Source organism: Canis lupus, chromosome 4 (assembly GCF_011100685.1).
Source record: "Canis lupus familiaris isolate Mischka breed German Shepherd chromosome 4, alternate assembly UU_Cfam_GSD_1.0, whole genome shotgun sequence".
NCBI classification, from domain to species: Eukaryota; Metazoa; Chordata; class Mammalia; order Carnivora; family Canidae; genus Canis; species Canis lupus.
In genome coordinates this window covers 326351-398439 of record NC_049225.1, presented here as the reverse complement: position 1 = coordinate 398439, position 72089 = coordinate 326351, and the positions used below count along the sequence as shown (strand labels likewise).

Here is a 72089-nt window from a genome sequence, read left to right as displayed (position 1 = left end):
ATTATTGTTTTATTATGTCCTTTCTTCCACTCACTATGGGTTTTGTTCATTCTCTTTTTTCTAGTTCCTTTTGGTGAAGGTTAGGTTGTTTATTTGAGTTTTTTCTTGTTTCTTGAGGTAGGCCTGTATCTCTGTATACTTCCCTCTTAGAACTGCTTTTACTGTGTCCCAAAGGTTTTGAACCATTGTGTTTTTATATTCATTTGTCTCCATGTGTTTTTATGTATTCTTTGATTTCTTCATTGATCTGTTGGTTGTTTAGTCATATTGTTTTAGTCTCTATGTGTTTGTGTTTTTTCCAGTTTTTTCCTTGTAATTGATTTCTAGTCTTATACCATTGTGGTTGGAAAAGATACATGGTATGATTTCAGTCTTCTTAAATTGAATAAGGCTTGCTTAATGGCCTGATATGTGATCTATTCTGGAGAATGTTCCATGTACACTTGAAAAGAATGTATATTCTGTTGTTTTGGGTTAGAATGTTTTGTATATACCTGTTATGTGTGTGTGGTCCAATATGTCATTCAAAAGCATCGTTTCCTTACTGATTTTCTGTCTGGATGATCTATCCTTTTATGTAAATGGGGTGTTCAAGTCCCTTACTATTATTGTATTACCATCAATTCCTCTCTCTTTGTGTTATTTAGGTGCTCCAGGGATGAGTGTATAGATATTTACAATTGTTTTATATCCTTTTGTTGGATTGATCCTTTTATCATTATGTAATGCCCTCTTTTGTCTTGTTACAATCTTTGTTATAAAGTTTATTTTGTCTGGGTGCCTGGGTGGCTTAGCCATTAAGTGTCTGCCTTCTACTCAGGTCATGGTCCTGGGGTCCTGGAATCCAGCCCTGCATTAGGCTTCCTACTTGGCAGGGAGTCTGTTTCTCCCTCTCTCTCTGACCCTATCCCTACCCCTTTGTGCTCTCTCTCTCAAATGAATAAATTTTTTAAAATCTTAAAAAAATAAAAAAGTCTATTTTATCTGATATTGGTATTGCTACCTTAGCTTTTTTCCCCCTTCCATTGGCATGGTGAATGTTTATCCATCCCTTCCCTTTCAGTCTGTATGTGTTTTTAAGGATTGAGATGAGTCTCTTACAGGCAGCATAGGTGGGTCTTTTTTTTTTTTTTAAATCCATTCTGCCATCCTATATCTTTTGATTGGAGCATTTAAGCCATTTACATTTAAGTAATTTCTACACCTAACATAGATAGGGCTTGAACTCACAACTCCAAGGTCAAGAGTTGCATGCTGTATGGACTGAGTCAGCTAGATGTCCCTAGACCATTTACATTTAAAGTAATAACTGACAGATCTGTACTTCTTGTCATTTTAAAATTTGTTTTCTAGGTGTTTTTATAGATTTTCTTTATTCCTCTCTTCTTCTCTTCCTCTTTCTTTGTGGGTGATGAGTTTCTATAGTGTTATATTTGGCTTGCTTTCCTTTTATTTTTTATGTGTCTATCATAGGTTTTGGATTTATGGTTACCATATATAACATCCTAAGTAAATAGCAATCTATATTAATTTGATTGTCATTTAAGTTCAAATACATTTTGAAGAACAAAAAGAAAAATATTTTTCTTTTTTTCTTTATCTTTTTCACTTTCTCTTCCCTTTTCCACATTTTATGTATGTGTTGTCATATTTTAGGTCTTTTAATTATAGTTTCCCTATGTCTAATTATGGCCATTTCTTTTCCACTTAAAGAAGTCCCTTTAACATTTCCTGTTAGGCTGGTTTAGTGATGATAAACATCACTTTTTTTGTCTGGGAAAATCTTTATCTCACTTTCAAACCTGAATGATAAACTTGCCTGGTAGAATACATTTTCAGCACTTTGAATATATCATGCCACTCCTTTCTGGCCTGCAAAATTTTGGCTGAAAAATCAGCAGATAGCCTTATAGTTTATCATTTGTAGGTAACTTTTTGTTTCTCTCCAGCTGCTTTTATAGGATTCTCTTTTTATCTTTAACCTTTGACATTTTAATTATTATGTATGACAGTGTGGACCTTGAGTTCATTTTATTAGTGACTTCTGTGCTTCTTGAACCTGGATATCTGTTTCCTTCCCTAGGTTAAGGAAGTTTTCTGTTATTATTTCTTCAACTAAGTTTTCACACCTTTTTCCCTTTTTTCTTCTGAGACCCCCTATAATGTGAATATTTGTTTCCTTGATGTTGTCAGAGAGATTTCTTCATTTATCCTCATTTTAAAAAATTCTTTTCTCATTTTGCTGTTCAGCTTGTGTGGTCTCTATTACCCTGTCTTCCAGATGGCTGTTATATTCTTCTGCATCTTCTCATCTACTGCTGATTCTCTTTGGTGTGTTTTTTATTTCAATTCTTGTAATCTTTAGCTCTGACTAGTTCTTTTTAACATTTTTAATATTTTTATTGAAGGTCTCCTTGAGTTCTTCCACTCTTTTCTCCAGCCCAGTGAGCATCTTCACAATAATTACTTTAAATTCATCAGATGAGGTACCTGGCTGGCTTCGTCAGTAGTAGAGTATGTGACCCTTAATCTCAGGTTCATGAGTTCAAGTCCCATGTTAGAGCTACTTAAAAATTTTTTTTTAATTCTTTTTTTTTTTTTTAAGATTTTGTTTGTTTATTCATGAGAGACACAGAGAGAGAGAGAGAGAGAGAGAGAGAGAGAGGCAGAGACACAGGCAGAGAGAGAAGCAAGCTCCATGCAGGGAGCCCAATGTGGGACTTGATCCGGGTCTCCAGGATCAGGCCCTGGGCAGAAGACAGGCGCCAAACCGCTGAGCCACCCAAGGGATCCCCATTTTTTTTTAAATTCTTTATCAGACATGTTCCTTATCTCTGTTTTGTCTAGTTCTTTTCCTGAGATTTTTTTTCTTGTTCTTTTTTTGTAGCATATTCCTCCGTCTCCTCATTTTGCTTGACCTTCTCTGTTTATTTCTGTGGATTAGGTGGAATGGATATTTCTCTTAAACTTGAAGGACTGGTCTTGAGAATGGTGTCCCCTGTGTAGATTGTGTGCTGGATGATTTTTGTTGGCTGGCTGGAGCTGTGGCTGTATATGCTAGGCATTCTTTTAAATAGTGTCTTTTTAGAAATGTCAGTCAGAGAAAGACAATTTAAGATGAACATAGTGGAAGGGAAAGAAAAATAAAATCAGATAAAAACAAAGGAAGGCAAACCATAAGAGATTCTTAACTACAGATAACAAACTGAATGTTGCCAGAAGGGAAGAAAATGGGGGATGTGCTAGAAGGGTGATGGGCATTAAGGAGGGCATTTTTTAAGATGAGCACTGAGTGTTATATGTAAGTGATGAATCACTAAATTCTACTCCTGTAACCAATAATACACTATATGTTAACTAACTTGAATTTAAATAAAATCTTGGAAGAAAAAACAATAAACAATGGTTTTCTACAGAAAGAAGAACATAATGGTAACGATAATAATAATTATAGAAAAAGAAAAGAAAAAAGCAGAAAATAAAAAATGAATGAAGAGAATAAAACAAAACCAAAAAGAACAAAAGTTAAAACAAGACAAATTTTTAAAAATTAAAAAAATAAGCGGTGCCTGGGTGGCTCGGTCAGTTAAATGTCTGCCTTTGGCTCAGGTCATGATTCCAGGGTCCTGGGGTCGAGCCCAGAGTCAGGCTCCCTGCTCAGTGGGGAGCCTGTTTATCCCTCTCCTTCTCCTGCTCCCCCTGCTTATGCTCTCTCTCTCTCTCTCTCTCTCGTTTTTTTTTCTCTCTCTCTGTCAAATAAATAAAATCTTTAAAAATCAAAAAAAAAATCTTTAAAAAATAAAAATTAAGAAAAAAATTTAAGACAAAACAAAACAAAAAAGAAAAAAATACCCCACGACTTAGTTTCTGTCTTCCAGCACAACAGAGGTTGGCATTGGCTTGTGGACACCACACCTGCTGAGGCCATAAGCTCTCTGGGATGACTGGACCCACCATGTACAGCATCTGGACCCTGTTCCACTCTTGGCTCTTAAAGTAGAGAGGGTGAGTGGATCCCCACAGCTCCTTGGCATTTTTCAACTCTGGCTTTTTTTCTGTGTCCCGGTGAGACCAGGGCTGGTGTGGCCTTGTGGAGGCTGGGCTTGTCATAATTCCTGTGGCAGCTGGACCTGCCTGTTATGGGGTCTGTGTCAGGCTTTGAGGTGGAGTGGGAACATAAACCACGTTGATGTCCAGTCCCTGGGCCCCAGAAAGTCTTCCTACAAATATTCTGTAAAAAGTAGTTTCTTTCAGTAAATTTACTTGTGGGAGACAATTTGCATCTGGAGACCTGGATTAATTTCACATGTTCCGTTTACTAGTTGTGGGATTATCCATGAGTCAAATCACTGAGTCCGAATTTCCTTTTTTGCCCTACACTAAATAGAGCAAGACACCAAGCCCTGGAGTGTGTTTTCGATCTGTGAGGTCTAAGGCAATACTTTTGTTTTCCCAGCTATAAAATGGGAATAGTAACCCATGTATTATTGTTTAATGGCTGTCTGATAAATTCATGTATTTGTGCTTCAAGCTCTGAAGGAGTAATATTATCCTGAGAGATTTAGAAACTTTTTTATAAAATTTCTAGCCATGATGTGTGTAACCATAAAAACTGAGGGAGTATAGTTCTCATGGTTGGTTTAATGAAAGAATGGTCAGTTAGGAGAAAGGCTCCCTCCATTCTTGAAACTACAGAAAGCAGACTCTTGTGTAACAAAACTGGCATATGGTTTTTCCAACAACAGGAGTATCATGAGATATTTTGAGCCCAGGGATCCCTGGGTGGCGCAGCGGTTTGGCGCCTGCCTTTGGCCCGGGGCACGATCCTGGAGATCCGGGATCGAATCCCACGTCGGGCTCCCGGTGCATGGAGCCTGCTTCTCCCTCTGCCTGTGTCTCTGCCTCTCTCTCTCTCTCTGTGACTATCATAAATAAATAAAAGTTAAAAAAAAAATTAAAAAAAAAAAAAGAGATATTTTGAGCCCAGAGATTCTTGTTGTATCTAGTGAAAGTCACCTGCAACTTGGACAAGTCTGTCATTCTGATTGGTTATCTTACTTAACAATTGGTTATCCTGGTAGGAATAAAGTGACAAACCTTTATAAATGGTACACATACTTGTGATACTATAAAAGATATAAATATTACTCTTAGATCCAGGGAAGAGAGGCCACTGGCTTTGGCCCTGTGTTTTAGAGGGTCTCACCTCTCACAGACACACACAAAACCATAAATTTTCAAAACAACACATGGCATCTCTGCTGCTCAGAATCTGGTACTTAACCCTGTCAGAGCAGGACTTGCACACCCTGAACATCCAGCCCAGGAGAAATGTATCTCTGTGTCTTACTTTCTTTGCTCAAAGAGAAGGAAGTTGTATTGTGCAAGCTGTGTTGTAAGGGTGCTGATTTGAGAGACATGCCTGGGTTTGGAGTGCAGGAGGAGCTGCGTAACAAAAGTGGTTAGATTAGGGAAAAGGTTAATTTATCTATGTGGTCAAAGCCTTCCTCTCAGCCTGAATGCAGTGGATGCTTATCTAATGCAGAATTATCTTCCACTATAGTAGTACCAGCTGCCTGTCTTCTTGCTTCTCTTCTTATTCTAATTCCTGGCTCAAGAAGTACTCATGAATCAGTACAGTATTTGCAACAGTTGCATAGGGTGGTTAACTAAGAGTCTGTATATTAAGAAATTCACAGTCCTCTTAAATCTGTAAGTGTGAGATTTAGATTTCTACACTGAGTCAAATTTCCTTCTGCATCTGAACTCTTATTCTTTTTTTAAAAGATTTTATTTATTTATTCATGAGAGACACACACAGAGAGAGGCAGAGACATAGGCAGAGGGAGAAGCAGGCTCCATGCAGGGAGCCCAATGTGGGACTCGATCCTGGGACTCTGGGATCACGACCTGAGCCAAAGGCTCAATCGGTGAGCCACCCAGGCGTCCCTAAACTCTTCTTTGGAGTCAGTTTGCCCATGAATGGTTGTTTGGTACAAATGTTTAAAGATAAAATAACATAGGACCAGATTTTCATGCCCATACTCAGACAATAGGATACAAGAGTTCTCCAACATATCTGTTGAGTACAAAAGCAATAACAGTATTTAAAATGCTAGTAACCAGAAAGATACTTTACAGTGAAAACAAACCTAGAGGTTAAAAAGAGAAGGCAATAGAAGAACTTGCTTTCTTTTATATTTTTGGAACAAGAGTCAATTCATTAGTCAGTGAATCTACTTTTTGGCAAATAGTTACCTTGAAATATAATCCATATACTGTTCAGCTTACCCACTTAGCAGGTCTGATTCCATAGCTTTCAGCAATTCACTAGAGCTGTGCAATCATAATCACAGTTAATTTTAGAAGATTTTCATTACCCTCAAAAGAAAAGTCCATGCTCCTTTGCTATCACCTATGATCCTACCATTCACCCCAGCCCTAGGCAACCACTATCTACTGTCTATCTCTATAGCTTTGCCTTCTCTGAGCATTTCATGTTAATAGACATTTGGTGATTGGCTTCTTTCATTTAGCATAATGTTTTCAAGGTTCATCTATGTTGTAGTGCATATCACTGCTTTATTTATTTGGAATAAATGTAGTGAGTATTATACTTATTTATACTGCTCAGTAATATTCCACTGTGCAGATATACCTTATTTATTAGGACAATTCATCAATTAACAAATCTACTTTTTGACTATTATGAATAATGCTGTTATGAAAATTCAAATGCAAGTTTGTGGGAACGTGTTTTCCTTTCCCTTGGGTATATGTACCTAGGAGTGGAATTGCCAGGCTGTACGATCATGGGTAATTCTACAGTTAGCCATTTGAGGAACTGCCAAACAGTTTGTCAGAGTCACTGCACTGTGTCACATGAAGGATTTTTAGTTTGTTTCTCTCTTGCAGCCTCCCAGAAAAGTACAGATTACCAGTAAGAAGCAGTTATACCCTGACCCATAAGGAAATTTTCTTATTGATGAGTCAAACTAAATTATTGCCTTCCCCAAACTAGGTTATGGGTGTAGTGGTGGTGGAAGGGGGTGGGGAGACAGGAGCACATGGTCTCTGGGTGGAATCCACACTTCCCAGGTTGGCATCCAAGGCCATATGGCAGGGACTTTGCAGTTTTATCTGTGTTTATTTATTTATTTGAAAGATTTTATTTATTTATTCTTGAGAGACACAGAGACAGAGGCAGAGACATAGGCAGAGGGAAGAGCAGGCTCCCCATGGGGAGCCCGATGCAGAACTCGATTCCAGGACCCCGGGATCACAACCTGAGCCGAAGGCAACACTCAATCACTGAACCATCCAGGTACCCCTTTATCTGTGTCAGGATTCAGACACTTCCACACTTCCAGTTGTACTGGGTGCAGATTGTGAAAGTCGTTGACAGGAGGTAGGAAGAAAGATGAACAAGGACCATAACTCAAGGTCTACTGCCCCCGGGGACTGTCTCTGAGTATGGTGGTAAAAGGACCTAAGAGCAGAAGCTAGTGAACCTTTCACTGAGGACTCTGAGGCTGGCAGATAAATACTCAGTGCCCATTGGCCCCCATACAGATGAGAGAAGTTCTTACTCCTTCATGGGCACTAACATATTTGAGAACATCGTGGCCAGGGTATCAGGACTCTCGAGGTGGCAATCAGATATACAGAATGATGAGACGTATTGAAGCAATTTTGTGGGCGGAGGACATGGGTGAGTGTGGGTGCTGGGGTGTGGAAATAACAGGTGTGATCAGGTCATTCCGAAAAACTCGTTCATCAACACCCAGAACATGCCTTTCAGGGGCTTTTTATTTTCCTGGGTGCCTACCTGAGGGGAGTCAACTGTCCTGCACTGGAAATGTGCTAAAAGCCAGGGAATTAGGCATACTGCAGTTAACATGGCTCCATTTGTTGTGAGATTTCAGAAGACATGAGGTGTAAACATAATTTTATGTATTGTTTTCTAATCATTTCCATTGGTTTTGGTCTTCAAATAAAAATTGATGGTAATATGTCACCTATCTCCTTCCTATTTGCTTTACCTTTTTCCTTTCAGGAACCTGTTTCAGCGAAGGTCTTGCTGGCGTTACATGCATCATGGACAAGATTGCACACACCTGGTGTACCTTCCTTTCTCAGCAGTCTACAGGTGCCAGTGGTCCTCTCTCAAGGTCAGTACACAGGGATGCCTGGGTGGCTCAGTGGTTGAACATCTGCCTTCAGCTCAGGGTGTGATCCTGGGGTCCTGAGATCAAGTCCTGCATTAGGCTCCCCCCTCTGCCTTTGTCTTTGCCTCTTCCTCTGTCTCTCATGAATAAATAAAATTTTAAAATCTTAAAAAAAAAAAAAAAGCATGGGCAGCCCGGGTGGCTTCATGCCCAGAGCGTGATCCTGGAGACCCGGGATCAAGTTCCATATCAGTGGGAGTGCAAGTGCCCTGCATGGAGTCTGCTTCTCCCTCTGCCTATGTCTCTGTCTGTCTGTCACTCTCTCTCTCTCTCTCTCATAAATAAAATATTTTAAAAAAAGCACACCTGCTCATCTTACCTTCCACTCACAACGCCCCGGGTTTTCCTCCCCAGGTACCAGATCCAATAATAAGAAAGCTAAACCTTTTCCTAAGGTATGTTTGTCCCATTCAGTCCAATAGAATGAGTTTACCTTTGCAGCTAGTGTGAATTGCATTTTCCACAAAGACCTCTTAGAAAATAAGACAGAGCTTAGGGCCTTTTGTTTCTTTCTGTTTGATTAGTAGGGAAAACTCTCCAAAATGCATTTAGGTTGCCTCCAGAATCGGGCATGTAACAGAATGAGTGATACTTCATTTCTCATAATGGAGGCCAGAAGAGGAGATAGAAGGCAGATGGAAGCACATGCTGTTAATAAGCTATAACAGAAGAGAACCAGTCCACCCACTGTCAGAGTGTGGGGCAGGGGACTTGTGTGCGTGAGGGTGGATGGTGGTGGGTGTCAGGGTGTAAGCTGAAATCCTGGATTCTTAAGGCTTAGGGGAAAAAAAAGTCTGTTCTATTCAGTGCTTATAATGTTAGACCAGTCCAGGTTATGTGGAGCCAGTTCACAAGCAGTATAATATTTCACTAATCAGTATCTGGATTTAGAAGATTTATGGTACAGTAAAATTTCAAAAAAAAAAAAAAAAAAAAGCCCAAAAACCCAGAACACTCCTTTATGTTCCATCACCTCTAAGTTATTTATTAATTAAATCTATAGATTTTTTCAGGAATCCATACTATGCGTACTGGTGATCTCGGTGTACACAACATGATTTTTAATACAGAAAACAACATGAAAACCATTACAGTAGTTGAATTTTTAATTTAAAAAAATCCCGAAGTTTATATGTTTTAACTGCTTAATAAAAATGTTAATATATACTTAATTTCATTGAAATACATTTTACATATAATACTGCGCAAATTTAAGGTTCATCTGATACATTTATATATTGTAATATGACTGTAGTGATAGTTATCACCTCTATTGTGTCATATATTTATCATTTCTTTGCTGTGGTGTGAATAATCAAGATCTTGCCCTAACTTGGCAAGTATGATGATTATAATACAATGTTGTTGTCTACTATACATTAGATCTTGATGATTATAATACCACATTGTTGTTATACTATACATTAGATCTTCAGGACTTATTTATTATTTGTAAGTTTTTACCCTTAAAAGACATGTCTCCTATTTCCCAACCCTCAGCCCCTGGTAATCACTATTTAAATTTAAAATAATGTGAATAGGCAAATATTTTGCAACCCAGAGGGTGACTGAGGGTCTTGTGCTGGGTCAGCTCTGTTTTGATTCACACTAAAACTGATATCATTGGCCATTCAGTATTCACCCAGAAAACCCCAATCACCCCAAACAAACCATGAATTTTGTGGTTTCCTTGAAGATTTTCAGGGCAAAAAGTTTTGTTATCACCTAATATATAACACGTCTAATTGGAGGAGAAAACTCTCCATTAGTGATGTCACTTTACAAGGTCTTTCACTAGGTCCTTGGCATCCAAATGAGCCTTCTGTTCTGCTGCTTTCCTATCACCTTGGACCTGGGCTCAGCCAAGCATGTTTGAACAAAGCAAGTCTTCAGCTTACAAGGAAATTTTCCTAACAGTGGCCAAGAAAGTGAAATTTTTCTCCGTATGATTTACAGTCTTTAAGAACAAACCAGCATTCTTCTCTGTTTCTCTCTTTTGTCTACTCAATCCCCATCCCTACTGGCGTGACATTTATTTTTCCAGACGTTTTAAATAAATGTATTATTTTACTTTCTGGCATGTTGTACAGAATCTCCCTTTTTATTCATTTGTTGTAACATAGGGAGGGCAGGATGGAGGCAAAATCTACCCATGTGCCTCCTGAAACTCTTGAACCCTGATTGCCTAACCCCATTGCTTGTCTTGGATATGTTCCTTCTAATTCAGCCTGTTCTCTGCTCTCTTTTTTTCAAACTACGTTCCCATCTCACATAATGGGACAATTGAACTCAAGCTTTCTAGGACAGTCTAGATTGAGGACTGTCTGGGGAGGATGCAGAAGTGAAGGACAGGAGATTCCTAGCTTTATGGAGGCTTTGGTCCTCCAGCCTTTGAAGGGACACAGCACATTACTGTCTATGCAGGGCCAAACTGTACAAGATCTAAAATGACTCCAAGGGTGGAAAAATATTACAAAAATGGACCACAGTGTTACAGATGTGAGGGATCTGGCTGCTTTATATAAACATAGAGACAAACCCAGGGCATCACCCCACGGAGGATGACTAAGGGAATGTCATAATGCAAATTGCTCCCAAGACGTCAATGGGAAGTAGCCCCCTTACCAAGCCCCGGGGCCCTGCCCCATCCAATCTACTCCCTGTCAGAACTCCCTGAGCAATTCATATGTTAACACTTGGCCCAGCAGTTTCCTCCACAAACCTGGTCCAGACCCATAGCCAGCAGCTCAGCCCATGCCTACCCCACATTACCACTTGTCAAATATCGTGAACACCCAGTTGGCGGAGGGGTTTCTGTTCCCTCCCCTCCATCATCCCATGGGCACCATATCATGATTCCTCATTCCTCAGCGAAAGATGCTGGGGGGATGAAGCTTCTAGAGTCCAGATGCCTCTCAGAGTTCTCTGCTGGCTGCATTTCTCCATTCAGCTCCTGAAGAAACGCCAACAGGTGCAAGGCCACGGAATCAGTTCTGTTTTTAGAAAGCCTGATACAGGCAATTTTTTGCAGCTTATTTTTCATCTTTTCTTTCTCCTTTGATTTCTGGTCTATTTTCATGCCCTCTATGAAATGATGGATGGCCTTGTCTTCTCTTTTCATTTCATACAGCTGGAAGTTGCCATAACGCAGATGGAGCACTTGTTTGGCTCCAGGAGAAAGCTCTTTGCTGAATTCTTTTTGGAAGTAGTGCTCTGCTTTGTCGTACTGACCTGCTTGGGCATAGAGGCAGGCCAGATAGGAGCAGACACAAGATAGGTTTGCATTGGCCTCATCCACTCTCTTTAAATGATACACAGCTTGTCCCATGGCTTCTTCTAACTTCTCTCTCTTCCCGTACATTTCATTCTTTCCTGTGTCCTGCAATAGGTCGAGGACTTTTGTCCTATAGAGGCATCCAATATGCCAGTGCAGGTAGGCATTGTTTGGCATGCCTTCTAGAGCCTTTTTTAGCAGTTCGACAGCTTTGTCCAGTGCTCCTTTTCTTTGATACAGTTTTGCTGCTCCGCAAAGCACATCTGTTGCACATGAGGTTTCCTCCAGCACTTCCTCAATAAGACTCTCCCCTTCCCCTTCTTCCTTCATCTTTTGAAGTTTCAGAGCCAAAAGGACTTTCACATATTGGTTGTCAGGATTCAGCCGAATGGCCCGCCTCAGAGGGTTGATGGGATTCTGAGGCAGTGGCCAGGTCTCCAGCCGGTAGCTCGCAATGGCTAGTCCGGAGATGAATTCCGGGTTCTTGGGATTCCTTTCCAGAGCCTTCTCAAAGCACACCTTGGCCCTCTCGTTGTGCTTCCTGCCACACTGTAACCGGGCCCACCCCTCCTGGAAGTCTAGTTCAGGGCTCTCTAAGCTGTAGGGGCTGTGAGACTTCTCACATACTCGTCTTACCTTGTCCACGTAAATCTGAGCATCTGCAAATCTGCCCAGGTGATAATAGACCCAGGCATAGTTACCCCAGGTGACCAGACTTCGGATCTCTGCTTGATCAGAGTGCTCCCGCTGGATCAGCTCCTCTGCCTGCCAGAGGCATTCCAGGGCTGCCTTGTTGTGGCCTCTGCGGTGTTTTATGTAGGCCAGTATGTTGAACACTGTGGCTTTGAACTCATTGTTCTGGAATTCAGTTGCATCGCACACTTTGTCTTCAAAATCATCCAGGGACTTTCCTCCATCCACCAAGGTCCAGGTGAAATGGCATTTCAGTTGCCACAGGCAGCTCTCTAAGGCCTTCCTGGTGCTCTCACTGGAAGGCAAAACAGAAAGGTGATGCTTTGAGACACAGCATGGATTCTCCTGACAAGAAACGGGAAGCATGGCAGTACAGATCTCCTCCTCCTCTTCCTCAGGGCTTTTACCCCAATCAAAAAAGAACAATATTTCCTTTTTGTTTCTGTATTTTGGTGTATGCGTTAAATGCACGGGGACACAGGGGTTAGGTGATGTGGGTAGTGGAAGGATTAGGGAAAGGGCCATGGTTTTTATGAGAAAGAAACAAACAGGGCAGGAGCAGGGGGAGGGGCAGAGGGTGCAGCAGACTGCCCAATGAGCAGGGAGCTCAATATGGAACTTGATCCCAGGACCCTGAGATCATGACCTGAGCTAAAGGCAGCTAAAGGCAGCTAAAGGAAAGCTAAAGCTAATCCACTAAGCCATGCAGGTGCCCTGACTTGATGCAGTTTTTAAGAAGAAAGGCTATTTGATTGCTTTATGTTCTTCATCTTACCTAGCATTTACTTTTGTATTTGAAAATTTTAGCTTTGGAATTGTATATTCTGTTAATGTCTCCCCAGGTTGATTTTAATCTCATTACCCCTATGCATTGTCTTTTGTATTTTTAGCTTCTTGGTCCTTAATTTGTCCTTTTTGTCCTTATTGCTATTTCTTATTATTTGAGTTTTATATCCTTAACTGATTTTATTTGGTCATCCAAACTTTTTTTTTTTTATCAAATTGGTTTTGTCTTTTGTTTTTTAAGGCAATTTTGGTTTTGTTTTTGTTTTGTTAAGATTTTATTTGTTTAATCATGAAAGACACAGAGAGAGGCAGAGGGAGAAGCAGGCTCCCTATAGGGAGAGCCTGATGCAGGACTCCATCCCAGAACCCCAGGATCATGACCTGAGCCAAAGGCAGACACTCAACCTCTGAGCCACCCAGGTGCCCCTTATCTTGTCTTTTTATTAATTCAGCAATCTCTGTTCTCATTTTGTCTGAACTTTCCCATTTTAACTATTTAAATCATATTTCAATAATTCTAAATTCTTATTTCCTCTGCTTTTGCATCATCATACTACTTTAGTATTATGTATGTTAGCAATGTTTTAAACTTTTTTTAAAAGGTTTATTTATTTATTTATTTATTTATTTATTTATGATAGACAGAGAGAGAGAGAGAGAGGCAGAAACACAGGCAGAGGGAGAAGCAGGCTCCATCCATGTCGGGAGCCCGACGCAGGACTCGATCCCGGGACCCCAGGATCGTGCCCTGGGCCAAAGGCAGGCGCTAAACCACTGAGCCACCCAGGGATCCCATGTTTTAAACTTTTATCTTGAAATAAAATGTAATCTTTTTCTCCCCTCCACCTCACTGCTATCTCTTAGACTGACATCTTAACATTTCTCATTTGTATTGGTCTATTAAAATCTTTGCATTTGTGGCTTTAATTATCTTTTGAAATTTTATTTTTCCTCTCCTGTGGTTTGTGTTCACAGTATTGGAAGTGTGGTTACAGGAGGAGGTTCACAAGATACCTAGCATCTTTTCTTATGGGTAATGCTCTTTTTCCCTTAAGGGACTCTTGCAACTCTTCTAAGAAGAATTCCATTCCCTTCAGTATTGGTTCTTTAAAACAAAATTAAAATAAAATAAAAGTAAAGTAAAATAAGGAAAACTCACCACACAGAAACCCTATCCTGAATAACTTCAGAGATGAGAAGGTTAAAAATCATTAACTGCCCAAAATCATTTCTCATTTCTCTGCATTGCCTCTGTATTAGAATCCCTGAAACATTGCTTTTTCTCATTTAAAAATATATTTTTTCATAGTATGTGTTAATTAGCCCTTTTATGAGGAGCCAATATTCTAAATATTATAGATTCTGACATAGACAAACAGTAGATGCATGGAAAGTTACACAGTGTGCCAAAAACCATCTTTGAAATACTTGTCAAGTGTTTCAAATGGAAGATTATATTCCCCCATTCTTCCTGCCCCCTATCTCTCACTTTTTACACCCTCTCCCTCTCTCCTTCCCATCCAAGTTGATGATTACATTGGGGCTGGGCACCCAAACTCAAGTGGAAGCTGGAAATGGAAACAAGAGGCAGGTGGGAGCCAGTGGTCTGGAGTTAGGGAGAATACTGTGCTTGCTGGAGGGCTCAAGGGGATGTGATCTGCAGCATGCCCTGGAGAGATGGTGACCTAGAGGCACATGGAGTAGATACAAAGTCTAGGTCCCTCAAGCTTTCCATGGTCGTGTTCTGGCCCTCCTGGGCTCCAGTTCTGCATGTGGGTCCTGAGCCATTCCAGGAACTTTAAGTCAGTTCCTGTTCATTTATGCTACTTGAGTCAGATGGAGACTTAACTACTCCAAGTAGAATAAACAGAAAAGAGGAAGGAGAATGGGTAGGAGTGTCTGCATGGGGAAGGACCCTCTGTCCTCTTGAAGTCCTGGACAGGCCTTAGTGGAGAGCCAGGTTGTCTGAGCCTCTTAATATAATATGCGGTGGGATGGGTGGTGTGTGTGTGTGTGTGTGTGTGTGTGTGTGTGTGTGTGTGTTTGTGAGCCTAGGAGAATACCTGGTGTGATATCTGGCATGCTAATGACAGTAGACTTCCCTTGAAAATTTCATGTCCAATCTGATCTATTTTTCTTCCCAATAAGATTACATAAACGTAGCACATAAGCTCTTTAGCAACTCTCTCCTTTAATTAAAAAAATTTTTTTTAAGATTTATTTATTTGAAAGAGAGTGCACACACTCAAGCACATGAGCATGTGAGTGCAGCAGGGAGAGGAGAGGGGCAATGGAAGAGAGAGAATCTCAAGCAGACTCCCTGCAGAGTATGGAGCCCTATGTGGGGCTTAATATCAAGACCCTGAGATCATGACCTCCACAGAAATCAAGAGAGGGATCCTTAACTGACTAAGTCCCCCTGGGTGCCTGGCAACTTTCATTTTTTATAAGAGAAACAGAAAGAGTGAATACAGTTGAAATTATCTCCAACATATAAAGCCTATAGTCAATTGTGCATTTGCAGGATAGAGGCATTTACTATACACACATGTAAAATCTTTGAGTATCCATTCCAAAGCATCCAATTTCACTGTGCGATTATGGGCTTTCATTTCCACGAATAAATCAGAAGTTGGTTCCAGACACTTGCTTCCTGGACTGAGACTTCTGAGACTTATGCTCCTGATGACTGTAGAAGTTCCAACTGTTTACACACATCAGTTTCTTCCTCTGCTTCTTGTCTGCATAAAAGTCACAGTGACACTGTTCACCAGGTTCAGAGCTAATGCTGCACCAGTGTCTGAGGGCAGTACTAGCACCGAAGAGCCTGTTAGAAATGCCCATCCTTGGACCTCTGTGGAGGCCGAGAAAATTAGGGCCATTCAAGTTTAACATTGGCACAAGTACAGCCATTGTAGCTTTGGCAGCCATCTCAGGCCACTGTGACCAGGCCACTGTGACCAGGTACTGAACTCTACCTTACCCCGGCTACAAAAAACCCACAAAGCACGCCCTTATCGGAATAAGGAAGCAAGAGCTTGTGAGACCTCTTTACTGGAGATTCTCACACCCCCACCCTTACTGCAAAACCCCACCTTACCCCTAGACCAGCCCATAAAAACCCAGCTATAACCCACCTCGGGGTCCAAGTCCCTGCTCCGCTGTGTTGGGTATACTTGGACCCAAGCTCTACCTTGCTAATAAGACCCAGCTGTAATTCACCTCGGGGTCCAAGTCCCTGCTCTCTGTGTCAGATATACTTGGACCCAAGCTCGAGCTTGCTAACAGCTCCTTGGTGGTTTTCTCCGATTCGCAATCTTGGGCACATCACCTCAACCTAGGATTACCAAATCAGAATCTGAAGTGGGGAGTTGAGTCCAGGAATTGTTTTTAGCAAGCCCTCCAGATAGATCTTATGCATGCTCAAATTTGAGAACCACTGTCTTAGAGCACAGGGCCAATGCCTGGCAACAGCACCTAATTACTAAGGGATCAAAGAAAATTAGAAGAGAGACTGATGGGTCTGTGTTATTATGGGACAGAGTCTAAGAGAAGACTATGCTAAAGTTCTAAGAAGTTAGAAAAGGTTTCTAAATATTCTGAATTACCCTAGAAACAGACATCTGGAAATACATCAGATCTTTTTCTTTCCTGTCAGACATGCAGAGTTGCAGAAAAAGTATCACTTCGAGAAGAGAGATCAGGAAACTTATAGAAGCAGGGCAATGTGTCCTTTAGGAAGTCAAAGCTGGGGCTGGTGTCCCTGCACTCTGGAGCTCCCAGGGCTGAGGCTGAGGCTGAGGCATCTAGTCTGGCTATCCCACCCTCACATTGGAGAAAACAGAAAGCTCCCTTCCTACCCTACTTCCTCCCAGGGCAATCGGTGCAAAAGAGCATTTTAGAGGTGGGGGCTCTTTTCTTCAAGCATCTGACCTCCAATCCATACTTCAGAGAGAAGGACTTAGGCCAATCAGTAGCATTTGGGGGTAAAATATATTCTGTTGAATTAATGACTATATCTTATCAGCCCTAATACAAATCTAAGATGAATGAAAGGAAATCTACCTTCGCATGAGTTGGGGTTGCTGCCTGGAGTACATCTTAACCATATCTGCTAAAAACAGATCCTTCATTAAATAAGAATCTTACTGGGACGCCTAGGTGGCTCAGTGGTTGAGTGTCTGCCTTTGGCTAAAACCCCTTCCCCCCCATCCGATGCCCTGCATGGAGCCTGCTTCTCCCTCTGCCTGTGTCTCTGCATCTCTCTTTCTGTGTCTCTCATGAAGAAATAAATAAAATCTTAAAATAAAATAAGAATCTTATTAAAAGCCTCTCACTTAATCCTTTCAAATAGGAAACAAAAGAGAGTCTTCCCTGCCCCACCCCATCTTTAAATGAAGCACCTGCCTGATTGAAGCACCTCTCTCTCTTTCTCTCCTCCTTCCTCCCTCCTTCCTCTGGACCTCATCTGTCAGCATCCCTGTGAGGCACCCTGAGGAAGCTTGACAGAGTTGGGGCAGAAAAATCTCAGAAATAAGCCAGCCAGCATTGGCAAGAGGAACACTAGGCCTTGCAGCTAGAGCACCACAAGGCTGCAAACAAATGCAGAAGCAAAACAAGTCAGGAACTTAGGCTTTAGGAGGGTGGCCATGTGGGATTTGCATTCACAGCAAGAGACTGGATATTTTCAGCACAATCAGGGCAGGAGCATTTTTACCTCATGATTGTGGAGTGCTTCTTAGCGGTGCTGGAAGGCTGTGGCTCTGGCTACGGTGCTCTTCAGAAGTCTCCCTCCTCTGCCTCCGAGAGAGACACTAAGGAAACCTGTATATGCAAGCACTTCCTGGCGCTTCTTCCTTGTTTTCCTGCAGTTCACTTTAGGAAACAGAAACTGAAACTGGACAGTAAAACTGGTCTGGCTCTACTAGGAAATGAATCTTGAGTAAGAGCCCCGCCTCCAGCACCCTGTGTCCCCCACCCTGTAGTGAGCCAGAACTTCTTCCTTCAGGCTGTAATGATGTCCTAGATCAGCTGACATCAAGGGAGCCCAGCTTGGAGAAGGATGCGGGTACCAAACACCAAGCAGCTTGCTTCATTACCACAATGTTTACCCATCCTCCCTGTGCTCACCCTTATTACCCTGTGGTCTGTGGGCCCCTGAAAGGAAGAGGGCTGTTTCATTAAGGACTGAGTGTCTAGTCCCTGCATTAGTATGGGGCACATGACAGGCATTCAGAAGGTAGAGGCTGAATGAATGAAAACATGATCAGAACCATGGGCTCTGATGCCCTGTCTGGATTTGAACCCAGGCTCTGTGTATGTGCTGTGACACTGGAAATTACTGAATGTTTCTCGTGCTTTCGTCTGTCCTCCTGTGAAATGCTGATCCCACTACTACTACCCAACTCATAATAGTGCTGTGTGAGGATCAAATCGGTTAAAGCATGAAATGTCCTTAATATAGTGCCTGGCACATAAGAAGTGCATGCTACCTTTTATTATAATTAATAGCTAAAGTCATTAACCAACATTAACCAAAGAGGCCAGAAGGGAAATTTTTAAAAAGATTTTATTTATATATATTTATTTATTTATTTATTTATTTATTTATTTATTTATTTATTTAACAGAGAGAGAGAGAGAGTGGGAGCACAAGCAGGGTGAGCAGCAGGCAGAAGGAGAAGCAAGCTCCCCCCTGAGCAGGGAGCCCTGTGGGGGGCTGGATCCCAGGACCCCAGGATCATGCCGAGGCAGACGGTTCACCAACTGAGCCTCCCAGGTGTCTCAGAGGAGACACTTTTGATGTTGCCTTTTCTGGAATGTTAGCTCCTCTCAGGGTCCACCATCCATCCCTCATGAGCACTAACCCTAAGCCAAATGCCTTCTAATACCTGTACACGTCCTGGGCTTTCCTGAACACCGCGACACTTAAAATCCTGTGGGTATCCAGCACTCCTATGTCACCATTTGCCAGCGCAGTGGTTTGCTATGATGGAGGAAATGTATTTTCTTTGCTTTTTCCTTATTCATACCGTTGATTGCAAAGGGATTACTGTGTGTGTAGACCCAAGAGGAAAAAAGGTAACAACACTTGGAGACTTTGACCGCAGGAAATTATGCTGAGCATGACTGACGCCTATTCTCCGGTACAATTGAATACAGCTGAAGCAGGTAAATCAGTCTTGGAGAAAGGCTTATTTATGGCAGGTTGTGTCTGCGTGCTGCAGGGGGAAGCAGAAGCTCCTCCTCTTGACAGTCCTCTACCCTTTTATTGGGACACACAGTCAAGCCTACTCCAATTGGAAACCCTTACTTTTAGGTGTCATTCATGAGTTATAAATTCTAGTATGTATTTACAGAAATGTATGTTAGGGGCACCTGGGTAGCATGGTCAGATAAGCATCTGCCTTTGGCTCAGGTCATAATCTCAGGGTCCTGGGATGGAGTCCTGCATCAGGCTCCCTGTTCAGTGGGGAAGTCTGCTTGTCCCTCTGCCTCTGCCCCTCCCCCTGCTCATGCTCTCTCTCAAATAAATAAATAAAATCTTAAAGAAAAAGAAATGTACGTTAGATGTACAAGAAATGCTGCAGAAGGAAACTAGGAAAACTGGGATTTTTTTTGTTGTTTGTTTGTTTTGAATTTGCACTCAAGTGAACTATTGGATCGCAATGTTTAAATCTTATTATAGAGGTACCCAGAGGGGAGAAGCACAGGGAAAGCACGTTTTACTCTTCAGATATCTGTATGGCAAGCACCTGTGTACGTTCACACAAGAAGTACGCACCAGCTGCTCTGGTAGCTGAGTGAGTGTTAGTATATGTAGTGTAAATGCAAAAATAGAAACTGGAAAAGAAAACCAAGTCTCTTCTGGTAATATTTCTATTATGAGAAAAATGAAGCTTCCCCAGTGAGAGTTCTGATTATTCCAGTTCTTACAACTATTTATGTATCTGTGTCCCAGAATATAGGCCTAGGGCTATCCCTGTCTCAGTGTGGACTAGAGGAGAGTCCTTGTCTACTGTTTTCAGAATGAGGAAAGCCATTTCCATATTGTGTGGCCACATCAGCTACAAAGTGGTATAATCCACCAGTTCCCACATTGCCATCAACCAAAGGTGATTTCAGTTTCACCTGGGGACCTGCCACAAATGCAAATTCTCAGGCTCCATCTTCAGTAAAATGAGTCAGAAATTCTAGGAGTGGGGCCAAGCAATCTCTGTGTTAGTAAACTTTCCAAATAATTCTAATACTTGCCATAAAGTCTGAAAACCACATCATATTTTGACTGTAAGTAAAAATTCTTTTAAGTCCATAAAACAAAATTCTATAGGTTTTTCTTGAGATTTATGGAGAAAATGGCCCTCTTTTTTGTTCAATGTCCCTGCAGAGAATGTTTGATGAAAGCTTTGTCCACCTAGATGAGTGAGTGGCTAGTTCAATACACACCTGCTAGAGGACCCTTCACACCCTAAATATCCACAATCTCTTAGTGATGCTCCATTCCCCTCAATGGACAGGGTGTGACTTCCTGTGGTCTGGTGGGAACAAACCTCAAAGACTAGATGTGATAACTCTTGTATGCCCTGTGCTCTGGTGGGGCACAAGAACCATAATAGACATCCCAACTGAAGAAAAATGGAGGAAGCTCAGAGATTTCGAGTCAGTGGTAATGATGAAAGTCCACTGGATAGGCATTTGGAAGATTCTTTCTTTTTTTTTCTTTTTTTTTTTAATTTTTTTAAATTTATTTATGATAGTCACACACAGAGAGAGAGAGAGAGGCAGAGACACAGGCAGAAGGAGAAGCAGGCTCCATGCACCGGGAGCCCGACGTGGGATTTGATCCCAGGTCTCCAGGATCACGCCCTGGGCCAAAGGCAGGCGCCAAACCGCTGCGCCACCCAGGGATCCCTGGAAGATTCTTTCTTAAAGCCAGATTCTACTCTCTGATGGGAATCTTGCCCTCATTTTCCAGACCTCTAGTACCATCCTCTGGGAGGCTTTTGGGACGTTAACTCTCTTGTTCCCCCATCCTCCCCCATGGGCTGTGTTCTGTGTTCACCTTCTGGGCCCTGGAGACTCCTGTGCTCACACAGAACTTTTGTTGATCGTGTCGCTTGGCAGAGAGCATTTATTCAAAGTCCCAGTGCCTTCAACGAATGCCTCAAATATTTGTTAGTGTCTGATTCTGAGAATAAAAAGAGTTTTAAAATTCAATCGGGGTGCTTGGGTGGCTCAGTGATGGAGCATCTGCCTTCAGCTCAGGGTGTGACCCTGGGGTCCTGGGCTGGAGTCCTACATCGGGCTCCCCACAGGGAGCCTGCTTTTCTCTCTGCCTGTGTCTCTGCCTCTCTCTGTCTCTCATGAATAAATAAATAAAATCTTAAAAAAAAGAAGGTTGATTATCACAGAAGCATTGATAAGTAAAAGGGGGATGAAAAAGACCACACAAGGGTATGAGGGACAGCAGAGGAGATGTGTGGAAATGTGTCTCTGCACATCTATCAATTTCTGGTTCTTTGTGAAACTTAGCAGTGGGAGCCTTTTGGCCTCTCTCACCAGCTGCCCTGCTGGGTCTCTGGAAGCAAAGCAGTGGCTACTTCAGTTTCCAACCAGACTTTGCACCTTCCTTTGGGTTCCTCTCACATTTACCAAAGGGCTACAGGCAGACACCGCCCCCTGCCCCATAACACACAAGGCCAAGTAACACAGGTGAACTCACCCTTCCATGTCAGGTCAGGGAAGGCTCACTGTGAACTTTCTGGAGCTTATGATATGATGGCAAGATTAAACCTTCACACATCTGATGACAGAGAGGGGAAAACGCTGCAACACTGGCAAGTGCCTGGGAAGGATAAAGCTCTTCCTTGTTTATTGGGAAATGAGGAAACTGGAGGGTGTGTGCTGCCGATGAAAGCACAACATTGCAGTGTGATCTTGAAGAGCTGTGTGCCCTTCATCTTGGTGCATTTGCATTCATCACATTACTTGATGCCTTTTGGGAGTTCAAGAAAAGTTTGTTGCACAGAAAGTAAATTCCTGAGCATGGATGAGATAGCAAAAGAGACAGCAGAGTGGGACAGGTGGAGAAAAGCCATCAGAGCAAAGGTCCAAGTCATGGCTACATTTTGAAGGATTAGTTACGATGGATCTCATTATGGATGGATGAAGAGAGTGAGAGGACACGCTGTGTATATCAGGGTGGGGTGAGTGGGTGAGTGGGTGGGTGGTGGCAGTAAAATTGAAGGCATGAATGAAGACCTGGGAACCAGAGACTCGTCCGTTATGTGCAGAGATCCTCAAATGTTGCTAAGTGTGGCTTGTACTCAGCAGGAACTAGTTGCAGAATGGATACCATTGGAGTGGTCACAGCACTCCAGTGCGATTACCTTTGGTTTTGAATTTGTTTTTAATATATGCTTTGGGTATCAAATTCAAAATTTAAAAATTGGGCAGTCCGGGTGGCTCAGCAGTTTAGCGCCGCCTTCAGCCCAGGGCGTGATCTTGGAGACCCTGGATCTGGTCCCATGTCAGGCTCCCTGCATGGAGCCTGCTTCTCCCTCTGCCTGTGTCTCTGCCTCTCTCTCTCTCTCTCTGTCTCTCTCTGTGTGTCTCTCATGAATAAATAAATAAAATCTTTTTAAAAATAAATAATAAATTTTTAAAAATTAAAAAAATTAAAAAATCTATACAATTGAAATATAGAAGTCTTCCTCCAATACAGACTCTCAGATAACCTGCTCCTTCCCTGGAGGCTACCCTAGAGGAAATATATTCTTTCCCAAATAGTCTATGCATAATGTGATATGCTTTTTTTCCCTCCTCCTACCCTTCCTTCCTTCCTTTGAACAATGTTATCAGCATGCTGTATACACTCTTCTGCACTTTTATTTTTTTAATTTTTTAGTGTATTGAAGAGATAGTGCTCCATGTTTTTACATTTAGAACTGCCTTATTATTTTTTATGATAGTCGCATGCAGTTCTGTGTTTGAAATAGGAAAATTGAATTAATGAGTCTCTAGTGATGGGCATTTGAGTTGTTTGTTATTATAAACGAAGCTTCATGAGTATATACATGTCTTTGCATGCATACGCAAATACAGGATAAATTAATGAGTGGAATTGCTGGGGCGGAGATTCATGAAATGCTTAATTGCTATCAACAAATACCTTCCATCTGCATGATTTATAACCTAAACAGTGATGCATGATAAAGCCTGTTTCCCCACATCCTTGTTAGCATTCTTTCCAGAAGATGTTTCTTTAGTTGACCTGAAATGGTCTCTCTTAATAGTATTGGTTTGCTTTGCTCTTAACAAGAATGACATGGACAATCATTTCACGTGTTTAAGCCATTTTAATTTCCTGACCTTTGCCCATTTGTCCAAAGAGTTGATTTTTCCTTATTGATGAATAGGACTGTTTCAGCATTAAAGAAGTTAATCCTCTCCCCAGTAATGTGCTGAAACAGTATTTTTAAGTCTGTCAGGGACTTTCTGAAGGTTTCTCATCTATGAAATGTGTTTTTAATGTGGTTGGATTGCTGAATACTTTTGCCTTTTGTGTTTTGTTTCATATGTTAAACTTCCAGACCCTGTGATTTTAAAAATGTTCTCAAGAATTCCTGTAGAAATGTTGTGATTTCTATTTTTTAAACATTCACATATTTGAATTGTATGGAATTCATTTCAGAGCACAAGGAGCGAGGAAGAAGACCAGGCCTCGGCGATGTTGTCTTCACTTGTTCCCTTGGCAATGTCGAGTGCCTACTGTGTGCCAGGCCACGTGCAAGGCACTGGGTGAGATCTGGGTATTGCAAACAGAGACTGAACCAGAGTCCCATAGCCCCAGAGCAGGTGCTCACTTTCAAGGGGGCTTGAGCTCAAAATAGCTATAGGACAGAGGAGAAGTGATTCTGCATTTCCAGGTCTAGATGAGAGAATTTGGCGAGCCTGGAAAAAGAGACAGCAATTATTGGCTATTATTGGATGGCTCAGTCAGCCATCTGGTCCAGTTCCTGCGAGTTGCAGCTGCTCTGTGTCCCTGTTTCTATTCCCTTGGTGACCATCTCACCAGGTCTCCTTACCCCTCTCTCATTGTCACTCTGGCTCTTCTCTATCTGAAGCCCCAAGGCCTCCTTATGGGCTTTCTCTAGGGCCTTCTGCTCCTTGGGTGGTGGGCCCGCCATTCCCTCTGTCATTTTCTCAGCCACTGGGCAGAGGGGACAACTCTGCCAGCACCTGAAGGCAGACTGTCCAACCAGTGCCCCTTTCTATTCAGCTCATGAGAATCTGGAGAGTTCCCAACCCACAGCATCAGAGACATTCACAGAGAGTCGTTTGTGGGCAATTTTTCTGAGGTTAATGATCAGCTTTTCCTTCTCAGTCATCGTCTCGTTGATGTTTAGGCCCTGTAGGTAGTGGCAGATGGTGGTGTCATCACGCAGCCACTGGTACTGCTGGAAGTTCCCGTGGCACGGGTGGAGAACTCGTTTCTCTGTGGGAGTCAGATCCTTACTGAATTATTTCTGGAAGTAATACTGTGCCTTATCATACTGAACCGTTATGAAATAGAGGCAGGCAAGGTCTGAGCAGGCATGGGGAAGGTTGATATTCATCTTGACAACTTTCTTAGAGTGATCCACTGCCTGCCTTGTCATCTCTTGCAGCTCTTCCTCATTCTCCTTGGTGGTGTACCTCCATGACCTCTGTATTTGCCTGATTTTTGCTCTGTAGCAGCATCCTATCTAATAGGCATAGTTTGGCACCGATTCTAAAGCCTTCTTAAGTAATTCTATAGCCGTGTCTAGAGTACCTTTATTTTGGTAATATTTGGCTGCTCTGCAGAGTACATCTGTTGGGCACAGTGTTTTCTTCAAGGCTGCTTCCACTAGCTTATCTCCTTCAGCTTGTTTCTGGATCTTCTGGAGCATCAGAGCCAGGAGAACCTTAATATACTGGTTGTCGTGATTCAGTTGGATGGCCTGCCTCTGAAGGCAAATGGTGTTCTCTGTTGGTACTTTGTCACCCAGACAATAGAATGTGATGGCCAGTCCCAGGGAGAATTCTGGATTGGTGGGTTTCTTTTGCAAAGCCTTCTCCAAACACTCCTTAGCTCATTCATACTACTTTTCTTCGCACTTTAAAAGTGCCCATCCTTTTTCTGTCAGTCGCAGGGCATTTGCTTTTAGAGGAGCTTGCAAACTTCTTGCAAAGATGTCCTACCTTGTCAATGTAACCCTGTGCTTTCTGGAAGCCTACCCATGTGATAATAGACCCAGGAATAGTTTCCCCAGGTGACCAGACTTCAGATTATGCCTTGGCTGGCATGTCCATGTAAGATAAACTCTTTTGCTTGCTGTAAGTATTCCAGAGCCGCCTTATTCTGGCCTCTGAGGTGTTTAATGAAGGAAAACAGATTGTACATGATTGCTTTGAACTCTTTGTTTAGAAACTGTACCTGATCATGCACTGTTTTCCAAATCATGTAAGGAACTTTCTTCATCATATAAATTCCAGGTAAAATGGCATTTCAATTGTTGTAAGGTATTTTCCAGGGAATGTTCGGTGATTTCACTGTAGGGGGAGAAAAGCAGACATTTGGGGTGTGAATGAGCAGTTGTACAAAGCAACAGGCTTAGGGCATGATCACTTCTGGGAAGGATGCTCAAACAGTGCTGCCACTCTGATCTTGTTCTTCCAGCCTCCACAAATGAATGAAATGGGGAAATGAATTTCTGTTGTTTATAAGCTACCCAAACTGTGGTATTTTGTCATAGCTCCCCACCCCCACCAATGGATGGAGATGATGGAATGGCCCAGAAAGAAGGAAAAGTGGAGGAAATTTATTACCAAGGGACACCCCACTTCCACATTCTTAGTGAAAAATGTGAAGAGAGGTCTTGGAGAACCAACTGCAAAGGAAGGAAATTTCTCTGTAGAAATTGTTGGAGAATGGTGTGGTAGTTGAGTAATAACATTTAGTGAGGTTGTTTTTTGTTTCTTCTCTCAAGCATGGAAACCAAGGTTTAAGCCTGGATTTCTGATCCATCAGAATATTCAGGGAAACTAAGAGGAAATGCTGGGCTTATGACACCAAGAGATAAGAAGGGAATAGTTTGGGGCTCTGTGTGAATAGGTGTCCCGTGGGGGTCCTCTCATAGGGATGGAGTATTAATTTATTCACGTTGGCCTAGGACACCCTTTTGGTCACCATCTCTTCCTTTGCTGAGCTGGTTCTTTGGGCAGATTCATGAACTAGAACAACTCGAATACTTTCCACTCTCTACCTGTGTGGGTGCCACCTGATGCTGTGGTCCACCACCTTTTGCTCAGTGGTCACAAAGATAGTCATTGGTTTCCTTACAGAGACAGACAAACATCTGAGATGAGAGAGAAACATGACAAAAAGAGCCCACATGCAAATGTTATTCACAAAAATCAAAGGACAAACTAGAAAACAGAAATTAAAAGATTATAAGCATGACAAAAGGTAGTCTTTTAATACCTAGAAGGCTCTTCTAGTATTAGTGTTTCAAAAAATACTAATATAAGAAGGTAGTATAAAATTAACCAACATACATACCAAAAAATGGCCACTAATCAAAGAAATGCAAATTAAATCAACAATATTTTGATGCCATTTAAAGTTTCAGTTACAGAAAAGATTTTAAACAATCACAGCAGAGCACTTTTACTTATACATGAGAGTTTGGAACATATGTGACATAGAAATTGCAGGAAATTGTGGCAAAACATACAAGAAGCTCTTGGAATAAAAATTTGAATGTTAAGAATGTATAGAAAACCAGACATTCAGTCAAGGGTTGTGGTGGTCTATTGATGTGTCAACTTGGTTGGCTAGGCTATTGTACCTAGTTACTCAATCAAACATTGACCTAAATGTTGATGTAAAGGTATTTTGTAAATGTGATTAAAGTCCACAATCACTTAATTTTAAATAAGAAAGATTATTTTATGTAATCTGGGCAGCCCTGGCTTAATCAGTCGAAAAGCTGAAAGACAGAGCTGAGGCTCCCTGATGAAGAAATCCTGCCAGTGGACAGCTGCTGGTGCTCATGCCCTGGAGTTTTGGCCTGCCTTTCCTGAGAGTTTGCCTGTGGAGCAGGATTTGCCTAACCAGCCCTTATCATCCACAGGCTGGTTCCTTGCATTATATCTTTTACTGTGTATCTCCTGCTGCCTTTCTTTGGTTGTACTCTGACACACAGGTTTGTGAACAAGGGTATTCATGGAAGGATTAGTTACAACTGCTTAAAATTTTAAGGGCGCCTGGGTGGCTCAGTTAGTTAAGTATTTGCCTTTGGCTCAGCTCATGATCTGGGGGTCCTGGGATGGAGTTCTGCCTTGGGCTCCCTGCTTAGTGGAGAATCTGCTTCTCCCTCTTCCTCTGCCACTCCTTCTGGTTTGTGCAGTGTCTTACTGTCTCTCTCAAATAAATGCATAAAACTTTTTAAAAGTTTGAACTAGGTGATGGTTGAAAAGAAACATTTAAAGGTATATCATGAAACGATCCATTGAACACATGGGACTGTCTTAGCTTCCTTCTCAAATCCTACTAAAATGACAGTTTATGAAGACTTCTAACCATAAAGGAAAGAGAACACAAAGAAAGCAGAATCTTGGAAACCCTGACGCAGCTAAACAAGAGGGGATTGGTTTTATCAAACGTGGGAAAGCCAATTCTGCCAGCCTTGGGGGAACCTAAGAAGCAACCCATTGAAAATGAAGAATTTCCCAAAGGCTCAGGAATTAGCAACAGGAGGTGCTGCAGAAGTGTATGTGTGTAGGGGTGAACTGGAGCTAAGAACAGTGGGATCCACTGGGGTCTTCAGGCTCTCCAAGCAACAGAAGACAACAGAGGCCAAATGGAAAGTTCCAGACAAGTCTTTTATTGGAGCTTATGCCCGAACGCAAGCGACCCAGCACAAAGGGTCCTCCATGCTGGCTCCCAAAACGAAGGCCACAGAAAGATTTTAAAGAGACTGAGGCAGGAAAGGAGTCATGTCTAAGTGCATAGGTGGGGTAGGGAGATGGGAAGGTGGGTGTGCAGGTGCAGAGGACAGAACCTGCTCTGCCTGTCTCATTTGCATGTGAAATCTCCACCAAGGACCTGGAGTATTATAACGAGGGAGAAAGTCAGTGAGAGGTTGCCCTGAGACCCACCCGGGAGCAGACTGGTTTGGGTCTGTCTTTGCCAGTCTTCAGGGTGGAGTCTCCCTGTGGTAAGCCTCCTGCCCCCATGTGCCTGCCAGGTAGGCTGCTGCTCTGGGACAGGCTTTCATCTAAGGACCAAGGGCACTGAGTCCAGTCCCGCCTCTGTCTCAATAGGAAGACTGATTAAAAGCTAGCTCAAGAAGATGCTGTACCCTATAGACTCTGCCTCTGGTCCTTGCAACACCCACCATCCAATGTGGCAGAAGATGGTAGGTGTATTCCCTAGAAAGGATAAAACAAATAGTTAAGCTTGCAAATTCCAAAGATAAAGAGAAGATCCTTAAAGCAGCAAGAGACAAGAAATCCCTGACTTCTTTGGGGAGGAGTATTAGGGTAACAGCAGACCTCTCCACAGAGACCTGGCAGGCCAGAAAGGGCTGGCAGGATATATTCAGGGTCCTCAATGAGAAGAACATGCAACCAAGAGTACTTTATCCAGCAAGGCTCTCATTAAAAATGGAAGGAGAGATAAAGAGCTTCCAAGACAGTCAGGAACTGATAGAATATGTGACCTCCAAACCAGCTCTGCAAGAAATTTTAAGGGGGACTCTTAAAATTCCCCTTTAAGAAGAAGTCCAGTGCAACAATCCACAAAAACAAGGACTGAATAGATACCATGATGACACTAAACTCATATCTCTCAATAGTAACTCTGAACATGAACGGGCTTAATGACCCCATCAAAAGGCGCAGGGTTTCAGACTGGATAAAAAAGCAGGACCCATCTATTAGCTATCTACAAGAGACTCATTTTAGACAGAAGGACACCTACAGCCTGAAAATAAAAGGTTGGAGAACCATAACCATTCAAATGGTCCTCAAAAGAAAGCAGGGGTAGCCATCCTTATATCAGATAAACTAAAATTTACCCCGAAGACTGTAGTGAGAGATGAAGAGAGACACTATATCATACTTAAAGGATCTATTCAACAAGAGGACTTAACAATCCTCAATATAAAACAAAACAAAACAAAAAAAAACAATCCTCAATATATATGCCCCAAATGTGGGAGCTGCCAAATATATCAGTCAATTAATAACCAAAGTGAAGGAATACTTAGATAACAATACACTTATACTTGGTGACTTCAATCTAGCTCTTTCTACTCTCGATAGGTCTTCTAAGCACAACATCTCCAAAGAAACGAGAGCTTTAAATGATACACTGGACCAGATGGATTTCACAGATATCTACAGAACTTTACATCCAAACTCAATTGAATACACATTCTTCTCAAGTGCACATGGAACTTTCTCCAGAATAGACCACATACTGGGTCACAAATCGGGTCTGAACCGATACCAAAAGATTGGGATCGGCCCCTGCATATTCTCAGACCATAATGCCTTGAAATTAGAACTAAATAACAACAAGAAGTTTGGAAGGACCTCAAACACGTGGAGGTTAAGGACGATCCTGCTAAAAGATGAAAGGGTCAATCAGGAAATTAAGGAAGAATTAAAAAGATTCATGGAAACTAATGAGAATGAAGATACAACTGTTCAAAATCTTTGGGACGCAGCAAAAGCAGTCCTAAGGGGGAAATACATCGCAATACAAGCATCCATCCAAAAACTGGAAAGAACTCAAATACAAAAGCTAACCTTACACATAAAGGAGCTAGAGAAAAAACAGCAAATAGATCCTACACCCAGCAGAAGAAGAGAGTTAATAAAGATTCGATCAGAACTCAATGAAATCGAGAACAGAAGAACTGTGGAACAGATCAACAGAACCAGGAGTTGGTTCTTTGAAAGAATTAATAAGATAGATAAACCATTAGCCAGCCCTATTAAAAAGAAGAGAGAGAAGACTCAAATTAATAAAATCATGAATGAGAAAGGAGAGATCACTACCAACACCAAGGAAATACCAACGATTTTAAAACATATTATGAACAGCTATATGCCAATAAATTAGGCAATCTAGAAGAAATGGACGCATTCCTGGAAAGCCACAAAGTACCAAAACTGGAACAGGAAGAAATAGAAAACCTGAACAGGCCAATAACCAGGGAGGAAATTGAAGCAGTCATCAAAAACCTCCCAAGTCACAAAAGTCCAGGGCCAGATGGCTTCCCAGGGGAATTCTATCAAACGTTTAAAGACAAAACCATACCTATTCTCCTAAAGCTGTTTGGAAAGATAGAAAGAGATAGAGTACTTCCAAATTCGTTCTATGAGGCCAGCATCACCTAGATTCCAAAACTAGACAAAGACCCCACCAAAAAGGAGAATTACAGACCAATATCCTTGATGAACATGGATGCAAAAATTCTCAACAAGATGCTAGCCAATAGGATCCAACAGTACATTAAGAAAATTATTCACCATGACCAAGTAGGATTTATCCCCGGGACACAAGGCTGGTTCAACACCCTTAAAACAATCAATGTGATTCATCATATCAGCAAGAGAAAAACCAAGAACCATACGATCCTCTCATTAGATGCAGAGAAAGCATTTGACAAAATACAGCATCCATTCCTGATCAAAACTCTTCAGAGTGTAGGGATAGAGGGAACATTCCTCAACATCTTAAAAGCCATCTATGAAAAGCCCACAGCAAATATCATTCTCAATGGGGAAACACTGGGAGCCTTTCCCCTAAGATCAGGAACAAGACAGGGATGTCCACTCTCACCACTGCTATTCAACATAGTACTGGAAGTCCTAGCCTCAGCAATCAGACAACAAAAAGACATTAAAGGCATTCAAATTGGCAAAGAAGAAGTCAAACTCTCCCTCTTCACTGATGACATGATACTCTACGTAGAAAACCCAAAAGCCTCCACCCCAAGTTTGCTAGAACTCATACAGCAATTTGGTAGCATGGCAGGATACATAATCAATGCCCAGAAATCAATGGCATTTCTATACACTAACAATGAGACGTAAGAAAGAGAAATTAAGGAGTCAATCCCATTTACAATTGCACCCAAAAGCATAAGATACCTAGGAGTAAACCTAACCAAAGAGGTAAAGGATCTATACCCTAAAAACTATAGAACACTTCTGAAAGAAATTGAGGAAGACACAAAGAGATGGAAAAATATTCCATGCTCATGGATTGGATAAATTAATATTGTGAAAATGTCAATGCTACCCAGGGCAATATACATGTTTAATGCAATCCCTATCAAAATACCATGGACTTTCTTCAGAGAGTTAGAATAAATTATTTTAAGATTTGTGTGGAATCATAAAAGACCCCGAATAGCCAGGGGAATTTTAAAAAAGAAAACCATAGCTGGGGCATCACGATGCCAGATTTCAGGTTGTACTACAAAGCTGTGGTCATCAAGACAGTGTGGTACTGACACAAAAACAGACACATAGATCAGTGGAACAGAATAGAGAACCCAGAAGTGGACCCTCAACTTTATGGTCAACTAATATTCGATAAAGGAGGAAAGACTATCCACTGGAAGAAAGACAGTCTCTTCAATAAATGGTGCTGGGAAAATTGGACATCCACATGCAGAAGAATGAAACTAGATCACTCTCTTGCACCATACACAAAGATAAACTCAAAATGAATGAAATATCTAAATGTGAGACAAGATTCCATCAAAATCCTAGAGGAGAACACAGGCAACACCCTTTTTGAACTCGGCCACAGTAACTTCTTGCAAGATACATCCACGAAGGCAAAAGAAACAAAAGCAAAACTGAACTATTGGGCCTTCATCAAGATAAGAAGCTTTTGCACAGCAAAGGATACAGTCAACAAAACTAAAAGACAACCTACAGAATGGGAGAAGATATTTGCAAATGACGTTATCAGATAAAGGGCTAGTTTCCAAGATCTATAAAGAACTTCTTAAACTCAACACCAAAGAAACAAACAATCCAATCATGAAATGGGCAAAAGACATGAAGAGAAATCTCACAGAGGAAGACATAGACATGGCCAACATGCACATGAGAAAATGCTCTGCATCACTTGCCATCAGGGAAATACAAAGCAAAACCACAATGAGATACCACCTCACACCAGTGAGAATGGGCAAATTAACAAGGTAGGAAACCACAAATGTTGAAAAGGATGCGGAGAGAAGGGAACCCTCTTACACTGTTGGTGGGAATGTGAACTGGTGCAGCCACTCTGGAAAACTGTGTAGAGGTTCCTCAAAGAGTTAAAAATAGACCTGCCCTACGACCCAGCAATTGCACTGTTGGGGATTTACCCCAATGGTACAGATGCAATGAAACACCGGGACACCTACACCCCGATGTTTCTAGCAGAAATATCCACAATAGCCAAACTGTGAAAGGAGCCTCGGTGTCCATCAAAAGATGAATGGATAAAGAAGATGTGGTTTTTGTATACAATGGAATATTCCTCAGCCATTAGAAATGACAAATACCCACCATTTGCTTCAACGTGGATGGAACTGGAGGGTATTATGCTGAGTGAAGTATGTCAATCAGAGAAGGACAGACATATGTTCTCATTCATTTGGGGAATATAAATAATAGTGAAAGGGAATATAAGAGAAGGGAGAAGAAATGTGTGGGAAATATCAGAAAGGGAGATAGAACATAAAGACTCCTAACTCTGGGAAACGAACTAGGGGTGGTAGAAGCAGAGGAAGGTGGGGGGTGGGAGTGAATGGGTGACGGGCACTGGGGGTTATTCTGTATGTTGGTAAATTGAACACCAATAAAAAATAATTAAAAAGAAAAAGCTAAAAAAAAAAAAGGATAAAACAAGGTTGTGGGTTGCAGTTACAGGCACAGCTGGAAGTCTTGGGCACAATGCTGTGAACGAGAGAGTTAAATATATGTTTGCATGTTGAATTTTGAGACCACATCTTCCTAAGTCAGTTTAGAAAATGCTTCAGCGGGGCTTATTTCTTTAGGGAAAGGGGTTAGTATCTGTTCTGGAGGAAGTTAAGAAGTCCAGGACAACCACATCAGGGGTTCCTTATAAAATGGGGCAGTAAGGTCACCATAAGAGGAAGCCCCGTGCAGGTGCTCCAGGCTTCCCATCAGCCTTTTAATGTCTGGTTCTCAATCATGATCAGGCAACATAGGATCCCCAAATATTTTAGGAAAGCCTCTAGCTTGGAGGCCAGTGGTCCAAATAAGCATGTGGTAAAAGTGTTCTAGACGGAGCAGAAGACTTACAACAACAAGACAAAAAACAAATAAAAGTCATCAATAAATCAATACATAGGAGAAGACACTGCATCCATGGAATAAAAGTAAATGCTTTAAAAACAACAACAACAACAACAACACCCAAGAATTTAAAGAACACGGAAGAAGTCTTGGAAGTTCAAACAATTAAAATAGGTGAAAAACTCAGAAGATTAAGATCGAAAGGAAAAAATGACTTTAAAAAATCTTTTAAATAGAACAACCAGATAAAGAGAATACAAAGTATATCACACAGGAAAATTAGAGGAACGGTCTTAGAGGACTGACATCAAATAATATGAGTTCTAGAGAGGACAAGGGAAATGAAAGGAAGAAAGAATATTCTGGAAGAATGCAATACAATTTCCCTGAATGGGAAGCTGTAAGTTTCCACATGGTAAAGATAAACTGTAGCCCCTTTTGCGGGACATCTTAGCGAGGCTGCAGGGGGAGTGGCGGCTCCCTGAGCTTTGCCCTGTCTCCCAAGGACAACAAGAAGAAAGATGCTGGGAGTTTGGCCAAGAAAGACAAGAACCAGGGCACAGATCTGGGGGCAAGGCCAGAAACAAGTGGCCCAAAGGCAAAGCTTGGAACAAGCTCAATAACCTAGTGTCGTTTGACAAAGTGACATATGACAAAGCCTGTAAGGAAGTTCCCAACTCTGAGCTTAGACCCCCAGTGGTTGTCTCTGGGCGGGGGGCTCAGGGTTCCCCAGCCAGGGCAGCCAACCCTTCAGCACCTTCTTAGTAAAAGACGTATTAAACTGGTCTCAAAGTCAGAGCTCAAGTCATTTACACCAGAAACGGTGAGGGTAGAGGTGTCCCAGGTGCTGATGAAGATGCATGAACACATCCTACCAGCTGCACATATTGAGAATGAAACTATTAAAAACAAAACAACCCTTTACCAAGTACACGTTGCTAAGCTTTTAGAACACTGATGACAGAATTCTACAGTTCTGGGGAAGGGCGGGAGAAGGGATTTATGTCACACACAAGAATCCAAATGCTATTGCACATCTCAGCAATGACACTGGAAAGCTAGAAGACAGTGGAGAAATGTGCCTCCCAACACCTGTGGAAAAACAATTTTAAATTTAGACCTCTTGATGTAGCCACATACTCATTTAAATCGTTTAAATGTGAGTAAAAACTTTACATTACAGACACTTGCTCAGGAAGCCAAGAGGACATGATGCCCCCTGGAAATTAGGAATAAACCCAGTTAGTAAATAAAGAAATGGAATTTAGGAACCCCAGGATCCAGTGCAGAAGAAGGTCTTACATAAGATGTGGGGGAAGGGAAATACTCCACACTTCCCCTCCGACTAAGGACCTAGAGAGCAAGAGTACATCAAATGTCCTGTGAGTGACTGCCATAGAAATGTGACAATGGCAGCCTGACCAAGGTTTCAAAATATGGAAAGGAGGTTTGTTCAACTAGAATAGAGCTTGTTGCTGAGATGGTGAAAAGTACTTAGAAACCTAAGAAAAAGAAACAAAGAACAAAACAACTTTTGTTTGTTTCCCTTAACTTCAGAAAAAATGAAACAAAATACAGGAAAAGAATAGTTGTGGTAGAGCAAGCCATGGCTCAGCTGTGAATAGGGTTTATGTGGTTGTAATAATCCAAATAATGAATATTGGTCTAACTAAAGTCACAAAGTGATATTGGGATTGGGAGGATGTAGGAGGGGAGATATGTAGGGGTATGTGTGTGTTTGTGTGTGTGTGTGTGTGTGTGCTGGGGAGGGGGTCATATGGTAGAAACAAAATAGATAATGGCTAAAGTTTAAAAATTAAGAACTTCTGATATAAGCATATTATTTAAGCATATGGCAACAAATAGCACAATAGTTGCTAAAAGAATTACTGATTGCTTTTGAGGAGTGGGAAATATGGTGGGGGGTGGAGGCTGCTGTTTCTCCCACCTTATAGATCACCTTGACTATTTAAATGGTGTGAATGCATAAAGGTGATTATCAAATAAGGCATCCAGAAGGAAGGAGGGAAGGAAGGAAGATTGGAAGGGAGGAAGGAAGGAGAGGAGAAAGAACTAAGGGAAAGAAGGAAAAAGAAATCACGATACATCCATATTTTGCAGCATTATGGAAGCCATCGATACTCATGATATTGATAAATTTTAACAACACAATATAATGTTAAGCGAAAGGATGAAACTGTATGGAATATATACCCTTAACTTTGAAAAGACTTTCTCCAAAATCTATTCAATAAAGTATATATGTATCAAATGTTGAAAGAGTTTATTCCTGTTTGGTTATATATAATAGACGTTTGAATTTTTCCCCTTAGAATAGCTGACATTTCCCCAAAGTTCTTTAGCATGGTCATAGTATCTTTATTCTGAAAAAAAAAAAAAAGTCTTTCATGATTCTAGTTGTTTTTTGTTTGTTTGTTTGTTCTTTAAAGATCACGGAGGATTAAAAACAAAACAGAAAAGGAAATCCTGGGTGCCAGGGATTGATGGAATCCAATTTCTCTGGAGCCTCTGGGGAACCTCAGAGATGTGGATTCTGGTTTAGTGCCCCACTGCAGTTCTTTGGAAAAGAATTAGTTAAATCCAACTCATCCTTTATTGGGGCATCCAATGCTGGGTTTATGGAGAATATGCTTCCCTTAAAAATTATAATAAAAAAATTAAAAATATATATATAATTAACCCCAAGCTCCTGACTTTTCCTTTCAAATGAAAAACAGAAGAACAGAAGCTTGTAAGAACATTTATCCCCGGGTTGGCATCCTTAACTGAGGAAAATTTACCTGCAACAGAATGAAATGTTTGCCCCTCCCCCTTCCCCCAATGCTGCCTGTCTCTTTGCCTTTTCTTCCCTGCTCCAGCCTCTGGCCACTTCCTGGCTAGGATTTCTAAAGGCTTCCACTGGGGAGAGCCTGTGTGCCGCTGGAAAGTGCTGCAAAATTTAACATGCCTGAAACAATTATTATCTAGATTTAAGGTATATTAAATATTTAGGCAAGGGCTGGAATCTAGCACTTATGAAAAATTTGTCTTGAGATTTTCAAAGACACTGGACACAATTTCAAGAGATCAATGCAATAAAAAGCCTTTTACCTCATGCTGGTAGGCTGAGTGCTGCCCAACTGTCCTGCAGTGTTTTGGCAAAGGCTGATATGCTGCTCCAAGATCTGCCCCAGCCTGAAGCTGCCTCGGCCCCTTGGCCGATCTGGTAGTCTGTAAGCCTACTTACATAGCCTACTTAGGTAGGCTAGTTACTAGTTACCTGACTGATTCTTCTCATATCCATAGGTCATGCATTCTGGATAGAAAGATCAGAGCACTTCTGTACCTCACCAGACTCTCCTGCACCACCTGCTGGGCATCGAGGAACCAGATCTCTTGCACAACTCTGAGCACTGCAATAACATCTGTAGCTGGCAACTATCGAGTCCGCACAGAATCAAGAAATGTTACAGACCACTGCACGCCTTTAACTAACTGCCCTTTAAAGGTTTATTCCTTTAAAAACCTCTGGGCCAGGCTGAAACCTTGGAGTTGGCCTTTGGACAAGAGTCCACCATCTTCTCCCCAGGTGGCTGGCCAACAGAGTAAAGCTCCTATTCCTTTCCATCCAAAGCTCCTATCTTAAGTATCGGCTTTTGGAGCAATGGGCAGCTAAACTTGCTGACTGCAGATTCCTGAGGATGAGAAGCTCAGCTGCTGCTGAAGGGGATCTTTGTCTGTACTTGCAAATATGAATGAAATGCATCCATTTCCAAGTACAACTGACTTTCAGCTATGCTGGTTTCCCGTGGGGTGGGGTGGGGTGCAGTAGAGGTGGTGGAGAGGAGTCTTTAACAAGGAGAGCTTTGCTCTTTCTGATTAGGAACTCAACTGGAACAAAATCTTTTGGAGGCTCAGATGTGAGGAAGTTCAAGGTGGCAGAAAATTTACTGGAGGGAAGACCCAAAATGTAGCAGTTGGAGAACTAGAAATCTAGGTGACCACTGCACTTGTGTGGTTTCAGGGGAGATGCCACAGGAACACCACTAGCTAATACTGATGGAGAAGTTTTGCTCAGGGATTTATAGGACTCATCTGACTTACTGCACTTGACCCCCATGTGAAAATGGCCAATCAAATAAATAAGAGAAGACTCAGCATGCTTATGGAACATACCCAGGGAGGTAAGCCCAGCTCTGACTCTAGAACTCATTTGTTAAAAAAAAAAAAAAAAAAAAGAACCTCATTTGTTTAATTGTGGGGCTTATGAGCAAGGAGTCTCTTGATATAAAGATCTAAACTATATAGTTCACTTGTACACTGTTTGTGGGAACATAAGTTGGTGCAGCCATTATAGAAAGCAATAAGAAGCTTCCTCAAAAAATTAAAAATTAGGAGTGCCTGGGTGGCTTAGACGCTTAAGGGTCCATCTCTTGACTTCAGCTCAGGTCTTGATCTCAGGGTCATGAGTTCAAGCCCCATGTTGGGCTCCATGCTGGGTGTGGAGCCTACATAAAAAAATAAAAAATAAAAAATTGAAATACCATGTGACTCAGGTATCTTACTTCTGGATATATATCCAGAGGAATTGAAATCAGAGTCTTAAAGAGATATCTGCACCCCTTGTTCATTGAAGTATTATTCACAATAGCTAAGATATAGAAACAACCTAAGTGTTCATTGTGGATGAGTGGATAAAGGAAATGTGATACACACACACACACACACAGTAGAATATTACTCAGCCATAAGAAGGATGGAAATTTCACCATTTGTGACAACATGGGTGGGCTTTTGGGGCATTCATGATAAGTGAAATAAATCAGAGAGGAAGGTCAATACCTAAATCAGACCGAGAAAGACCAGTATGTGTGATTTCATTTATATGTGCAATCTAAAAAAACCGAACTCATAAAAATGGAGTAGAATGGTGGTTGTCAGAGGTTGGAGGGGTGGCAGAATGGGGGAGATATTGTTTAAGGATACAAACTTGCAACTAAGTCAATAAATACATTCTGGAGTCCTAATGCCCAGCATTGTGATGTTAGTCAACAATACTTTATTATAAACTCCAAAGTGGCTAAGAGTTGAGGAGTTAAGTTAGTTCAGAAGGTGCTCCCAGAGAGAGATGGTAAGAGACAAAGCCTGCCACACTGAGGAGAGTTACATTATGGTCTGTGTTTCCTTCTGAGCTCCCATACAGTAGAACCAGTCTTGCCAAGCAAAGCAAGACTTAGCAATATAGCATTTAGATTCAAGGCTTTGTGTGTGTGTGTGTGTGTGTGTGTGTGTGTGGAATTACCTACCTACCATTATCATTCTAACTGAACTATTGATAATATACAAGAATGTATGTGTGTAGAAAGGCAAGTAGATGTATAAATATATGTATAATAAAAATACATAAACGTATTTCTGTCTTGTATTTATCTAATCTACTTGTCTAATTTATCTAATTATTTAATCTAATCATCTATTTGATTATCTATCATCTGTCTCCCTCTCTCTGTGTCAGTCTGTCTGAGAATCTCTTGCTCAGACTCAAGAAATCTTTTTAGCAGCTGTAATAATCGTAAGTTGGGAGCTAGCAAACTACAGTCTGTAGGCCAAATCCATTTCTCTGCCTATTTTTGTACAGCCCTCAAGTTAAAAATGCCTAAAAAATATTTTTACAATTTTAGAGTTGTAAACACACACACACACACACAGGAAAACATGTTACAGATACCCTATATGGCCTACAAAAGCTGGAATATCTACTACCTGGCCACATATGTATATCATATGTATATCAGAATATTATTCTGTCATAAAAAAGGGGAATGCCATTTGCAGCTACATGCCCCTTGAGGGCATTATGCTAAGTGAACTAAGTCAGAGAAAGACAAATACTATATGACCTCCCTTATATGTGAAATCTAAAGAGAACCCCAAACTCAGAATAAGAGATCACATTTGTGGTTGCCAGAGGCAGGAGTGCCAGAGAGTTGGGTGACGGTGGTCATAAGTATTAGCTTCCAGTCATAAGATAAATAAGTGCTGGGGATGTACAACATGACCACAGTTACCGATGCAGTGTGGTACATTTGAGAGTAGATCGTAAAAGTTCTCATCACATGGGCAAAAAAAAAATTTTTGTGGCTGTATGGGGTGATGGATGTTAACCAAAATTGTGATAACATTTCTATATATTGTGAAATGGTTAAGTCATCATGCTATATACCTTAAACTTAAACGCTATTATTTGTCAATTATATCTCAATAAAACTGGAAGAAAAAATGACAATAAAGGTACCTTATTGAAAAAAAATTGATAGCACACCTTAGAGCCTGTACAATTTACTCATTCCCATATGGTTTTGCGTTTTGAATTTGTTTGGCTTTTTCCCTAGAGTAGTTGCAGATCTGGAGAACCAGGTAGGCTATTTTTGGTAAGAATTCATAAACCTGGGCAGCCCGGGTGCCTCAGTGGTTTAGCGCCGCCTTCAGCCCAGGGTATGATACTGGAGGCCTGGGATCGAGTCCCACGTCGGCCTCCCTGCGTGGAGCCTGCTTCTCCCTCTGCCTGTGTCTCTGCCCCCCGCCCTCTGTGTCTGTCATGAATAAATAAATAAAATCCTTAAAAAAAAAAAGAATTCATAAACCTGAGGGGGTGGGGCAAGATGGCGGAGGAATAATAGGGTCCTCAACTCACCTGGCCCCGCCAACTTACCTAGATTACTTTCGGACCATCCTGAAAACCTATTAATTTGACCTGAGATTTAAAGAGAGAACAGCTGGAACGCTAAAGAGAGAAGGGTTTTCGCCTCTAACAAGGCAGGAAGGCGGGAAAAAAATGAAAAAGAATCAAGGGGGGCGGGGCGCGAGGAGCCGGGCTAAGGCAGGGCAGCGAAAGCCTCCAGGACAGGAAAGTCCGGTCCCAGGAAAGCAGGAACTTTTAAAAATCTGCACCAGATTCTTGCCTGACGGAAAGGCGTTTAGCAGGGAAATTGGGCAGAGTCTCAGAAGAGGCAGTGGAGCCCCCAGTCTCCCGGAGTCACTAGCAGCAGAGCCTGGGGGAGGGCGCACTGCACGCGGCCGCTCGGGACCGGGCGGAGCGCAGCCGGGGCCTCGCAGAAGCCCGGGGTGGGGGCTGCGCCCTGTGCCTCGGGAGCGGCGGCCCAGGAGCGCGGTTCCAGCCGCACAGGCCCGGGATCCCATGGTGCCGGCGGACACAGCCCACGATCCTGCGCTCCCCCGGGACAGGCAGAGGTAGGGAGGGCACAGGACAGCGAGGACTCTCCTGCTGGGCCCCCAAGCTGTGCAGGTCAGTTTCCCCTGCTGCCCCAGGAGCACCTACACCAGTGCAGACCACGAGACTGTGGCAGTTGCTGTGGGGAGCTGACTCCAGGCCTGGAGACCTGGCCGCCGCCAGTGTGCTTGTTCCTCCTTGTTTCACCATGTGCCTGAGAGAGGCAGGGCCACCAGGGAACAGGGGGCTCACAGGGTAAACAGCTCCCACTGAGCCCGGCATATGGCGGGGGTGGGGGGGGCATCTCCCCCAAGTACACACACCTGAGAATCAGCACAGCAGGCCTCCCTCCCCGCCAGAAGACCCGCTGGAAGGACAGGAGAAGAGCAAGTTCTTGACCAAGCAGCGCTGGAAAGCTCCAGGGGAGGTCAAGAGATTTACAGTATATAGAACTACAGGGTACCCCTCCTATTTTTTTCTTCCTTTTTCCAGTACAACTCTTTTTTTTTTTTAACATTTTATTTATTTATTCATGAGAGACACAGAGAGAAAGGGAGAGGCAGAGAAACAGGCAGAGGGAGAAACAGGCTCCATGCAGGGAGGCCGACGTGGGACTCAATCCCAGGTCTTCAGGATCAAGTGGGTGCTAAACCGCTGAGCCACCTCGGCTGCCCAAGTACAACTCGTTTTTATATCAGACTGTAAATTTGCAATTCTTTTTTCACTTTTCCCACCTTAACTACAATATTTTACCACCTCTTCATTTTTAAGATTCTTCCTTTTTACTTTCATATTTCTACAATTACAGGTCCTAGATATATTTTCCACTTTTAGATTCCCTTCAACATACTCAACTGAATTTTGGGAGATATATATATATGGTTTTTTTTCTGTTTTGTGTTTTTTTGTTTTCTCTGCCTCATTTTGCTCTGCAATGGGGGAAGTTAATACCTTCTAAAACATGACCAGCATGCACCCAGAACCAAGTGATATACCGTGCTGGTTCATTCTGTGAGATTCCTCATTCCCATTTGCCCCCCTCTTTTATCTCATTTATGTTTTGGTGGTCAATGTTGGGGCCTTCTACAAGTATTTCTGGTTTATATAACTTTGGGACTGAGCATCTTCTAACATACAGAACTTAATATACTCAGAAAAAAGATACACCCTCTAGAACCCCTCATTCTCCCTCCACTACAACTTCATCACCATCACCATCTCCCAGTCCCTCTTCCTTTTTTTCCTATTCCTTTTTTTTCTTTTTTTCTCTTCTTCTTTGGGATTCTTGGTCTTTATTTTTTACTACTTTGTTTTAAAATTTGTTTTTAACTTTAGTGGTGCTTTTGTTTTTATTTCATTCTGATCTTGTTTTCAATTTCTGGTCTCTGATCTTGGCAGAATCTGGGCTGAAATTTCCTTAGGTTGTGGTTGATATTCTTTTTTTATAAATTATTATTATTATTATTAATCTATAAATTTATTTTTTATTGCTGTTGAATTTGCCAACATATAGAATAACACCCAGTGCTCATCCCGTCAAGTGCCCACCTCAGTGCCTGTCACCCAGTCACCCCCACCCCCTGCCCACCTCCCCTTCCAGCACCCCTAGTTTGTTTCCCAGAGTTAGGAGTCTTTCATGTTCTGTCTCCCTTTCTGATATTTCCCACTCATTTTTTCTCCTTTCCTCTTTATTCCCTTTCACTATTTTTTATATTCCCCAAATGAATGAGAACATATAATGTTTGTCCTCCGATTGGCTTACCTCACTCAACATAATACCTTCCAGTTCCATCCACATCAAAGCAAATGGTGGGTATTTGTCATTTCTAATGGCTGAGTAATATTCCATTGTATACATATATGTGGTTGATATTCTTGATACAGCCTGCTCATACAGCCACTCTGCTCTCAGCAAAATGACTAGAAAGAAAAACTCACCACAAAAGAAAGAACAGAAACAGTACTCTGTTTACAAAGTTACAAAATTTGGATTACAATTCGATGTCAATTCAGAACCATATTCAGAAGCATAATTATAAAGCTACTGGTGGCTCTGGAAAAAAGCATAAAGGAATCAAGAGACTTCATGACTGCAGAATTTAGATCGAACCAGGCCAAAATTAAAAATCAATTAAATGAGATGCAATCCAAATTGGAGTCCTAACAACAAGGGTTAATGAGGTAGATGAGAGTGAGTGACATAGAAGAAAAGTTGATGGCAAGGAAGGAAGCTGAGGAAAAAAGAGAAAAACAATTAAACGATCATGAGGAAAAGTTAAGGGAAATAAATGACAGCCTCAGAAGGAAAAATCTACATTTAATTGAGGTCACAGAAGGTGCCGAAGGGGACAGAGGGCCAGAAAGCATATTTGAACAAATCATAGCTGAGAACTTCCCTAATTTGGGGAGGGAAACACTCATTGAGATCCAAGAGATAGAGAGATCCCCCCTAAAATCAATAAAAACCGTTCAACACCCCAACATTTAATAGTGAAACTTGCAAGTTCCAAAGATAAAGAGAAGATCCTTAAAGCAAAAGAGACAAGAAATCCCAAACTTATATGGGGAGAAGTATTAGATTAACAGAACTCTCCAAAGAGAACTGGCAGGCCAGAAAGGGCTGGCAGGATATATTCAGGGTCCTAAATGAGAAGAACATGCAGCCAAAGAACACTTTATCCCACAAAGCTCTCATTCAAATAGAAGGAGAGATAAAGAGCTTCCAAGATAGGCAGAAACTGAAAGAATATGTGACCACCAAATCAGCTCTACAAGAAATATTAAATGGGACCCTGTAAAAGAAAGAGGAAGCCCAAGGAAGCAATCCACAAAAACAAGAACTGAATACGTATTATGATGACACTAAATTCATATCTTTCAATAGTAACTCTGAACGTGAATGGGTTTAATGATCCCATCAAAAGTCGCAGGGTTTCAGACTGGATAAAAAAGCAAGACCCATCTATTTGCCATCTACAAGAGATGCATTTTAGACCTAAGGACACCTACAGCCTGAAAATAAAAGATTGGAGAACCATGTACCATTCAAATGGTCCTCAAAAGAAAGCAGGGGTAGCCATCCAAATATCAGATAAATTAAAGTTTATCCCAAAGACTGTAGTAAGAGATGAAGAGGGACACTATATCATACTTAAAGGAACTATCCAACAAGAGGACCTAACAATCATGAATATTTATGCCCCGACTGTGGGAGCAACCAAAGTAAAGATATACTTACATAATAATACACTTATACTAGGAGACTTCAACACGGTGCTTTCTATAAATGACAGATATTCTAAGTACAACATCTCCAAAGAAACAAGAGCTTTAAATGATACACTGGACCACATGGATTTCACAGATATTTACAGAACTTTATAACCAAATGCAATGGAATACACATTCTTCTCAAGTGGACAGAGAACTTTCTCCAGAATAGACCACATACTGGGTCACAAATCAGATCTTAATTGATACCAAAAGATTGTGATTGTCCCTTGCTTATTTTCAGACCATAATGCTTCGGAACTTGAAATAAAGTACAAGAAGAAATTCGGAAGAAATTCAAACACATGGAGTTTAAAGAATGCCCTGCTAAAAGATGAAAGGCTCAACCAGGAAATTAGAGAAAAATGAAAAAGATTCATGGAGACTAATGAGAATAAAGGTACAACCGTTCAAAATCTTTGGGATACAGCAAAAGCAGTCCTGAGAGGGAAATACATTGCAATACAGGCATCCCTTAAATAACTGGGAAAAACTAAAATACACAAGCAAACCTGCCCCTAAAGGAACTACTGGGGAATATAAAAATTAGTGAAAGGGAATAAAGGGAAAGGAGAGAAAAAGAGTGAAAATATCAGTGAGGGTGACAAAACATGAGAGACACCTAACTCTGGGAAATGAACAAGGGGTAGTGGAAGGGGAGGTGGGCGTGGAGTTGGGTGAGTGAGTGATGGGCACTGAGGGGGGCACTTGGCGGGATGAGCACTGGGTGTAATGCTATAGGTTGGCAAATTGAACTCCAATAAAAAATTTAAAAAAAAAAGGAAATGGAGAAAGAACAGCAAATAAAACCTACACCCAGCAGAAGAAGAGAATTAATAAAGACTCAAGCAGAACTCAATGAAATAGAGACCAGAAAAACTGTGGAACAGATCAACAAAACCAGGAGTTGGTTCTTTGAAAGAATTAATAAAATAGATAAAATATTAGCCAGCCTTATTAAAAAAAAGAGAAAAGACTCTAAATAATAAAATCATATATGAAAAAGGAGAGATCACCACCAATACCAAGGAAATGCAAATTATTTTAAAACATATTATGAGCAGTTATATGCCAATAAGTTAGGCAATCTAGAAGAAACGGACGGATTTCTGGAAAACCACAAAGTACGAAAACTGGAACTGGAAGATAGAAAACCTGAAAAGGCCGATAACCAGAGAGGAACTTGAAGCAGTCATCAAAAACCTCCCACAACACAAAAGTCCAGGGCCAGATGGCTTCCCAGGGGAATTCTATCAAACGTTTAAAGAAGAAACCATACCTATTCTACTAATGCTGTTCGGAAAGACAGAAAGAGATGGAATAATTCCAAACTCATTCTATGAGGCCAGTATCACCTTAATCCTAAAGCCAGACAAAGACCCCACCAAAAAGAATTATAGGCCAATATTCCTGATGAACACAGATGCAAAAATACTCAACAAGATACTAGCCAATGGGATCCAACAGTACATTAAGAAGATTATTCACCATGACCATGTGGGATTTATCCCTGGGATGCAATGTCGGTTCAACATTGCAACAAGAGAAAAAGCAAGAACCATATGATCCTCTCAATAGATGCAGAAAAAGCATTTGACACAATACAGCACCCATTCCTGATCAAAACTCTTCAGAGCATAGGGATAGAGGGAACATTCCTCAGCATCTTAAAAGCCATCTATGAAAAGCCCACAGCAAATATCATTCTCAATGGGGAAACACTGGGAGCCTTTCCCCTAAGATCAGGAACAAGACAGGGATGTCCACTCTCACCACTGCTATTCAACATAGCACTAGAAGTCCTAGCCTCAGCAATCAGGCAACAAAAAGACATTAAAGGCATTCAAATTGGCAAAGAAGAAGTCAAACTCTCCCTCTTTGCCGATGACATGATACTCTACATAGAAAACCCAAAAGACTCTACTCCAAGATTGCTAGAACTCATACAGCAATTTGGCAGCGTGGCAGGATACAAAATCAATGCCCAGAATCAGTGGCTTTACTATATACTAACAATGAGGCTGAAGAAAAAGAAATTAAGGAGTCAATCCTATTTACAATTGCACCAAAGCATAAGATACCTAGGAATAAACCTAACCAAAAAGATAAAGGATCTATACCCTAAAAACTATAGAAGACTTCTGAAAGAAATTGAGGAAGACACAAAGAGATGGAAAAATATTCCATGCTCATGGATTGGAAGAATTAACATTGTGAAAATGTCAATGCTACCCAGGGCAATTTACACGTTCAGTGCAGTCCCTATCAAAATACCATGGTCTTTCTTCAGAGAGTTGGAACAAATCATCTTAAGATTTGTGTGGAATCAGAAAAGACCCCGAATAGCCAGGGGAATTTTAAAAAAGAAAACCATATCTGGGGGCATCACAATGACAGGTTTCAGGTTGTACTAAAAAGCTGTGGTCATCAAGACAGTGTGGTACTGGCACAAAAACAGACACAGATCAATGGAACAGAATCCAGAAATCGGCCCTCAACTATATGGCCAACTAATATTCGAAAAAGCAGGAAAAACTATCCACTGGAAAAAAAGACGGTCTCTTCAATAAGTGGTGCTGGGAAAATAGGATATCCACACGCAGAAGAATGAAACTAGACCATTCTCTTACACCATACACAAAGATAAACTCAAAATGAATGAAAGATCTAAATGTGAGACAAGATTCCATCAAAATCCCAGAGGAGAACACAGGCAACACCCTTGTTGAACTTGGCCATGGTAACTTCTTGCAAGACACATCCATGAACGCAAGGGAAACAAAAGCAAAAATGAACTATCGGAACTTAACCAAGATAAAAAGCTTCTGCACAGCAAAAGAAACAGTCAACAAAACTAAAAGACAACCTACACAATGGGAGAAGATATTTGCAAATGACCTATCAGATAAAGGGCTAGTATCCAAGATCTATAAAGAACTTATTAAACTCAACACCAAAGAAACAAACAATCCAATCATGAAATGGGCAAAAAAACAAAGAATAATCTTCTTAACGTACTGTTGGATCCCATTGGCTAGTATGTTGTTGAGAATTTTTGCATCTGTGTTCATCAGGGATATTGGTCTATAATTCTCCTTTTTTTTTGTCTTTGTCTGGCTTTGGGATTAAGGTGATGCTGGCCTCATAAACTGAGTTTGGAAGGATTCCATCCCTTTGTATCCTTCAGAACAGCTTTAGTAGAATAGGTATTGTTTCTTTCTTAAACGTTTGATAGTGGGCAGCCCAGGTGGCTCAGTGGTTTAGCACTGCTTTCAGCCCAGGGTGTGATCCTGGAGACCCAGGATTGAGTCCCATGCTGGGCTCTCTGCATGGAGCCTGTGTCTCTGCCATTGTCTCCCTCTGTGTGTGTGTGTGTGTGTGTGTGTGTGTGTGTGTTTCTCATAAATAAATAAATACAATCTTTAAAAAATAAAATAAAATAAAATAAAATAAAATAAAACAAAATAAAAAGCATTTGATAGAAATCCCCTGGGAAGCCATCTGACCCTGGACTTTTGTGTCTTGGGAGGTTTTTGATGACTGCTTCAATTTCCTCCCTGGTTATTGGCCTGTTCAGGTTTTGTATTTCTTCCTGTTCCAGTTTTGGTAGTTTGTGGTTTTCAAGAAATGCTTCCATTTCTTCTAGATTGCCTAATTTCTTGGTATATAACTGCACATAATATGTTTTTAAAATCGTTTGTGTTTCCTTAGTATTGGTGGTCATCTCTCCTCTTTCATTCGCGATTTTATTAATTTCTGAGTCTTTTCTCTTTTGTTTTTAATAAGGCTGGCTAATGGTTTATCTATCTTATTAATTCTTTCATAGAACCAACTCCTGGTTTTGTTGATCTGTTCCACAGTTTTTCTGGTCTGTATTTCATTGAGTTCTGCTCCAATCTTTATTATGTCTCTTCTGCTTACTGTAGGTTTTATTTGCTGTTCTCTCTCCAGTTCCTTTAAGTGCCAGGTTAGCTTTTGTATTTGATTTTTTTTCCAGGTTTTTGAGGGATGCTTGTATTGTGATGTTTTTCCCTCACAGGACTGCTTTTGTTGTATCCCAAAGATTTTGAACAGTTGTATCTTCATTTTCATTCTTTTCCATCAATCTTTTAATTCTTCTCTAATTTCCTGGTTGACCCTTTCATCTTTTAGCAGGATGCTCTTTAACCTCCACGTATTGGAGTTTCTTCTAAATTTCTTCTTGCGATTGAGTTCAAGTTTCAAAGCATTATGGTCTGAAAATAGGCAGGAGAGAATTCCAATCTTTTGGTCTCAGTTGAGACCTGATTTGTGACCCAGTATGTGGTCTATTCTGGAGAAAGTTCCATGTGCACTTGAGGAGAATGTGTATTCAGTTGCATTTGGATGCAAAGTTCTGTAACTGTCTGTGAAATCCATCTGGTTCACTGTATCATTTAAAGCCCTTGTTTTTTTTTTTTTTTTTTTTTTTTTTTTTTTGGAGATGTTGTGCTTAGAAAATCTGTCATTTTCAGAAAGTGCCATGTGTAAGTCTCCTACTATGAGTCTATTAGCTAAGTATGTCTTTACTTTGGTTATTAATTGATTGATATCCTTGGCAGCTCCCACATTTGGGGCATAAATATTCATTATTGTTAGGTCCTCTTGTTGGATAGACCCTTTACATATAGTATAGTGTCCCTCTTCATCTCTTACTGCAGTTTTTGGGATAAACTAATTTATGTGATATGAGGATGGTTACCCCTGCTTTCTTTTGAGGTCCATTTGAATGGTAAATGGTTCTCCAACCTTTTATTTTCAGGCTGTAGGTGTCCTTCTGTCTAAAATGAGTCTCTTGTAGACAGCTAATAGATGGGTCCTGCTTTTTTATCCAGTCTGAAACCCTGCACATTTTGATGGGACCATCTAGCCAATTGAGGATCAGAGTAACTATTGAAAGATATGAATTTATTGTCATCATAATAGCTATTCAGTCCCGGTTTTGTGGATTTCTTTGGGCTTCATCTTTATCTTACAGGGTCCCCCTTAATATTTCTGGCAGAGCTGGTTTGGTGGTCATATATTCTTTCAGTTTCTGCCTATCTTGGAAGCTCTTTATCTCTCCTATTCTGAACGAGAGCCTTGCTGGATAAAGTATTCTTGGCTGCATGTTATTTTCATTAATACCCTGAATATATCCTGCCAGCCCTTTCTGGCCTGCCAGGTCTCTGTGGAGAGGTCTGCTGTTACCCTAATACTCCTCCCCATAAAAGTCAGGCATTTGTTGTCTCTTGCTGCTTTAAGGATCTTCTCTTTATCTTTGGAATTTGCAAGTTTCACTATTCAATGTCAAGGTGTTGAGCGGTTTTTATTGATTTTTTTTGGGGGGGGTGTCTCTCTATATCCTGGATCTGAATGCCTGTTTCCCTTCCCAGATTAGGAAAGTTGTCAGCTATGATTTGTTCAAATACATATTCTGGCCCTCTGTCCCTTTTGGTGCCCTCGGGAACCCCAATTAAACATAGGTTTTTCTTCCCTAGGCTGTCGTTTATTTCCCTTAATCTATCTTCATGGTCTTTTAATTGTCTGTCTCTTTTTTCCTCAGTTTCCCTCATTGCCATGAACTTGTCTTCTATGTTATTCACTCATTCTTCCACCTCGTTAACCCTCGTCATTAGGACTTCTAGTTTGGATTGCATCTCATTCAATTGATTTTTAATTTTTGCCTGATTGGATCTAAATTCTGCAGTCATGAAGTCTCTTGAGTCCTTTATGCTTTTTTCTAGAGCCACCAGTAGCTGTATATTAGTGCTTCTGAATTGGCTTTCTGACATTGAATTGTAATCCAGATTTTGTAACTCTGTGGGAGAGAGGACTGTTTCTGATTCTTTTGAGGTGAGGTTTTCCTTCTAGTCATTTTGCTCAGTGCAGAGTGGCCAAAAACAAGTTGTATTGGGAAAAGGAGGTAAAGAGAGGAGAGGAAGAAGGAAAGAAAAGGGAAAAAGAAAAAAGAAAAAAGGAAGAAAAAAGAAAAATAAAGAGAAGAAAAAGAGAAAGCAAAAAAGAAAGGGAAAAAAAAGGAGTGGGGGAATCAAACCAAAAAGAAAAAAAAAAACCACAAGGGAGTATCTTCTGTTTCTGTATACTTTAAGTCCCTTGAGTTCCCCTGGAACTTGTCCGTCTACCTGGTCTTCCGGGGAAGAGGCCTGTTGTGCTGATTCTCAGGTGTTAGCACTTGGGGGAGCTGCTCTGCCCCCTGCCTGGTGCAGGGCTCAGTGGGGGTTGTTTACCCCGTGAGGCCCCAGGAGGAACAACCCCAGTGGCGGGGGCAGGTCTGGAGCCCTGGAGTCAGCTCCCGCAGTAACTCCAGAGCTCTCCGTCTGCAGGGCCTGGAGGCTCCGGGGTGGGGCCACTGATCTGCTCAGCTCGGGGCAGGAGCGTCCTCGCTGTCCTGGGCCCTCCCGGCCTCTGCCTGTCCCGGGGCAGGCCGGATCCTGGGCTGTGTCCCGGCGCCCTGTGCTCCGGGGCCTGCGCTGTTGGATTCGCGCTCCCGGCCGCGCAGCCCCCTTCGCGGAGCCACCGCCCGAGCCCCTCTGAGCTGCTCCGGGTCCCGCCTTGCGTGCTGCAGCCCTTAGGGAGCTGGGCGCACTCTCCCCGAGGCACAGGTGTCTGTTAGTGTCCAGGGAACCTGAGGGCATCCCTGCCCTCCTGGGGTCCTGCTCCAAATCCCTGTGAGGCCTTTCCATCCGGGAAAATTGGTGCAGCTCTTGCTTCTCCGGGACGGGGCTCTCCTGTCCTGGGGTCACTCGCCCCGGCCTTCGCCTGACTCCTCGCGGAGCCCCTCCCCCTTGGAGGCCTTTTGTTTCTTTATTTCTTTTTCCCCCATTTTCCTACCTTGATAGAAGCACGAACTCTTCTCACTGTAGCATTCTAGCTGGTCTCTCTTTAAATCTCAGGCCGAATTCGTAGATTTTCAGGATAATTTGAAGGTTATCTAGGTAATTTGGTGGGGACAGGTGATTTGGAGACCCTACTCTTCTGCCATCTTGCCCCTCCCCACTAGTTTGTTTTAAAATTTGTTTTTAACTTTAGTGGGCCTTTTGTTTTATTTTGCTCTAATCTTTATTTTCATTTTCTTGTCTCTGACCTCGTCAGAATCATCTAGGGTGAAATTTTTTAAATCGTGGTTGATATTCTTGACTCAGCCCGCTGATACAGCCACTCTGCACTGAGCAAAATGACTAGAAGGAGGATTTCACCACAAAAGAAAGAATCAGAAAAAGTACTCTCTGTCAAAGAATTCCAAAATTTGGATTACAATTCAGCATCAGAAAGCCAATTAATAAGATAGAGAAACCATTAGCCAGCCTTATTAAAAAGAAGAGAGAAGAGACTCAAATTAATAAAATCACGAATGAGAAAGGAGAGATCACCACCAATACCTAGAAAATACAAACAATTTTAAAAACTAATTATGAGCGCTATATGCCAATAAATTAGGCAATCTAGAAGAAATGGATGCATTTCTGGAAAACCACAAACTACCAAAACTGGAACAGGAAGAAATAGAAAACCTGAACAGGCCAATAACCAAGGAGGAAATTGAAGCAGTCATCAAAAACCTCCCAAGACAAAAATATCCAGGGCCAGATGGCTTCCCAGGGAAATTCTATCAAACGTTTAAAGACAAAACCATACCTATTCTACTAAAGCTGTTTGGAAAGATAGAAAGTGATAGAGTACTTCCAAACTCATTCTATGAGGCCAGCGCCACCTTAATTCCAAAACCAGACAAAGACCCCACCAAAAAGGAGAATTACAGACCAATATCCCTGATGAACATGGATACAAAAATTCTCAACAAGATACTAGCCAATAGGATACAATAGGATACATTAAGAAGATTATTCACTATGACCAAGTGGGATTTATCCCCAGGATGCAAGGCTGGTTCAACACTCATAAAGCAATCAATGTGATTCATCATATCAACAAGAGAAAAAACAAGAACCATATGATCCTTTCAATAGATGCAGAGAAAGCATTTGACAAAATACAGCATCCATTCCTGATCAAAACTCTTCAGAGTGTAGGGATAGAGGGAACTTCCTCAACATCTTAAAAGCTATCTACGAAAAGCCCACTGCAAATATCATTCTCAATGGGGAACACTGGGAGCCTTTCCCCTAAGATCAGGAACAAGACAGGGATGTCCACTTTCTCCACTGCTATTCAACATAGTACTAGAAGTCCTAGCCTCAGCAATCAGGCAACAAAAAGAAATAAAAGGCATTCAAATCAGCAAAGTCAAACTCTCCCTCTTTTCAGATGACATGATACTGCACATAGAAAACCGAAAAGACTCTACTCCAAGATTGTTAGAACTCCTACACCAATTCAGCAATGTGGCAGGATCCAAAATCAATGGCCAGAAATCAGTGTCATTTCCATATATTAACAATGAGACTGAAGAAAGTGAAATTAAGGAGTCAATCCCATTTACAATTGCGCCCAAAAGCATAAGATACTTAGAAAGAAATCTAACCAAAGAGATAAAGAATCTATACCCTAAAAGCTACAGAACACGTCTGAAAGAAATGAAGTAGATACAAAGAGCTGGAAAAATATTCCACGCACATGGATTGAAGAATTAATTTTGTGAAAATGTCTATGTTACCCAGGGCAATTTATACATTCAGTGGAATCCCTGTCAAAAATACCTTGGACTTTCTTCACAGAGTTGGAACAAATAATCTTAAGGTTTGTGTGGAATCAGAAAGGACCTTGAATAGCCAGGGGAATACTGAAAAAGAAAACCAGAGCCGGGCGCATCACCATTGCAGATTTCAAGTTGTACTACAAAACTGTGATCATCAAGACAGTATGGTACTGACACAAAAACAGACACCGATCAATGGAACAGAATAGAGAACCCAGAAATGGGCCCTCAACTCTATGGTCAATTTATATTCAACAAAGCAGGAAAGACTATCCAGTGGAAAAGGATGATCTCTTCAATAAATGGTGCTGGGAAAATTGGACAGCTACATGCAGAAGAATGAAACTAGACAATTCTCTTACACCATACACAAAGATAAACTCAAAATGGATGAAGGATCTAAATTGAGACAATAATTCATCAAAATCCTAGAGAACACAGGCAGCCCCCTTTTGAACTTGGCCACAGCAACTTCTTGCAAGATACATCTATAAAGGCAAGAGAATAAAAGCAAAAATGAACTACTGGGACTTAATCAAGATTAAAAGCTTCTGCACAGCAAAAGTAACAGTCAACAAAACTAAAATACAACCTACAGAATGGGAGAAGATATTTGCAAATGACATATGAGATAAAGGGCTAGTATCCAAGATCTATAAAGAACTTCTTAAACTCCAAACCCAAGAAACAAACAAGCCAATCATGTAATGGGCAAAGGACATTAACAGAAATTTCACCAAAGAACATACACATGGCCAACAAGCACATGAGAAAATGTTCCGCATCACTTGTCATCAGGGAAAATCAAATCAAAACTACAATGAAAGACCACCTCACACCAGTGAGAATGGTGAAAATTAATAAGACAGGAAACAACAAATGTTGGATAGGATGTGGCGAAAGGGGAACCCTGTTGCAGTGTTGGCAGGAACGTGAACTGGTACAGCCACTCTGGAAAACTATGTGGAGGTTCCTCAAAGAGTTAAAAATGGATCTGCCCTATGACTCAGTAATTGCACTGCTGGGGATGTACCTCAAAGATACAGATGCAATAAAAATCCGAGACACCTGAACCTCAGTGTTAATACCAGCAATATGCACAATAGCCAAACTGTGGAAAGAGCCTCAATGTCCATTAAGAGATGGATGGATAAGGAAGATGTGTGTATATATATATATATATATATATATATATATATATATATATATACACACACACACAATGGAATATTCCTCAGCCTTTAGAAACAAGTACCCACCATTTGCCTCGACGTGGATGGAACTGGAGGGTATTATGCTGAGTGAAGAAAGTCAACTGGAGAAGCACAATCATTATATGGTTTCACTCATATGGGGAATATAATAAAATAGTGAAAGGGGTTGTAGGGGAAAGGAGAGAAAATGAGTGGGAAATATCAGAGAGGGTGATAGAACATGAGACTCCTGACTCTGGGAATTGAACAAGGGGTAGTAGAAAGGGAGGTGGGTGACAGACACTTGATGGGATGAGCACTGAGTGTTATACTCTATGTTGGCAAATAGAACTCCAAAAAATACATTAAAAACTTAAAAAATGAGGAAGATGTATATACCCTGCTAAAACAAAAACAGAAATGAAAATAAGGTAAATAAAAAAGAAAGCAAAAGATTTTCCTTGTGGTGAGAACTCTCAAGATTTACTCTCTTGCCACCTCTCAGATACACCAGAAAGTAGTATTCACTGTAGTCGTCATATTGTACTGTAAATCGCTATTACTTCTTTATCTTAAAACTAAAAGTTTGTGTCTTTTCACCATCCCTTCAACTCCCATTCTGGATACTTCTGTTTGATCCCCTTTTCTGAATTAGTTTTTCTTCTTTATTTTTGTTTTAGACTCCACATATAAGTGAATATATATGTATAAAACCATATTTTGCCTTTCTCTGACTTATTTTGCTTGGCACAATACCTTCAAAGTCCAGTACCATTATCACACATAGCAAGATTTCCTTTCCTATGGCTGATTCATATTCCATTCTATAGCTAACACTTCCTTATCCAGTCACCACTGATGGGCATGGACATTTTCATGTCTTGGTTGTTTAAAACAGTGCTTCCTGATCATGGAGATGCAAATATTTCCTGGACACATTTTTCTGTTTTTTATGGATATGGTCCCAGAAGTGGAATGGCTTGATCATATGGTAGTTCTATTTTTAAATTTTGAGGAACCACCATATGTTTTGCATAGTGACAGTACCAATGTGCGATCTCAACAATAGTGCCCAAGGGTTCCCTTTTCTCTGCATTCTCAGCAGCATTGTCTTTTTTAGGCTAGCTCTTCCAATGCATGTGATGTGATATCTCATTGTGTTCTTGGCTTGCATTTTTCTGATGGTTAGTCATGTTGTCTACATGTTTATCATTTGTTTATTTTCTCTAGGAAAATGCCAGAGCACTGTACACTGCATCTGGGGTCAGGGACAAGACCAGTCTCCACAGAACCTTCAGGATCCTCATTTAGATAGGCATGGGTGGGTCCAGGGTCAGTCTTCTGGCTGAGGTGAGGTCCCATATTTGTAAACAGAAAACCAATGGAGAGGACAGGAAAAGGTCCTTTACTCTGCCCTTGGAGCCTGTAGGTCCTGGTCCTTTGCCCTGTTATTCTGGAAAGCCACTGCCTTGAGGACACCCAAATAAAGCTGTCCTTTCCTTGTGTGGTGTGCCTGCCTGGGGTGTAATGCTTGAGCTGGAAAATATGATGCAGGAAGCCTCCTTTGTAATGGTACCTAGGGATTTGTGTGGAGGAAATGCAGAGGAAAGACTCACACAGAGGCCATCATGGTCATCCCCTTGCCCAGAGACAACTTGAAACTGTTAGTGGCATGTCTCCCTGCAGTGGAGGTGGTTGAAAGGGGAGGTGGCTTCCAAAAACTTCTCATTGATTCATTCCATAACTACGCACTAAGCACTCACCCTATGCTAGGTACCTTGGTGGGCCCATGGGTGGATCTGAAAATACCACAAGCTCCCTGCCTTTAGGAATTCACAGTCTGGAGATGGACAAAAGCACAAACACAAAAACATGTGAAAGAAAAGAGCAAGTGCTAGATGCTACACAAGACTGTGTGCTATGAATGAAGGCCGGGGAGTCAGTGGAGAGAAAGGTATGAAAGCTATCACTGAGGGTGAAATCCTGAGAACAGAATAACAAAAGGGTAAAGTTAGATCTGCACACATCTGAGCACAGTGTGTCAGGAAGAAGGGACCCCTGTTGCAGATACTAACAGAAGCTGATTTGGCCAGAACAGGTGAAAAAGGCAGCCAGCATGGCTGTGGGGAAACGAAGAGATCTGAGGAGAGAGAAAAGGGAAGGGAGAGATGCTGAGGCCTGGTAGACTTAGTTATCTCTTGTTCCTCTGTTACTGTATTGCCCCAATACCTTGCATCTTACAATTCATATATTTAGTTTCTCATCGGTTTTGTGAATGAGGAATCCAGGCACAAATTAGCTTGGTTCCTCAGCCTTAAGGTACATCAGAGGCTGTGGCTGTGGCCTCATGGGAGCTTAACCTGACAGAGGATTTTTCTCCCAAGTTGACTCAGTTCTCTGCCACATGAGCCTCTAGACATGGCAGCTCAAAACACCTCTGGTAGATTTTTGATTCAGGGATAGATAAGAAAATGGGAAATGGAAAGAGTCAGAAGTGGAACATGAGTGAGTGGAATATGAGAGGAAGTAACTAGGAAGTGAGACGCTATTTCCAATTGAAACTTAGATGTGACATGCCATCATGTTGGCTGTATCCTATTGGTCAGAAGCCAGTCAATAGGCAGCTTGGGGTTACAGAGGGATACCTATAGCACAGGTCAGGATTGCTGGGAACCATTGTGAAGGCTGCAGCCCTCACAATGATTTAAGAAACCATTTGGTCAAGAGACCCAAACGAGGCAACTGGGTCTCACTCCAAATATAACAAGAAACAATTGGATGGTTTTACTACTGAAGACAACAATGTCTCTGCCTTGGAGCATTTCCACCCCATTGTGGTACCCCCATTAAAACGAGGCCAGAGGGAACGTGACTCTTGTGATATTACATTGCAGGAGCCCAGGCCACTTTTGAGTGGTACTCCATGCCACATCCCACCCTTTCTTGTCAAGCTTCCTTAAATTTGTGCCTCAGATATGCAGGATACCAGACCACACATGTTATAAATATCATGCATAGACACCTGATGATGTCTCTAGGAAACATATTTTAGCCTGATCCCCACTGTGCAGGTTGGGAAACTGGGGACTATGTGAAAGACACAGTGGGTTAGGTAGGACACAGAACTGGGAAAACAAACAGAAATAAATGTCTGAATTCAGCTCCATCTCCTCAAAGGTAGGACCTTACTTGCATTTTCAGAGTTGTGGCTATGGCATTTTTGATTCGTTGTGTACAGTTAAGGATATGACATTGGGGTAAGCAGTCATCTTCCATGAAGGGGATCTGGATATGAAGGAAGGGATCCAGTTTCTGGAATCTTGAAAAAGTGACCTCACTTCCTTGGTGACAGGCCCACAGCTGACTTAGAACTCTGGTAACCAGGAACCTGCAGTCTAGATCTTCCTGCTTTCCAACTCACTTAACTGGAGATGGTCACGAGAACAAGACGTTCAGTTGCTGTATTCCTACTTTCAGGCACTCTGGACTCAGGAGAGTCCAAAGTGAGAGATTTTCATTCCACTGTTGACCTCAGCTCAGCCCTCTCCTCTGAAGCTTCTGGTCATGTGTTGGGAGATACCAGCAGGTACCATGAGGGAGCTTGGGACAGCCCACTGGAGAGCAGACCACACTCACCGGAGCAGGCTCACACCTCCTGCCACGTGTGTGTGTGTGTGTGTGTGTGTGTGTGTGTGTGTGTGTAGAGGGGACAGAGGAGAGGTGCATGCCCTTCCTGGGCAGAAACCAGCTTCCAGGTGTTGGAAGTCTGACACATATCTTGTGTTCAGACCCTAGGTCATAGCAGGCAAGATGAGAAGGTGAGTGCTGGGGACCAAGCTCAATAATGAATATGTTAGTCATGAGCCCAAGAGTCTCTTTCATCTGGCTTCCTCCTTGCCAGATGTCTTTTCAGTGGCCCCTCTTGGCCTGAACTGGAGAACACGATTTCTAATGGGGGTGTCCTCTTGTGGTGATGTCCAGGGAGGACCCTAATGTCTCTTGGCCCTGTATATATAGGACATTGTATTTCCAGAGCTTCACCCAGGAGATCTTGGAGGAGATGGTCTGTGGCTTTGACTATTCCAACACTAGACAATTATCTGGTGCACCAGGCAAACAAGGATCAGTGCTTTTCTGAGGTGAGAATGGGAAGCAGGTTCTCCACACAAATATGGCTCCCACACAAACATGGAGAGAAACCTGAGGCCCTTCCGTAGTGTTTCCATGTGAGTGTCCCACAAGCTCAACCTCAAAGTGATCTGAACCTCTATGCCTAGCCACTAGCTATGGGATGAGGTGGGAAGACACTCTTCACCTATGTTGGAATGGTGCAGAATATATTTAATGTTTTTGAGGGCTTGTGGGGGTTGTTTTGTTTTGTTTTTCACAAGCAATGAGTATCTTTGCATTTTACTACTGTTTTTATTATTCCACCTACTCATCCCAGATATCCTGTGTAGAACCCAGCTTCACTGTCCCTGCAGAACTTCTCCAAGCCCTTACAAATCATCACACTAAAGAGTGTGATTTAACACAAAAGGAAGGGTGGGATGAAGCCATTCTATATGTTTTCCTGTAACGTGTCCTCTCTCAGAACACATCAAATCATTGTAGGCCCAACAGGTCATGAGCTTTGTCCTTATAGATCTTCACAGTACTACATAAATGAAGCCATCTGCCACAGTGATTCAGTCTTTCAAGGCCCTTGGCACTTGACTTGATGCCATTCTCTTGTCATTTCTGCAGTGCTTTAAAGAATGCCTTACGTGTCCTCACAGACTGTTTTAGTTGCTAGATCTGCTATAACATGGAACCCCAGATTGGGTGAAGGTCTCTGTTGCCTCCTGGCCCTGGTAGCTGGCTCTGTCCTTCCTTAGAGATCCACCCAGAAATCTTTGATGAGCTGCTCCAAGGGTTCAACTACTCTATCTCCCCTGACAAGCATAGGTGCATCAGGCCACCAACTACAAGTGCCAATCTGGGGTGAGAACAGGTCCACATTCATGTCCAATTTCAAGACCTAGAGATGATCAGGGAAACCCAGAACCCAGACTAGAAACAACTGGCTCCCCTGGGGCCTGCTGAGGAATGTGGTTTTCCCATGACCCTTTCTCCCCATTTCAGGAACAGACCAAGCCACATCAGTTTAGGGGAAATGCAATGCAGCCCATACTTTGGACAATTCTCAGGCCCAACGTATGTGATCTTGAGCAGCATTTAAGATTCTAACCCTCTGTGTTCTATTGGCTTTCAGATGTTAACTGATGACTCAATGGCATACTGGTCTTCATAAAAGCTATTAGTTGAGAGAAATGCTGTTGTTGCTCAGCTAACAAAGTGTGTAGAAGTTACCAATGGATTACCATGTCTCCCCTAAAACCAATTGTACTTTGAAGCCAAAACTTTTTTCTGTGTGGGCACTCAAGTCCCTTGTCCTGTACAAGTTTCTGAGGGAATGGGGGGTCTCTGGTCTGAGTGCCAGACCCTTATCTTCCCAGTGGTTCATGGTTTTGAAGCTGACTAGAGTGCCCCTCCTTGTCTCTCTGGTGTGAAAAGGAATCAACCCTGTCCCTGGGTGAGGCCTGCACCCTCCTGACTCTCAAGGAAGGCACAATGGAGAATTTCATACAGTACCATCCTTCCTTTCATACCATCCTTCAAGGATAGAAACCTCTCAAACATCCCAATCATTTCCTGAATATACCAGATATTCACCACAGCCCAACAAGTCCTGAGCCAGCAGTGAGTGACCACCCCATGTACACAGCACAGGGGGTGAGGCTCACCTCTACTACTGGTATGTTTTGGGAATGTCATTGCATCTCTCTGAGGTTCCTTTTCCTCTCCTGAAAAGTGGGTGTGGTAAGAGGATGAACCTCATGGGGCTACTGTGGGAAATCATGGGAGAAAACATGGCATAGACTTATCTGGTGCCTGACTGTGTAGAAAGAGCTGCTGGACATGCTGGACATCTTCATGTGTAGCAGTTCTCTCTCCCCAGTGAAGAAGTTCTCAATATCAACACTCATGGGCCTGTGGCACTTCAGGTTTACAGAAGCACATTGGAAAGCAGGCAGTTTTCCTGTTTGCAGAGGACTTCTGAGATTCTGTCTAACTGGTCCTGCTACTTGTCCTTTATGTGCCCAGAGTAGAGGTCACTGGGGGCAGGCAGAACAGCTCAATTTCTACTCAGTATAAGGAGAGTGCTGGTTGGAATTCCTTCATCCAATAATATATATTAAGCACCTAGTATTGCAGATACATTTCTAGTCACTAAGATAAATGAAGGAATAAAATAGATACAATGTCTGGGTCTCAATTCTAATCAGAGAGTCAGACAGTCAATGACTCTACAAGTGTAAGCACCCATGTCCATAGTTTGTTAGATGTGACATCTTCATGGCCACCTTGAGGGATGAATGGATCACCCATATTTGGACCATTTTGATGGACAATAAGATCAAATAAGGGCACCTGGGTGGCTCAGTCAGTTAGGCCTCTCTCTTAAGCTCAGATCATGATCTCCAGGGTCCTGGGTCTGAGCCCTACATTGGGCTCCCTGCTCAGAGGGGAGCCTGCTTCTCCCACTCCCTCTGATGCTCACCCTGCTTGTAGTCTCAGTCTCTCTCTTTCCAATAAATTAACAAATATCCTTTAAAAAATTTAAAGATCAAGTAAAACTTTGATTGGTCTTTGGATCCAGAAGGAGGGCCTTGCTGCCTCCACAGAGCATGTTGAGAGACTACAGGGGCTGTGGCTGAGGAGGGACTTTCAGAGCCATAGGTCTCACAGATCTCTTGATTTCCACTTGGAGGGCTTCATTTTGGGGACTTCATGGAAAGAGGCAAATGAGTCAAAGGGAGCTGCACATAGGGTCCCAAGCCCTCTGGGAAGCAGAGCACAGTCTGGGCTGATTTGGTGCCTCAAACACCCATCCTTTCAACTGTCCCATCTTGTTCTGCCTGTCCCTCTCCATACCACCTCTGCTGACCACCACACCTGAGGCCAAGAACACAAACTCTGGTGAGCAGACCACCAACCAATATGCTGACAACCTAAGCCCTGATCCTGGTTTACATGGAGGGTGGAGTAGACAAGGCCCTTGGCCATGGAGAAGAGGATAATTAGAAAAACCAGACTAATACAGGTTCTCTGGATGACCAGACCTTCCACTTCAAGGACAGCTACAGAGGGGTTGGAAATCAGGCTGAGGCCATTCTATGGGACCATACAGAAATAATGGTGCTATGGGAGTACCATGTGAAAGGAAAGGCCAGGCCTCTGATGCTGCTCTACATATGACTCTCCCCAGCACCTTCTCTCCCATCTTGGGTACCTGGCCTGACCAGAAATTGCAGGATACCTGGAAGTCCCTGCACCTTGAACTGCCACCTGGAGCTTGAAGTTAATGAGGATGATCAGGGTGCAAATGCCCTCCTTCCTTCCCTGACGGTATCTGCTCTTGGCTCATCCTATCCTGGGTTCCCTCAGTGAAGAGGAATGGAATTCAATCCAGGAACTCCAACTGGGCTCAGACCACATTCTCAGCTTCCTGAGCTCCAGCTCTGACCTGTACCCCCTACATAGGACTGTATGAGTGAACGTCCCCCTCTTCTCTTGAGTCTGTTCAAGAAGGTGCTGCCCCATCAGGGCCTGGGCTCCATCTGGCCCAAGAAGAATAAGCCTGGCAATTAGCACCTGGCATGCACAGTCCATGCCACCATCACCCAGTACAACTGTGTGGCCAACTGCATCATCACCACTTGTCTTGGAAACCCAGGCATGACAGCCCGGGACCGAGCCATGGTGGTGGAGCACTGGATCAAGGTGGCCAAGGTATGCCTATGGGAGGCCCAACTGACTTGCTCTCCTGAGCCTCGGGAACTGCTCTTCCCTTTATCAGTTCTCAAGGTTGAATTCTCTGGTCTAAGCTCTTCCTTCCAGGGGCATGCTGACCTTTACTACTACTCGTTGGGTCTTCCATGTGCCCTTCTGCAGGTCCCTGGACATCTGTCTCATCCAGGAGCGGAGATTGACACTAAGGGAGGCTACAGCTCTTGAGCAAATAGGGCTCCTGATACCCACCTGACAGCTCATTCTCTTCCCTCCCCAGGCCTGTCAAATCCTGTGGAACTACTACTCATTGCTCTGCAGAGTGCCTCAATTCACTGCTGAAGAAGACATGGGCCAAAGTTTCCAGGTGAGTGGGCCTCTCTCCAGAAGGACCAGGACAGGTGAGGGATCTCCCATATACCTTTCTGCTCCCCTCCCCCCTCAGTCAGCCTGGACTTCCTGGGAGGCAGCATACCTTGACAACATGGTTTTCTCAGCCTTCCTGGGGAATAGACCACCATGCCTCCTACTTTAGAAATCAGTTTTCCCAAATGTCCCCACTTGGGGGGACTGGGCTGAGCTGAATTAGAAGTTTTTGGATGTGTACTTTACAGCAACTAGAGTCTGCCCAATTGAAACCAAAATTGACCAAAGCAGAGGTGCTTAATTAATATGGGAATGGAGGTACTGGATGACCCTCATGAGAGCTCCCTCCCATGTCCTCCAATGACCTGAGTGCTCAGAGGAACCCAAAGAAAACACTCATCCAGCAGTTTGACACTTTTGGGTTCTCAGATCAAAGGGACTTGCACTCAACCTTGCCACATTATTCCTACATTGATCCTGCCTTCTTTCCCTCTATTCAGGAAGAGTTTTCAAACATTTAAAAAGCTGTGCATTGAAGACAACCCACAGAGTAAGAAGCTGCTTATCCAGGTAACATGGAAGTTGTAAGTCTAGAAAGAGGGGAGGGATGGGAGAGAACAGTGCCCTGCATGAATGAAGTAGGGAATGGCCTGGAGCATTACTTCAGGAGGTGAAGCCTTTGGCATGAACGTGGATGCAGCCTGGGGTAAAAATTCCACTGGGGGTGGAACAAGCAGGTGATGCTCAGCCGGAATCCCTAGCCTGGACACACAAGCTCTCTGTGTGTCACCAGCTGGTCCAGATGGAAGCCTGTACCAACCTTGAGAGCCCAGAGGACAGGCCTCTGCTCAGTGATGGGGTTGGGATGGGTTGAGGGCCACAACAATGATGATAGTAATAGGACACTGGGTCCTCAGGAGACTATAGGAGGTAGCTGGAGTTCTCACTTTTCCCAATGAGGAATCAGGCTCAGGGAGGCCAGACTGCAAGCTTAAGGCCACACATGGAGTGAATGTTGGAGCTGAGGTTGTTCTAGAACCACTCATGGTATGCTTAAGGATAATGCAGCATTGCTGCTTGGGTCAGATGTTCAGGGTCTGCAGTCAAGGATGTGGGGGTTGGGGAGCAGACTGAGGTTATTATGGTCTCAAGGAACTTGTCCTGGGCCCTGCAGAAATGGCTATCTAAACTTGGAACCCTGGGGATGGAGGTCTAGAGAGCATGGAAGAGGGGGTGGCAGAAGAAGGTGAGCATGCTTCAGGTACTAGGCCTCGAACCCAGAGGAGAGGGGGTTTTCTCTGAAAGCTGGAAGCCTCCAAATCAAGACAGGTGGGGCCTTCCAACTCCAGCTCTGACTCCTATTGCCACAGCTTCTAAAACCTTTCCTTTGACATGACCAAAGGGGGGTCTATAAAGATGGATACAAAATGAGTTTGTGGGTGGGCAGGGGCCCAGGGCTACATACTATGATTTTTCTAAAGCATGCCCTCAAAATGATTAGGAGGACTCTGATGTTCTTGGAGGGTGAGGAAAGGGTAACTGAAGGGAGGTCACCAAGGGTCCTAGTCTGCTCCACGTGGGAAGCTGGGGTGGGCCAGGGAGCTGAAATGTTTCCCGGGGAGGATCTCATCTCTGTGGACACAGGGACTCATTCCACCCTCAACCCCATGACACAGGGTGTTCTCTCCTTCCTTGGCACCTTCCCCACTGACCTGATGATGCTGGATATTGCAATGGAGGAGTACTTGGAGGTGTGTGAGCCTGAGAGCTGGGGAGGAGGGGCCAGAATCTTGAAGTGTGGTAACAGATAGCCCCTGGACTGAGCCCTGAGCTCTCAGTACTTGGCAAACCTTCCCATCATGACAGCCTCACAGCCTCACAGTTGCTCCTGTGGGCTAGGGTTTCTTGCTCATGTCAGTGATGAGTGAGGGGAGGCTGCACTTAGTTCACTGGTCCTGGGATCAAGTCTGCTGCCTGAATGCAAAGCAGCATGAGGTTTGTCTGGGTTGACCTCAGCCTCTTCCTTAAGGGTTGCCTGTGAGAGCAGAGTGAAATCAGGACACCCCTGTACACATCAGCAAGCACTTAAGGAGCCTAGCAGCCCCTGCCCACCTGAGGCTTTGGCCTCCCCTTCCTGTGCTACAGGATACCAGAGCAGCCACCTCATGTCTTCCTTTCCCTGGACCCCAGAGGCTGGCCTAGACTGCAGTCCTGTCATCCGTGTACACATGGCTCCCTTGTGTACCTGGCCTTAGTGCAGCCAGAAGGAGTGGGTATTAGCAGCTAGTAATAATCAAGGTGCTTTTACTGATGGACTTTGGTTGTCTGCTTTCCAGGGGAATGAGATCAACCACCAGAAGAAGGTGACGCTCTGTATGACTTCCAGTAGGTAAGGGTAGGGTTGTGCCTATCAGAGATGTCCCTGGGAGGAACATTCCTTGCCTTCATCCCTTCATTCTCACATTTACAGGAATAGTTTGATAAAGAAGTGAAAGTCCCATCTAGTTAGTAAGTGATGACAGAGGAATGGCAATCAAGGATAACTTCTCAGAAGAGGGACAGTTTATACTACTCACCTCTGAGAACAAGTTGGGACTGGATGAATTTGCAGGAAGGTGGGTTGCCACATGTTCAAAGACCCAGCACTGGTCCCCTGTCCCAGAGTTAAGCCCTCCCATGATTCTGCAGCTTCCCCACCCAGGCTCTGCATGCATTCCATCCTTCTCTCTTGGTCCAGGAACACAAAATCATGACGGAGATCATGCTGCTTCAGGTGGCTGCAGATCATTACAACATAGAGCCCAAGGATCCATTTAGGGCTTGGTTCCAGTCTGGGGAGTGGCTCGGTGAAGAGGAGAGATAAGACTCATAAGGAGCTGGGTGAGCGTAGAGGTAGACTCTTTCTGGTGGCCACTCCAGGGATTCTTCTTCTTTGGCTCCTGGGGCAGCCTCCAGCCTTGCTACTGGGGTACCAGACTCCAGCTCCTGGGAAGATACCAGGAAAGACTCCCGAATTGAAGCTCCTGCTCAACTCACATGTGTCATTCTGTCCTTAGCTACATCCTGTCCTGCCAGCTGGAGTCCTGATCCTAGCTGGCCAACAGAACTCAAGAACAGAAAGAATTGGCCACAGTCAAGCTCAAGGCTGAGCCAGTGTCCAGTGGCAATGCGACATGCAGGAGACCCATCTGCTCAACACCTCTTCCTCCCATCTCTACTTATTTGGAGGGCCAACATTTCATTGTCTTAAATGGGAATTGGTACATTTTAATGTTATTATATTAAAGCCCCTTTTATTTTAGAGTCCAGGAGTACAGTTTCATTCTTTTACTTCCTGTAGTAATCTAAAAGAGGTAAAGACTCTCATATTCATTTTTAATTTTTTTCTAGATTTTTATTTATTAATGAGAGTCACAGAGACAGAGGCAGAGACACAAACAGAGGGAGAAGCTGGCTCCCTGTGGGGAGCCTGACATGGGACTCAAACACAGGGCCCCAGGATCATGACCTGAGCCAAATGCAGATGCTCAACCACTGAGCCACCCAGACATCCCTCTCATATTTATTTTAAACTGAGAAATCTTACAGAGTCATCAGCAACTTTATATGGAAAGAAGTAGAAGATCCAGTCCTCCTCCCTAGCTACTGAAGGGCACCTCCAAGGCCCCCTTTCTCAGAGGACGGTATAAGAAATTTGGGCAAATCACAGAGACAGCCCCTCAGAACTGCTGAGATTAAGAGTTGGAGGTACTTTCACAGGAATAGCAAGAACCACTGAATGGGTGTCTTTACTTCCTGCCCCAGGACAGTGGCTGCCTTTGTACACTTTAAAGGAAGGACTTTTTCTTGCTTCTTTTGCTGATGTGGATTATTTTGCTTGGGTGTGGGGTTTTTTTGCTCTTCCCAGTATTTGGAATGTGTAGTTGTCTAGTTCAAACTCTGGAATTGCATCACCATTAAAGTGGGGATAAAAATGTAAAGAGACCAAATCCTGCACGTGAAAGGCATGAGGCCAGGAGAAGATAATTAGTGGATAGAATAAGGGCAAGCAGGACTTTCCATCCTCAGTCTCACTATAGGGGCTCTAGGTTCACCCCTGACCAAAACTGGAACCCTCCTAGAATCCTTGTCAATGATCTCTGAATTCCTTTTCCTCTTGGTTTGTATGTGGGGTAAAGATATTGGTATACCTTGAAGGCCCCATGGGGGCGAGGTTCCATGAACATCTGTGCTTACTTCTGAGCTAGGATTTCCTGCCTTCCTGCATTTCCTTGGGCAGTTCTCTTGAAAGCAGAAATTCCCTGAAGGCCCCAGCCTCTTGGTCCGATAGTAGCCACTCTTCCCTGGCTGGAACCTGATGGATCAGGAATTGGCTCTCTCTTGCCAGGATAATTGTTTGACCAGAGAAATCCCCACAGTTTCCTTGCTGGACAAGGTGACTTTTAGGTCTTTGTTGTTCTGATGTCCATGGTCCCAGACAGTCACCAGTTTACACATTCAGTCTCAGTATACACACTTACCCTAACTTGTCTGAAATTGTTAACTGAGCTTGACCCCATAAGTCTCATGCTTTTCTTATGTCATGAGGTGCATGAACCTTTCCTATCAGGAGCTTTGAAAGATGACGAATGAGAGAGGAGGATTCAGGGGGTTCCATCAGGGAAATGCCACCAAACTTACCTGAGTAATCAAATGGCAATAAATATATTCCTATCAATGATTACTATGAATGTAAGTGGACTAAACACTCCAATTAAAAGACATAGGGTAACAGAGTGGATTAAAAAACAAGACTCATTAAATCAACAACAACAACAACAAAATAAACAAAAGGAAACAAGACTCACTTATGTGCTGCCTACTACAGACTCATTTCAGACTTCCAGACACCTGAAGAATGATAGTGAGCAGATGGAGAAAAAAATTATCATTCAAATGGTTGTCAGAAGAAAGCAGGAGTAGGAACACTTCTATCAGACAAAACAGACTTTAAAACAGAGTGTAGTAAGAGACAAAGAAGGACATTGCATAATAGCGGAGACATCACAACAAGAAGATATAACAGTTTTAAATACATGTACATTCAACATACAAGCACCCAAATACTTGAAGCAGTTAGTCACAAACATAAAGGAACTAATTGACAGCAATACAATAATAGTAGGAGACTTTAACACCCCTCTTACTTTGATAGAAGGATGATCCAAACTGAAAATCAATAAGGAAACAGTAGCTTGGACTGATACCCTCAGTTCAAGACATATATTCTGAACATTCCATTGTTCAAACAGCAGAACTGAATTCCTTTCAAGTGCACATGGTACATTCTCCAGGATAGGTCATGTATTTGGCCACAAAACAAGTCTCAGCAAATTGCAAAAGATTGAAATCATACCAGGCATCGTTTCTAAGCACAATGCGGTGGAACAAGAAATCAATCCCAAGAAAAAAATCTGGAAAAAACAAACATGTCAAGGTTCAAAACCATGCTACTAAACAATGAATGCATCCATGAAAATTCAAAGAAGAAAGAAAAAATTACATGGAAACAAAAATGTCAAGACCATGGTCCAGCATCTTTGGGATACAGAAAAATGGATCCTGAAGAGGGAAGGTTACAGGCCTACCTCAAATGAAAATCTCAAATAAACCACATAAACTTACACAAAAGGAGCTGGCAAAAGAACAGTAAACAAAACCAAAGCCAGTAGAAGACAGAAAATACTAAAAATTAGAGCTAAAATATATGTTACAAAAAAAATTAAAAACCAGTAGAACTGATTAATGAAACCAGGATCTAGTTCTTTGAAGATCAACAAAGTGATAATCTTCTAGCTATACTCATTAAAGATGAAGGGGGAAGCACTCAAAGAAACAGAATCACAAAGGAAGAATTAGAAATTACAACCAACTCCATACATACATAAATGATTGTAATAGAATATTATGAAAAACTAATTTCCAAAAAATTGGACAACCTACCTGCAATGGATAAATTCCTAGAAGTATAGAAGCTACAAAAACTGAAGCAGGAAGAAAATGAAAATTTGAAGGGACCGAATACCAGCAAGCAAATTGAGTTAGTAATAAAAATAATTGCCAACAAACAAATGTCCAGGACCAGATGGCTTCACAGGCAAGTTATACCAAACACTGAAGGACTGGTAATACCTACTCTTCTCAAACTATTCACAAAAATAAAAAAATAAGGAAAACTTCCACATCCATTTTATGAAGCTACCCTGGCCCTGACGCCAAAACCAGATAAATATATCACACACAAAAAGTAAACTACAGGCCAATATCTCTGATGAACATAGGTACAAACATTCTCAACACAAACTAGCTTTCAGAATCCAGCAAAGCATTAAAAAAATTCAACACAATCCTTTGGAATTTCCCAGGATGCAAGGGTGGTTCAATATTCAAAGATCAATCAACATGAAACATCACATCCATAAGAGAAAAGATAAAAACCATCTGATCATGTCAAGAGACACAAAGTATTTGATAAAGTACAACAGCCATTGATGAAAACAGCCCTCAACAGAGGAGCTCTAGTCATAAGGAAGGTCATATATGAAAAGCCCACAGACAACATCAACCTTACTTCATGGGGAAAAACAGACCTTTCTCATTAAGATCAGCAACCAGACAAGGATGTCCATTCTCACTACCTTCATTCACCCCAGGTGCTGGTAGGCCTAGCCACAGCCAGCAGACAACAAAAAGAACAAAAAGAACTAAAGGCAACCTTATGGAAGAAGAAGTCAAATTTTCACTATTTGCAGATGACACGATACTCTTATAGCAAACCTGAAAGACTCCACCAAAAATCAACTAGAACTGAAAAATGAATTCAGTAAAGTAGCAGAATACAAAATCAATGTGCAGAAAATGGCTGCATTTCTATAGAGAAATAATGAAGTAACATACGGAGAAATTAAGAAAATAATCACATTTAAACCTGCACCAAAAACAATAAGAAATCTGGGAATAAACCTCACCAAGGAGGAAAAGATTTGTACTCCAAAAACTATTAAACACCAAGGAAAAAATTGAACAACACACTTGCCCTAAACTGATGATCTATAAACATGCATGAACTCAACTGTGGCAATTAAAGGACTGAAATGCTCATAAGGTGGTAAAAAAGTGACAAACCCTGCTCAGATCTCACACCAAGTCCCCACTTCCTGGTCAGGAGCTTAAGGGTTACTGGGTGGCATGGTGAACATCATCACCTGTATAACAAGCCCAGATGAATTCCATGGCAGTTCAGTGTTATATCCCCAAACAAAGGCTGCAAATTTCCCTCAGAAACACAAAGACCTGGCCTCTGCCAGGGAAGCCATTTCATACAGCCAAGAGGCTAAGTATTAACCCAGGTTCCTGACAGCCCAGATGCTTTCTGACGTGGGCAAGCCATCCATGAAAATGATTTTCTAAAGGAAAGACAGGTAAGAGGATACTGGACCTCTAAAGAGAATGGGAAGACAGGGTCCAGGGCCGTCAAGGCCAGAAGGAAGAAAGTGTTTCTAGAGTAAGCCTCTTTGTATGTACTAACTCATTTTTATCCACCCTGTGCCCCCCACCAAAGAAATATGGGTTCTTGTGAGTACTATCACTGTTTTCTCATATGGTGAGAGAAACACAAGGGGGCAAGCAGGGTGCTTGATATCACACGAAGAAATGAGTGGTGTTGGGATGCTAACACACAGAGTCCTGGTTTCCTCAGTTTCTAAAGCAGAATGACAAGGCTTAGTCATGGAGATTAATTTAAAAGAGCTAAGTCTGGAAAACACACCTAGCAACATGGCTGGGTTGACAATGAGGTGATCAAAAGTGATTACAGAACTTCAATGGATCTGGAACCCATAAAGTAGATAGAATTTCTCCCATCCTGCTGGTGGTTCCTTGTGGCTCTGTAAAGGCTTCATGGGTGACCTTTAATTGCCACAGTTTGAATAGATTCTGCACTGAAATGAAGAATGGAATGGAATGGAATGGAATGGAATGGAATGGAATGGAATGGAATGAAGAACCTGGGAAAGTACTAGGCCCTCTATATGTATTGAAATATCCAGGTGTCTGAGCCTGGATTCCGAGTCTTCTGGAATAGTCTATCCAACCCTCACTCACCCACACACACATGAGCACCTCACCCACAAGCTAGCTTACCCTCAAGCAAGCTTGGGCTTTCCTGCTCCCACACCTTTGACTTTGGTGTCCCCCACTAGAATGCCTGCTCACCTCAGGTCTGTCTTCCTGGAAAGTTGGCTTGCCTGAGTGACTCCACAGTCATCAAGGAGAATCCTTGTGTGTTTTATATGACCAAGGCCCTGGTCAGTTCTTTTTCCTGATCTCAGTGACCTTTTTAATTGAAGTTCGATTTGCCAACATATAGTATAACATCCAGAGCTCATCCCATCAAGTGCCACCCTCAGTGCCCATCACCCAGTCACCCCAACCCCCAGCCCACCTCCCCTTACACAACCCTTTGTGCATTTCCCAGAGTTAGGAGTCTCTCATGGTTTGTCTCCCTTTCTAATTTTTCCCACTCAGTTCCTCTCCTTTCCTTATAATCACTTCCACTATTTCTCATAATCCACATATGAGTGAAATCATGTGATGATTGTCCTTCTCCAACTGACTTAGTTCACTCAGCATAATACCCTCCAGTTCCATCCACATAGAAGCAAATGACGGGTACTCATCCTTTCTGATGGCTGAATAATATTCCATTTTATACATAGATCACATCTTCTTCTTCTTTTTTTTTTTTAGATCACATCTTCTTTATCCATTCATCTCTCAAAGGACACTGAGGTTCCTTCTAGAGTTTGGCTACTGTGAACATTGCTGCTATGAACACTGGAGTGCAGGTGTCTTGGCTTTTCACTGCATCAGTATCTTTGGGGGAAAACCCCAGTAGTGCAATTGATGGGTCTTAGGGTAGCTCTATATTTTCACTCTTTGAGGAACCTCCACACAGTTTTCCAGAGTGGCTGTACCAGCTTAACTTCCCACCAACAGTGTAAGAGGGTTCCCTTTTCTCCGCATCCTCCCCAACATTTGTTGTTTCCTGCCTTGTTAATGTTCCCCATTCTCACTGGTGTGAGGTAGTATCTCATTGTGGTTTTGATTTGTATTTCCCTGATGGCAAGTGATGCAGAGCATTTTCTCATGTGCTTGTTAGCCATGTCTATGTCTTCCTCTGTGAGATTTCTCTTCATGTCTTTTGCCCATTTCATGATTGGATTGTTTGTGTCTTGGGTGTGTGGAGTTTAACAATTTCTTTATAGATCTTGGATAATAGCCCTTTATCTGATAGGTCATTTCCAAATGTCTTCTCCCATTTTGTAGGTTATCTTTTAGTTTTGTTGACTATTTCTTTTGCTGTGCAGAAGCTTTTTATCTTGATGAAGTCCCAATAATTCATTTTTGCTTTTGTTTCCCTTGTGTTCATATGTGTATCTTGCAAGAAGTTACTGTGGCCAAGTTCAAAAAGGGTGTTGCCTGTGTTCTCCTCTAGGATTTTGATGTATTCTTGTCTCACATTTAGATCTTTCATCCATTTTCAGCTTATCTTTGTGTATGCTATAAGAGAATGGTCCAGTTGCATTCTTCTCCACATGGCTGTCAAATTTTCCCAACACCATTTATTGAAGGGACTGTCCTTTTTCCAGTGAATAGTCTTTTCTGCTTTGTCGAATATTAGTTGACTATAGAGTTGAGGGCCCATTTCTGGGTTCTCTATTCTGTTCCATCGATCTATGTGTCTGTTTTTGTACTGATGCCACACTGTATTGATTATCACGGCTTTGTAGTACAACTTGAAATCTGGCATTGTGATGCCACCAGCTCTGGTTTTCTTTTTCAATATTCCCTTGGCTATTCAGGATCTTTTCTGATTCCACACAACGGTGAAGAAAGTCCATGGTATTTTGACAGGGATTCCACTGAACGTGTAAATTGCCCTAGGTAGCATGGACATTTTCACAATATTTATTCTTCAAGCCATTAGCATGGAGTATTTTTCCATCTCTTTGTCTTCCTCAATTTCTTTCAGAAGTGTTCTGTAGTTTAGATCCTTTACCTCTTTGGTTAGGTTTATTCCTAGGTATCTTATGCTTTGGGGTGACATTGTAAATGGGATGGATTCCTTAATTTC

At 42.2% G+C, this 72089-nt stretch overlaps 1 protein-coding gene, 2 long non-coding RNA genes and 2 pseudogenes across 8 annotated transcripts; 3 read left to right on the top strand and 2 right to left on the bottom strand.

Annotated features, from left to right (window-relative positions):
- Positions 1-9186: 9186 nt before the first annotated feature.
- Positions 9187-17882, bottom strand: IFIT2 (interferon induced protein with tetratricopeptide repeats 2). The gene is made up of 2 exons (XM_038533770.1): positions 17699-17882; positions 9187-12490 (listed from the first exon to the last, which is right to left on the bottom strand). The coding sequence occupies exons 1-2, from the start codon at positions 17701-17703 to the stop codon at positions 11089-11091; spliced, it is 1407 nt and encodes a 468-aa protein (XP_038389698.1). The 5' UTR covers positions 17704-17882; the 3' UTR covers positions 9187-11088.
- Positions 17883-23333: 5451 nt separating this feature from the next.
- Positions 23334-26335, bottom strand: LOC100685371 (annotated as a pseudogene).
- A 7380-nt stretch (positions 26336-33715) lies between these two features.
- On the top strand, positions 33716-34209 carry LOC111095678 (annotated as a pseudogene).
- Positions 34210-34355: 146 nt separating this feature from the next.
- On the top strand, positions 34356-55074 carry LOC111095416. Of its 2 annotated transcripts, XR_005357508.1 has the most exons (3): positions 34356-34504; positions 36652-37529; positions 54947-55074. It is a non-coding gene; the product is annotated as an uncharacterized LOC111095416 (long non-coding RNA). The 2 variants fall into 2 exon arrangements; XR_005357507.1 differs by lacking the exon at positions 54947-55074 and having other exon boundaries at positions 36652-37619.
- Positions 55075-57110: 2036 nt separating this feature from the next.
- Positions 57111-65200, top strand: LOC111095415. Of its 5 annotated transcripts, none has more exons than XR_005357688.1 (7): positions 57111-61552; positions 61830-61916; positions 62416-62485; positions 64252-64300; positions 64386-64530; positions 64653-64795; positions 64972-65200. It is a non-coding gene; the product is annotated as an uncharacterized LOC111095415 (long non-coding RNA). The 5 variants fall into 5 exon arrangements; XR_005357686.1 differs by having other exon boundaries at positions 64252-64304; XR_005357690.1 differs by having other exon boundaries at positions 63592-64278.
- The last annotated feature ends 6889 nt before the right edge of the window (positions 65201-72089 follow it).